Here is a 72089-nt window from a genome sequence, read left to right on the forward strand (position 1 = left end):
AGGAATTACACTTTTAGAATAAAAGAATTTCTCTTATGCATCTAATATATGCATAAAATCTATTTATGATAAAAATCACACTTTTAGTATAAAAATATCTTTTATGCATAACTCTATGCATGAAATCCAATTATGATAAAAGTAACATTTTTACAATATAATAATCATCTTTTATGCATACCTCTATGCAAGAAATTCAATTATGCTAAAAGTAACACTTTTATAATAAAATATTCATCTCTTATGCATACCTCTATGCATGAAATTCAATTATGCTAAAAGTAACACTTTTATAATAAAATAATCATCTCTTATGCATACCTCTATGCATGAAATTCAATTATGCTAAAAGTAACACTTTTATAATAAAATATTCATCTCTTATGCATACCTCTGCATGAATTTCAATTATGCTAAAAGTAACACTTTTATAATAAAATATTCATCTCTTATGCATACCTCTATGCATGAAATTCAATTATGCTAAAAGTAACACTTTTATAATAAAATAATCATCTCTTATGCATACCTCTATGCATGAAATTCAATTATGCTAAAAGTAACACTTTTATAATAAAATATTCATCTCTTATGCATACCTCTATGCATGAATTTCAATTATGCTAAAAGTAACACTTTTATAATAAAATATTCATCTCTTATGCATACCTCTATGCATGAAATTCAATTATGCATAATATAAAAATTAATTTCTCTAGGATTACAATGAATATCTTTCAATTAATCTAGGATGATAATTCCTAGAATATGATAGGAAGTCCTCTTTTTATGCTTTGAATGAAATTATTTTATGCATAATTTTTATAAAAATTTTGCCATAGCTCCGCTGCTATGACTGATAAATCTCAATTTTTCTAAGGGATAAAGCTTATCATTAAGGAAATAATTAAAATGATCTCTAATTGGATCATTAATCCATAATGGATTGAATCATTAATATACATAAACTAAAAGCATAGAAAAAAGCCATTAATTTGGCCTCAAGCATAGCTTAATCTTGCGTTAAGGAAAAGCTTTATGAAAAGCTTGATTTGGATTGAGAATGGGTCATGAGTACGACCGTTTCTTACAAATTGCTTGATTCTTTGTTCACGGTAGAGGCCCCCAACCAATCAATTGGTTAAGTATGTTGATGGAGCCACTAATGGGGATTGAAGAAAGAGGGAAGCTCCAAAAACTAGTGAATTATTAAATGAATTCACAGTTCTTGGCTTAGGTGGAGTAGAGTAACGATGCATAAACACTATATATTTTTCAACAAGGGGGAGGCTTCTATTTATAGGAAAAATTTAGCTCCTAACCAAACAAACTGATTCTAGAATTTTCTAAATCAGTTTGGTCAATATTTGACCATGTTTAGGTCGGTTAAGCTAACTTTTTGGAACTAGACTTGAATGAGGAGAGAGGAGAGATGAAATATCTCAATTTTTATGAGTTTAAAACTCATTCAAGCATGTGAAATATGCACCTCCTTTAAAGAACTCCCCTTCCTTACATATGTGTCATAATGGAATCATTTTAATATTGCTCATAGTTTTTTTACTAATAAACCTTGTACCTTTTCAACTCTTCATCTTATGTGAAATATGCACCTCCTTTAAAGAACTCCCCTTCCTTACATATGTGTCATAATGGAATCATTTTAATATTGCTCATAGTTTTTTTACTAATAAACCTTGTACATTTTCAACTCTTCATCTTATGTGAAATATGCACCTCCTTTAAAGAACTCCCCTTCCTTACATATGTGTCATAATGGAATCATTTTAATATTGCTCATAGTTTTTTACTAATAAACCTTGTACATTTTCAACTCTTCATCTTATGTGAGCATTTACTCATTTTTGGATACCCAAAATATCTCATATTTTTAATATTGCTCATAGTTTTTTACTAATAAACCTTGTACATTTTCAACTCTTCATCTTATGTGAGCATTTACTCATTTTTGGGTATCTTCTTTTACAAATTGGATTTGTCTCCTCCCTACACATGGATTGATGCTATTGGCCCATAGGAACCTTAATTGGACCATAATCCAAAAATTTCTGAAAATCTAGACCCTTAGGCTAAGGTCCTTTATACCCATTTCCAATTAATTCCAATTGCACATTGGAAAGTTCTTTTTGAATTTCTGTTTCAGGGGAACTTATTTTAATAAGATGAGATAATTTTCTATCCAAAAATATTAAAAAATTGAATATTCTCTCTCTAGGTTAAAACAGTTAGAAACAAGTCTTTTATATTTCTGAAGAGGGATTGATTACAGGGGAAGATACTAGATATCAAAAAGGGGCTGGGGGAGGAATCTTACATCCGCCCAACTTACAGCACATCAGAATTGGATAGAGAGGGCCTTTGTGCTACATTATTTCTCAATTTGTGTGACAAATACCATGTTATGCCATATTCAGGGCACACATAATCCCAAGGATGCATGGGATACTTTGGTGAAGTTGTATGATACAACTACAGCACCAAAGAAGATTCAATTGAAGCAAAAGATGCATGGTGTGACTTGAAACAACAAGAGCATAAATGATTATGTGTAGGAGATCAAAGAATGCACGGATTCACTAGTATCTATTGGTGCTCCCATGGATGATGATGATTTGGTAGCCATTACATTGAATGGTTTGGGTAAGGATTACAAAGCATTTGAAACCTCTATCAGGGTTAGAGGTAGAGACTCTCCATATTTTGATGAGTTGATCTCTTTGCTTATTGTGGAGGAGATGAAACTTGGTTTAGGTGCTTCATCTAGTACCAATGCACATGCAAGGGATCAAGCATTTTATACTCACAGAGGTGATAGAGATAGGGGGAGATCTAGTCCGAGGACGTACATGTGGACGTGATTTGGTAGGATAGGTCACCACAGTCTCAACAAAATTTTCAACCATTGTCACATGGCTCATGAGACTATTATCACAAACAAAATGATTTGAGAGGGGGTAGAGTACATGGTGGTAATTTTGCATCCAACATTCATGATGGTAGTGCAAATCACTTGTTTGCAATGAAGCATGTAGTGGGTTCCATGATGACACATGAAGATAGTGCTGATACATGGTATATGGATTTAGAAGCGTCAAATGTGACATGACTTGCCATGGTGAGAGTGGTAGCACATGAAACCAATGGATGAAAAAGGATATGTGGAGATAGGTGATGACACTCAGCATGCTATCACTCATGTTGGGAGTGTGCCATTGTTGGTGATGCACAATGGCGAGGTGAAGTCTATGTCAGATGTTTTGTATGTGCCTTCCATTACAAAGAGTTTGTATTCTATTGGTCAAATGGTTAATCAAGGATTACAGGTATGATTCAACGAGCATGGTTGCTTTGAAGACTTTAAGAATGGTTATAGAGTTATTGCCAAGGGCAAGAAGGAAGGCATGTTATTCAAATTATGTAAGTATTCCAAAGTTAAAATCGACATGTTTTCTAAAAGCCGTAATGTGGTCCAAGATATTGAGATGTGGCACAAATGTATTGGGCATGTGAACATACAGAAGTTGAAGAATATGCAAGCAAGAGGCATAATTGGTGGACTTGCCAGATTCAAATATGATGGGAGTATGCATGTATGTGATGCTTGCCAGTTTGGAAAGCAAGCAAGGTTGCCATTCCCTAGAAAAGGCAACATGAGTAGCAAGACACTTGAGATTGTTCATCGTGATGTATGGGGGCCTTCACAAAGCCCATCCATTAGTAGCAGCAGCAGCAGCAGGCACTATGTAACCTTTATTGATGATTATAACAGGATGACTTGGATCTATTTTCTCAAAGAGAAGAGCGAAGTGTTAGCAAAGTTCATGGATTTTAAAGCATTTACATAAAATAAATATGGTTGTTAGATCAAATTCTCGAGGACAGATGGAGGTGGTGAATACACCTCACATGCATTCTCACATGCATTTGAGGACTTTTTGAGGAAGAATTGCATTAGAAGGCAACTTTCATGCAGGTACACACCTCAACAAAATGGTGTTATTGAAAGGAAAAACTGGATCATTGGTGATGTGGCTAGGGCAATGCTAAATGAGAAGCAAAATTTTATTGGGCAGAAGCATGCACCACAACGGTGTATTTGCTTAACAAGACACCTACAATTGCCATACATGAAAGTACGCTAGAGATGCATCTTACTAGATATAGGCCAGACATTGGGCATCTCAAAGTGTTTGGTAGCATCGCTTATGTGCATGTGCCAGATGAGAAGAGGAAGAAGCTTGATCCAAAGGTAGAAAAGTGCATCTTTGTTTGGTATGCATAGGATCGCAAAGCATACAAATGTTACAATCCAGATACTAGGCAAGTGCTCATTTCACGAGATGTGGTGTTTAATGAGCTTTTACTAGTTGTGGTACAAAGCAAAAGATGAGGATGTCAATGATTCCAGTGACGATGATGTGCATGTGGACTTGCCCCACAAGAAATTTCTACTTCTATGTCTGGGCCACAAGAGTCAAGTGGTAGCAGTGTACGTCCATGGTCAGGGCATTTAAGACATGATAGTGGAAAAAGGAAAGAAGAAAGTTGAAGGTATTGGCATGACATGATATGAGTCATCTAGTTCGGAGAGTTTTGATGAGGAACTTGTCATACCAGTCTTACGCACACCAGGTGTGAAGCAAGAGAGATATGTACCTACACATGCTGGAGTGATAGGTGTACAGAGTGATCCTAAGTTTTGCGGAGATCATAGAGAGTTAGGTATCCAGTTGACAGGTTAACATATCGTGATTTTGCTATGAACTATGCATATATGACCTCTTTGGTAAAGCATGTGAAACCTACATGCTATGCAGAAGTTATTGGAAAGCATGTATGGGAAAAGGCAATGGATGCATTAAAGATGGAAACAATGAGGTCAGTTATTGCCATGGCTATGGCAAATGGTTGGAAAATGCATCAAATGGATGTGAAGAATGCATTTCTAAATGGTGATTTACAAGAGGAAGTTTTTATGGAGTAGCTAGAGGATTATGTACACCCAAGGTACCCCACTCATGTATGTAGGTTGAAGAAAGCACTTTATGGGGGCTGAAACAAGCACCTCATTCTTGGAGTGGTAAGATAAGCCGATATCTTATCTCTATTAGTTGTCAAGTTTCTATGGTAGATTCTTCACTATATGTGAAGAAGATAGATCATGGGATTGTTGTGGTTGTCATCTATGTGGATGACTTGATTCTAACAGGTGATCATGCTATAGATATTATGCATGTCAAAAGGGCATTGAGTGGGCAATTTGATATGAAAGACTTGGGTGATTTGAGGTATTTTCTTGGCATTGAAGTGGTTAAAGATCATGCAGGAATATGGCTAGTCCAGGATCAATATGCATTGGATATGTTGGCTAGATATGGGATGACTGGCATTACACCCTTGGAGAAAAATGTGAAGTTGAGGGCTGATTTTGGTGAAGAGTTAGAAGATCCATCTATTTACAAGAAGATGGTTGACAACCTCATTTGCATGACTATTACTACACGACCAAACTTGAGTTATGCTGTGGGGCTAGTGAGTTAGTTTATGCAAAGCCCTAGGAAGTCTCATTTGGATGTAGTGAGACGGGTCATGCGTTATGTAAAGACCACTGCACACTATGGTCTTATTTATGAGCATGGTGAAGGCTTAGATGTATATGGCTACAACACATATGCAGATTGGGTAGGTAGCTCTTATGATGATAGGAGATCTACTAGGCGGTTATGTCTTTACAGTTGGGAGTGCAGTGGTGAGTTGGAGTAGCAAGAAGCAACCCACTATTGCTTTATCTAGTATAGAGGCTGAGTATAGAGGAGCAGCCATGAGCAGCATATAATTGGCCCTAATAATCCATTTTTTCATGCACGGACCAAGCATATAGAGGTCCACTATCACTTTGTCAGGGAGAAAGTGTTGGATGGTATAATTTATTTGAAGTATGTGAAGACTGAACCGCAGGTTGTTGACATATTTATGAAGCCACTTGGGAGAGAGAAGTTTGAGTACTTCCGTACCATGTTGGGAGTACATGCAATGAGCTTAAGAGGGAGTGTTGATAGCCCAAGATCATCTTCATCTATGGCTGTACATCATGAGCTTGAGAGAGACTGTTGAGATTACAAGCTCGATGATAGATGGAGCCAGGCACGATATGTGCTGGCATGGTAGACATCAGCATGTGTGTGGTAATAAATGGCCGCGTCTAGCTGGCCACAGTGTGTGGACATTAGTTAGGGTTATATGGTATGTGAACACAACATATGTATTGTGTTGTTGTGTAGTATTCTTCTATTATGCATTATGTGCGTGTGGATATGGCTTCCCTCCATGGTTAGGGTTACATCAATCTATTAGCGTTTGCTTTTTTTTGTGTGTGTGTGTGTTGTCTCTCACTATCTGTCTTTTATCACTACAAAAGTTTAGTAATTAGTGTGTATATTGTTGAATGGAATTGAAAACATGCTTTGTATTTGAAGGATTTTGCAAAGAGAGCATAATCTTAACAAGCTATAAAGAAATCCTTACCAACAAGGGTCCTTTGATGTTATTTATAGTTGTAGGTTATAGAGATACCTTTGTCTAGATTTAGCGATACTTATCGATTTTGTTGATATTTTTACTATGTTGATCCATGTAGATAGACTTTGAGGGGCCACCCTTGTGCAGGGTTATTGTGGTGGCTTAGATTATATTATCAAAGGCCGGGGCATTGGAATCCAAAGAAAGTGATTACCCTGGTAGTATCCTTGGGCTCTTAAGAAGGCTTTTTGGGACCTAGATTTGTCGCAGTTTCCTCTTTGTTTGGATTATAATCATGGGTGATGTACGCCTTTTTTAATGGTTATTATTGTGATGATCTATGCGTGGATTTTGTGTGTTTTTTTCATGTGTTGGTTGAAGTTGTGGGCAACGGTGTGGCCAAGTGTTGTAGAGACTTGGGTACCCAAATGTTTACGATTGGGGGATATTTTTGGGCTTCCAAAAGCCGTTTGTGTAGCCATCATTTGAGAGATTGGTCTTGTGGTTTTTTGATTGGTTGTATTTGTTTTGGTGGGTTGTGTTTTTGAATGGTTGGGCATTTATTGGATTCACCTCTATGGTAAGAGGAATGAGTACAGTGGTTAATTGAGTTTGGACTTGTTTCCCCTTGTCGCGGGTTGGAGGCGTATACCAAGGTAATGCAAGGAGGGATTTTTTATTAGGTAAGTTCATGGTTTCATCCTCTGGAAGAAGGACATGGATTTGTTGATCAACAATCCTTAAAGTTATTATGCTTGCATCCTGGTCGATGGCATAATCGGTGATGTCCCATCTAATTTTTTCCTAAACAGCACTTCCTTGGATAGTGCTGAAGAAGGTGTAATAGAATTTCCCTTCAATAGGTATGCCAGCTATTGAAAATACCATTTTGCACATGCCATCACAGTCTAGCAGTTGTGTAGGAGTTAGTTTGGGTTTATCTAGAGATGTTTAGGATTCATAGGACATAAAATTGTGACTTGTGCCACAATCTAGTAATCCTAATTTCATGAGGGATATGTGGCTCCTGGTCATGTGTAACCATAGCCTAGCAGGCCTTACTTCCCACTCTTCCTTATCTTTGATTCCCACAACTCGTGCCATGTTGACTTGATAACACTTGGCATCTGCATTTGTTTTTTTTCTTGTGTTCTTTAGATTCTTTGAAAGCTTGTCTTTGTATTTCTTTTTTCAATTTCAGCCATTCCTAGTAGGTAGCATGTATGCTTTTCAATTGTTCCTCTATCAATGGCCCAAAATATAGATGGAGTTTGCTCCCATGACAAAGGTCTCCATAGGAATTCCATCTCTTTTCTTGATGCTATACGTCAACACCAAGTCACCTACATGGAACTTACACTTTTTGATATTAGCATCAAACCAACATTTCTGTCAGCACTTCTCTGTCCACATTTTGATCACTGCATATAGTTGTGCTTCATCCTGTTTTAGTATACACTCTCAATGCCCACCTCTCAACATGTATCTCTTTTTGATGTATAATGCACATTTGTTAGGCCCCCATTATGAGTAGCAGCCATCATGCATATTTCTTTAGTGGGAACCCCGGCTTAGATGCCAATGGAGTCATTATTGTGACCATTGATGATGGTTAGGAGATGGTGAGGGGTACGAGCGTTAGCGCAGTATGAGGAATATCCCCTAGAATATTCTCTCAGATACTAGGTCCGTCATTAGTGGGTGGTGATCGGTGGTCAGTGGGCCGCGTTCTTGATACGTGGACGGTGATCGTGTCTATGCAGTGTAACCACTCCCTCATTGTATGTGTGTATACCACACCGCCTACAGTACTATATATGGACATGGTTGCCCATGAGCTAAGGTATCCAATGCTTGTGAGTATCCACCCCCTTCTTCACCTCGTACATACTCCATCCAGAGTCTGTCTAGATCACCATCTAAGCTCTACTTGAGAGCGTACGGGTGGACAGCACCATCACTTGTACCTCTTTGGTATAATCAGAATTTTGAATTCTCTCCATTGTGTATCTATTGCATTGTCTATTGTGATTTGTGAATTGTGATCACTTGTACCTCTTTGGTATAATCAGAATTTTGAATTCTCTCCATTGTGTATCTATTGCATTGTCTATTGTGATCACTTGTACCTCTTTGGTATAATCAGAATTTTGAATTCTCTCCATTGTGTATCTATTGCATTATCTATTGTGATTTGTCTTGCTAATATCTCTTTCTACTATGCCATATTCTTATATGGTATCAGAGCTTAGGTGCTCTTAGAAACAATAGTGCATAAAGTTTAGTCTTTCTTTGCATAGAACCCTAGGAGTGATGACTTCTACCTCTACTGTCTGCTGCACCAGTCTTGCGCATTTGTCCACCTGCCTTCATGTAAGGCAAGCTTGAGGACGAACTATACTCTTTCAAAATTCAAAATTAATGCCATTCTAGACTCTTATGTTGAGCTCCTGGAAACTGTTCTAGGAATGGATGTAGAACCAGTGCGAAGTTCGGACCCCAACAACCCTACAAACATGCTTCAACTATAGATGCTACACTTCTTCGGGCATGGAGAAGGTGCAATGCTAACGCACTTGTGCCATCCTCTCACCAGCATAAGTGATTCTATTCTCACTCTGATTCAACATACTACGAAGGCTATAGAGGCTTGGATCATACTGAGAAATCAGTAATAATCAGACCAAGATTTTGAACCTGGAGAATGAGCTTGCTCTGCTGAAAAGTTTGCTGAAGCATTTATCTCGCGGATCAAAAATCTGCGAGATCAAATGGCTATTGTAGAGATTACACACACTAGTGAGGAGTTGGCCCGGAGGTGCATCCGAATTCTTCCACCAGAAGTATGGTAGCTTCGCTACATCATTAAACACTCAGGTTAGAGTACCATCTTTATGATTTGAAGAATTTAGTGCTATGTTACTTGAGGAGGAGATGTGGCTGAATACCCTCCGCGATGGTAGTGATGCTGCATTTTTGGCCAATGCTAAAGGCAAAGGCATGACATCTTCTAATGAGAAGAAGAAGAATCCAAAGAAGAAGAAGTTTCAAGGGAGCTGTGATTACTTTGACAAGAAGGGTCACGCTGTCAAGACTATAGGAAAGAAGCAGAGGCTGACAAGAAGAATGACACCTTGAAGTCTTCATGAAAGGGAAAGGAGTCAATCAACAATGTCGAGACCGAGTTTGAAATTTGAGTTATCATTGAAGAGGTATGTTCATCTGCTCAAGCTCCAGTTGATGATTCATGGAATTTGGATAGTGGAGCATCCCGACACATGACCAGTAATAAGGGTTGGATAAAGAAAAATCTACTATCACTTGCTCTGTGATGACGGATCATGGGATTGAAGTACACTTCAAGAAAACTAAAGCAAAAATTCTAGATGCTGTTGGTAGGAGTAAGGCGCAACAATCTCTACAAGTTGAGTGCCCTTACAGTGTCTACAGAGATAAGAGCACAAGCAAGCTTTGACATGAGCGATTTGGTCACATTGGATTTGCCGTGCTAAAGGAGATGCAAAAAAAGGGTATGGTAGCTAATTTGCCTGCATTTTCAAAATTGCAGGAACCATGTGAAGCTTGTATGATGGGCAAGCAACAACGTAAGGCATTTCCATAGGAAAGCAGCAATCAGGTAAAGAATCCTCTAGAGCTGGTACATGCTGATCTTTGTGGTAAAATGTCTACTACTGCATTAGAAGGAAATTCTTACTTTATGCTGTTAGTCGATGATTACAGTAGGAAGATGTGGGTTTATTTCCTTTAGGATAAGGTTGAAGCTTTTGGCAAGTTCAAACAGTGGCAGAAGCTTGTGGAAAATGAGATAGGAAAGAAGGTGAAGAAGTTTTGTACAGATCGAGGAGGAGAATTCCTTTCAATAGAATTCCTTTCAATAGAATTTGATAGTTACTGCAAGGAGAATGGCATCAAGTGCTAACTCACTATTGCTCACACACCTTAGCAAAATGGTGTTGTAGAATGCCACAAAATCAAACTATTATGGTGGAGATGGCTCGATGCATGTTGAAGGGTTTGCCCAATACATTTTGGATTGAAGCCGTCAACACAACAGTTTATGTCCTCAATCGGAGCTACACAAAGGCACTCAAGGATGTTACACCTCAAGAGGCCTACTCTGGTAAGAAACCTTTAGTTTCTCATTTCAGAACATTTGGTTATGAATGTTATGTGCATATTCCAGATGCATCCAGGACCAAGCTAGATGCCAAAAGCAAGAAGTGTATCTTTCTTGGATATAGTCAAGAGTCAAAAGCATATCGACTCTATGATATAGAGGCAAAGAATATTGTGGCCAGCCCCGAGATGTGGTATTTGCAGAACAGCCACACTCAGTGGAGGAAGGAGATCCGTCCACTCTATCATCAGCTGGAGAAATAGTCCACCCAACCCACCAGTCAGATTTCCTCTCAAGGAGGAGGAGTTTTCAGAGGATGAAGACTCTCACACATCACAACATCTTGCTACTATACCACAAGGAAATCACCATGTGTGTGTGTGTAAGTCCTTGCATGTGTGCTGCCTTTGAATGAGTTTGTTGTAAAGTGTGATAAAAGGTTATGTGGGGTTTTGAGAAAGAACTTAGAAGTAATTTTGCTAGCAAAAATTATTTGGATTTTAAAAATGTTAGAGGGCACGTTATGTCTTAGGATGTTCACAACTTTACACATTAATATGGGCAAAGGATTTTTCAACATCCTTTTTTGTTTTGCAATGATGTTGTGCTTCATGTTTCCTTTCAATGAATAATTACCCACACAATGATCTCTATGACTTAAACACAACTATTGAATCCCCTTAACCCACATTTGGAAGTTTATGACTACTTTACACTATCGGTTTCGTGCATGCAAGCTAGCCATTGATGTGTGTGTGTGTGTGTGTGTGTGTGTGTGTGTGTGTGTTGATGAAACTCCGTAAGCTACATTTAGAAGTTTATGTATAGTGTGTGTGTGTGTGTGTGTGTGCGTGAGAGAGAGAGAGAGAGAGAGAGAGAGAGAGAGAGAGAGAGAGAGAGAGAGAGAGAGAGAGAGAGAGAGAGCATTAACTTTGTAATTTATATTATGCCACATATTTTGTATAGTAGGTTTATAAGAATCTATATGGCATAATATAGATTACACATGCACATAGTAGGCCACATGTGTGCATTTGTTTGTTTATTTGTGTGTGTGTGTGTGTGTGAGAGAGAGAGAGAGAGAGAGAGAGACAGAGGTCCGATCCCATGAAGATTAAGGCGACGGTCCCAAGGCTCTATCACTAAAAGCCAAAAGTCCTACCAAGATCTCCGATGGTGATGGGTGGTTATCTTGTTGGACCGTTTATTTTCTTTTTTATTTGTTTTTTTTACTACTTCCACTTTCACAATTCACTACCTATGATCTCTCTCTCTCTCTCTCTCTCTCTCTCTCTCTCTCTCTCTCTCTCTCTTGCATGGAGGCCTAATCTATTTTATGTGTTTGTGTAGGTGCTGGGTTCTTTTTTATACTCTCACGTGCTCCCTTTATTGATGTCTATGGAGGTTCTCTCTCTCTCTCTCTCTCTCTCTCTCTCTCTCTCTCTCTCTCTCTCTCTCTCTCTCTCTCTCTCTCTTTCATGGAGGATATATATATATATATATATATATATTGTGTGTGTTTCAGCAGGTGCTGAGCTCACGCTAACGTGCGCTTCCCCCTCGCTTCTGTATTCTCCTCTTTCTCTTATGTGATCTCCTTTGGTCTTTATGCAGGCTCTCTCTCTCTCTCTCTCTCTCTCTCTCTCTCTCTCTCTCTCTCTCTCTCTCTCTGTGAATGCATGCGCGATATTCATGGACGAGATGCTGTGGAATGCATGCGTGATTGAGATGCTCTGGTGGGGGCAGGTTGCCAACACTTTCTTCTCTTTGATGATATGAGTTGGTTAAGAGAGAGACATAGAACCAGATGGTTTTCATATTCTCTTTTGGCATCTTTTTTTTATTTCTTAAACCTGACCTCTAGAGTTGAAATGGATCTAGAGTAAAATATTGAATCAAACACATCAAAGCAAGAATCTAGTATCCATTAATCATGAGATTAGTGATCAAATGGCTCATCACATGAACATAGTAAAAGAGAGCGAATCTATAAGTGCATGTAGCAAGAGAAGATGCACAAATAGACTAAGTGTGTTTAACCTCTCACCAAGAGGATGGCTTTCAAGTTAGCCAACCATGAACTTGACCATGGAAGGCCAAATCTCCATTGATGGAGCCTAAAGGTACAAGATGACCAAAATTAGTAAAAGTGTCAAAAGATCCTACCAATGTACCCCAATCCCTATTTATAGTCACTTCCTCCTTTTGCCCATGGGTCCCTATGTACATGTGGAAATCAAGCTCTATGGTTCATGACAAACCATCCCTTCCCAAAGATTTTGTCCTCAAAATCATACAAGATATTTACAATTGAATCGCAATCTCAATGTAAACCTATGGGAAGTAGAGAGGTCTTCAAAAATGTGCCTCAAATACATCTGGAATAGGGAAACCAAATGTAGTGAAGCCAACAAACTCCTCCTCCAAAAATAGCATGTAGGATTGTTATGGCAGCCATGTTGTCGATGAAGCTTCCCTTGAAATTCTTCATGAAACTTCCATAAAAATGAGCTGCAAATGATTCATAGCCGCACCCAAAAGGGTCCCACATATTTATCATTGAACCAAATAATCTTCCAAGTGTGTTGGAGTAGATTGGTAACCCCAACAATAGATCCCACCAAAGCTGTCTAGAAATTACAGCACATATAAAACCTCATGATATGCCCATTCTTCACATAATAATCATGCCACTTGATCAAGGAATACTTCCATCAAGTAAACCATGTTGTTGAACATACTCCATTGATTGCCAAGTAGCCTCATCTATGGGAAAGCGCTTCCATTTCAGAAGGAATTCATCAATGTTTCGATTCCTCAAAACCCTTGTCCTCTTGTCCACAATCCTCTCCGGCTCGTAGATAATCTCTCCTTTTTCATCCATTGGTGGTAGCTCTTCAATCTCTTGAGGAAGAGAGCCCACAAACCTCTTAAGGTTGGATACATGAAACACATTATGAATCCTTGTAGAAGGAGGTAGGTCAAGCTTATAAGCCAAATCTCCCACTTTCTTGACTACCAAATATGGTCCATAGTATCTATGTGCCAACTTGGAATTGGAAGACCCTTTGAGAATATTGTGACGGCTCTTAGAAAGCTTGAGCAACACATAATCACCTTCCTTGAACTCCATTTTGCGTCTATGCTCATCCACATTTGCCTTCATGACTTCTTGTGCCTTCTTCATATTATCCTTGCATAGTTGAAGAAGCTGTCCCATCCTTTCCAACTCTTCCTTGGCTAAAGGATTAACCATTTTATCCTCATGGAAGGCAATAGATGGCACATGCACTTGATACCCATAAAGAGCCTCAAAAGGTGACATCCCAATACTCAAATGCTTGCTTGAATTATGACAAAATTCAGCAAGGTAAAGCCATTTATCCCATGATGCTTGCATGTCATGACAATAGTGCCTCAAGTACACTTCAAGCCATTTGTTTGTGCACTCCGTTTGCCCATCCGTTTGAGGGTGATAGGCTATAGAAGGAGTGATTTGAGTCCCCAAGTTCTCATACAATGTCCTCCAAAAAGTGCCCATGAACTTGGTATCTCTATCACAAACTATGTTGAGTGGCAAACCATGTATCTTGAATACATGCTCCATAAATTGCTTGGCAATGTGAGAGGCCCCATAAGTAGTCTTGGAAGCAATAAAATGAGCTGATTTGGTGAGTCTATCCACCACCACAAATACTTAATCCCATCCATGCTTCGTCTTTGGCAAACCCGTGATGAAGTCCATGGAAATGTGAGTCCATTTTCCATCCGGAATAGGCAAAGGATGAAGTAAACCACTTGGCAATTAGTGACTATCCTTATTCCTTTGGCATGACACACATTCCAAAACAAACTTCTTGACATCCCTCCACATGCCTTTCCAATAGAAGCTTTTGCTCACTTTGTCAAATGTTTTGAGAACACCAAGATGACCCGAAAGCGGTGAAGAATGCATCTCATGAAGCACCTTGGGAATGTAAGATAAGGTTAGAACCAAATACACCTTATCCTTGTGCCATAGTAGACCATTCCAAAGCTTATAATGAGAAAATTCTTCACCATCTCCTTGTAATTTTCTGTAAATATGGGCAGCACTCTCATTGACAAGATACTCCTCTTGTATCCCTTTTATCCATTCACTATACATGGGCTGCATTTTCTGCATTTCCTACATCTTTTAGCATATTGTCTCTCAAAATGCATGCATGATCCTTCCCACCGAGGTCGAAAGGAAACTCATCCTCTTCTTTGACAAAAGAATGACCCTCCAAGTCTTCTTCATGTGTCTCCTCGCTGTAATCTTCAAAATCTTCCACATCATGAGATGACTTGGAATCGTAATCCTCATTCATAATGATCATAGTAGCCCACCACTTTCTTTGATTTGTAAATGTGCCTGGGTGACCACTTCTCTTTGCATTTAAAACATAGGCCTTTGCTCCTCAATTCCTCAATCTTAGGATCATCCATCCGTTGAGTTTTCTTGAATGGTTGAGAAGGCTTCTTGACAAACCCATTGCTCTTCTTAGCATCATTATGAACTCCACTTTGTGGACTGACCACTTCCAAAAGATGTATGGAATTGGGAAGTGTAAGTGGATGTAGAAGAAGGTAAACTTTTCCCCACATTTGAAGAAGTGTGAAATGGCTTATGAAAACGTAGGGCTGAACCCTCTTATACTTCGGCTCATATAGCTCTGCCAACCTCATAGCCTCTTTGATAGTGCTTGGTCTTTGTGCCGAGACATCCGCTTTGATGTATGAATCTAGATCCCATCCACAAACATAGAGAGCTTCATGAACCTCTTAATGTACTCCCTAACTGACATGCCCTTTTGTGTGAGTTCATACCATTCTTCATGGTATCGATACCATTCTTCATGGTATCGATCAAGAACCAAAGATGACACAAATGTCATATTCATTTCATGCTTGAGTTCTTCCCAAGTATGTGGCATAACTCCTTCCTTGAGCATATGTCTCCACCATTGATGTGCATAGTCTTCCAAATGCAAGGATGCAAAATTCACTTTGTCCCTTTCACTCTTCGGATAGAGGTGAAAATATGTATTCAACTTATTCATCCATTCTTCCAACTCATGTGGGGCTGAACCATCACCCTTGAACTTAGAGAGCGAAATCTTGTCCTTTACATCCTTTGACACGGTTGACGATGCATCCTCATGATGGTGCAAGGGCTTGTGCTTTTGTATTTGCACAAAAGATCCAAGGAATTGTGCAAAATCCTTGTACTCCCTCTTGAGGAAATTTGGCATTTCCATCCACCTATCATGAGCTTCTCTTTGTCTCTCAATGAATGACATATGTTCCCAATCAAGCTCCACCACATCATCCATATCACCTCCTCTTCAAGCATGGAGAATTGATTTGCTTTGGGATGCAAAGGTACTCTCCTCGGATCCCCAAAATTTGACTCCTCATGTCTGAATGTAGGTGCATGTTGCTTTTCATCCAATTGAGAAGGACCCGCTTAGAATGTAGTAGGCTTCATCTCCCGCATAGAAGGCCTCTTAGCATCCACCATGAATCCGAAAGTGACATTCTTGGTGGAATGCTCATGTGTTACCTTGGGAGAAACCTCTTGTACCATGGGTATCTTGCCTTCCCTATGGCCTTCAAAAGCTGTCCCACATTGCTTGCCTTCATGTAGAGCACCATGACCACTATCATAGGAAGGTTGGCTCATTAGTCGAGCAACCCTCTCTTCCCAAACTTCCATCCTTGTAGTAGCCATAGTGTCAAGCCTACCATTGACTTCCACCCTTGTAGCCATCGTGTCCATCTTAGCATTCATTTCCATCAGCATTTGCATGATCGAATCGATGGGGATGGTATGCGAAGATTGTGGGGTGTGCTTATGGGTGGGCACTTCCAACATTCAACTCCTCATTCCCTTCTCTTGAAGTATGCCCAAAAGTATCCCCTTCTCTTGAAGTGTGCCCAAGATTATCCTCCAGATCATCCAAAATTCCTTGTTTCATCATTGCCTCTTCATCCTCTACCTCGTCGCGTGGAAGCCAAAGTGTTGCGCCTCGATCGCCCTTTTGGCTTTGGCCCCATGGAAACCTTCGGTTTCAAAAATATGGCTCTAAATTGAGGTAGGGATGTCTGATTGAAGTGATCTAAAGCTTGTTGGAGAGCTAATGAAGTGTACTAGACCACCATGCAAAGACCCGTAAGAGATGAGGTGTGCTACTATTCTCTGTTTTAGGGTTTATAGGGTTAGGCTGAAACGGTATTTTGGGTATAACTTGTGCTAGAAATATCCAAATGCAAAACTTTTTAGCTCAAATCGAAGTCTTCGATGAGTACTACAAGCCTATGTAATTGGATCTAGAAGACCTTCAAACCCCCTATGACTGAATTAGGGTTTATTATTTCTGCAAAAACCCTAAATTCTACCCTAAAGAGATATCGAAATGCGGAGGTTAAGGGTTTGTTGGGTAGCTTTAAGGAAGCACTAAGAGCTCATATGGTCCCTTTTAATTCAGTCCAAAAGGGTTGGGACTGAATTAGGGTTTTTGTGAATCTGCAAATTCTTGCCAAAGTGACCCTTTTTGTGCCCAATTGATCTTTGTTTGCTCCCAAACCAATGTCAACACCTTCCGCACCTCATTGGCATCCCAAGGTCTGCAAATTATGCTCCACAAGCTTCAATTGTCCATGTATGACTAGAAATTTGAGAAAATTTTGATAGTCTCGTTTGTTTTAGGGACTAAATCTCAATTTCTCTCAAGTAGCAATGCAAAAGTCCATACCTAGTGAAATGGTCATTGAAGATCCACGAGAAGTGGATGAGCAAAAGTCCATAATCCTCTTATCAATTCCCATCCATTACATAGCATGTGCCTCAACTTGCATCACCAAAAGGCATACAAATTCCTTGCAATTCCAAGCATTCACCATACTTTTCCCATGGCATAATTCCCATGAGATGTCCATATTAAGGCACCATTGCCATGTACATGAACCAAGAGGATGATTGTGCGAAGACCGTCGGTGTAGCGTGTTGCGGATCTCCTAGCCAAGCTCTTTCCACCCCTGTACCTAGTTCGAACCAAGGCACGGGTTGAGGCCAAGTCTTCACCTCTACACCTAATCCTCCACCGTACTGCTTTACCACGGCACTCACGACACGGTGGATTCAAGCCATGCTCTTTCCTCGGGCCTCTCCACCAACACCCGAGGTACCCTCACCAACATATCTAGTTTCTAGAAATTGAAGTGAGTGCAAACAATTGTGAGGTGCATATAGCTTGAATATGGAAATGAGGCGGATCACTTACAAGGATGTGGCATGACTCATGCCCATTACAATATACTCATAAACCATTATGCATGAACTCATGCTTATCCACATAGCTCCAAATGTCCACCATTCATCCAAAGATCCAACATCAAGCACAAGTGAGGTAATACCATATACCAATGACATCAATATCCAATTGGTATATCATCCAAAGATCCAACATCAATCAATAAGCACAAGTGAGGTAATACCATATACCAATGACATCAATATCCAATTGGTATCACTCCCAAAAGCATTGCTTATGAGTGATTGGCATCAAATGGCATTCAAGGGCATCAACTTCCATTTGAATGTAGCATTACCAATTGATTCCAATCACACATCAAGCTCTTCCAATGCTCAATAGCATCATACCAATGTATAAAAGCATCATGTCCATAGCAAAAACCTTCTCATTATTACCCAATATCCACTCCATGCATGTGGCTCAATCAATGCATCTAAGCATATGCATTCCTTCATCCATTTATGCATGGATTCATCAAAGAATCTTGCATTTGTCTCACCAATGGCCACATGGCATCCAAATGGGTGTGATTAAAGAAAGATGTGAGCAATAAGAGCATGTAATCACTTTCCAATGGATCATGAGTTATGTAGGAATGTTAAAATTCTGTAAATTAGGGTTTCCTGTCATGAATAACCCCAATTTGTCCATAGCATGAGGATTAATCACCAATGCTTGAGAAAATAGCCATAGCAACCGAAAGCTTTAATGGTTGGATTGTTGCTTGATAGAGCTTCCAATGGAACCAAATCTTGAAGATTTTTGCAATTTCTGAGGGCTGCTCAAACCTCCTCTTCTCCCTCTCCAATAGCAATGAAGAACTCCCCAAAATCCACATGCCAAACATCATGGTGGCTAACAACCACATGAAATGGAATGCAATGAAATGAAGTCTTCTACTTGTGATTTTTGGCAGTGAGGATGCGTGGGAAAACGGTGCATCTACGCCCATCCTCATGGTCAAAAAGAGAACAAGATCCACTCCCATTAGCCATAGGATAGCAATAGGCAAGCATTTTCAACCATTAGAGTGAGTGGAGATGGACAATTGTGAGCTATGTGAGAGAGATTAGGGTTTGGAGCAAAGGGAAAGAAAAGGGAAACAAAATTTTTAGAAATTTTCAAAAAATTGCATGTAAATTGGTACTCTATGTGTTCCTCTCTTCAAGATCAACAAAAGCCCTAGCAAATGGGAGCAAAACGGGGGAAAGATGAGAAGTAATGGCTATGGAAAGCTTGGAAAAGAAGCACAAAAAGATAAATGTGATTAACAGAGAGATTAACAGGTGATTAATTTAAATTTTCCTCAATTTTTGTACCCCACCCTAAATATTTGGTCCAGGGTGCCCAAATTAGGTCCAATTGAGCTAAATCACATGAAATGATGCCTCCCCTCCACTAATATCCAAAGATTAAGTAGAAATTAAGCAAGATTAAGCCAAAACTCCAAGAAATCAAGAGAAAATTCAAAAAATTATCAAGAAAATGACTAATCTCATGCCCAAAACCTTGATAATGGATCAAAATCAAGGCTCTGATACCAAATGAAATGGATATAGAGTAAAATATTGAATCAAACACATCAAAGCAAGAATCTAGTATCCATTAATCATGAGATTAGTGATCAAATGGCTCATCACATGAACATAGTAAAAGAGAGAGAATCTATAAGTGCATGTAGCAAGAGAAGATGCACAAATAGCCTAAGTGTGTTTAACCTCTCAGCAAGAGGATAGCTTTCAAGTTAGCCATGAACTTGACCATGGAAGGCCAAATCTCCATTGATGGAGCCCAAAGGTACAAGATGACCAAAATTAGTAAAAGTGTCAAAAGATCCTACCAATGTACCCCAAGCCCTATTTATAGTCACTTTCTCCTTTTGCCCATGGGCCCCTATGTACATGTGGAAATCAAGCTCTATGGTTCATGACAAGACTTAATGCCATTGATGTGTGTGTTTGTGTATTTACATACATATACCATGTGTGTGTGTCTCCTTTGCTGCCTTTGAATGAGTTTGTTGTAAAGTGTGATAAAAGGTTACGTGGGGTTGTGAGAAAGAACTTAGAAGTGAGTTTTCTAGGAGGACTTGTTTAGACTTTGAAAATGTTAGAGGGCACGTTACGTCTTAGGATGTTCACAACTTTACACATCAATATGGACCAAAGGATTTAGCAATATCCTTTTTTGTTTTGGAATGATGCCATGCTTCATGTTTCCTTTCCATGAATAATTACCCACATAACAATCTCTATGAAATAAACACAACTAATGATGAATCTCCTTAACCCACATGTGGAAGTTTATAATTGCTTTATACTCTTGATTTTGTGCATGAAAGCTAGCCATTGATGTGTGTGTGTGTGTGTTGATGAAACTCCTTAAGCCACATTTGGAAGTTTATGTGTAGTGTGTGTGTGTGTGTGTGTGTGAGAGAGAGAGAGAGAGAGAGAGAGAGAGAGAATTCACTTTGTGAGTGTGTGTGTGTGTGTGTGTGTGTGTGTGTGTGTGTGTGTGTGAGAGAGAGAGAGAGAGAGAGAGAGCATTAACTTTGTAACTTATATTATGCCACATATTTTGTATATTAGGTTTATAAGAATCTATGTGGCATAATATAGATTACGCACGCACATAGTAGGCCGCATGTGTGTGTGTGTGTGTGTGTGTGAGAGAGAGAGAGAGAGAGAGAGAGAGAGAGAGAGAGAGAGAGAGAGAGAGAGATTGAATTCACTTTGTGTATATGTGTGTGTGTTTGAGAGAGAAAGTTTTTTTATTGGAGGAAAGTTTTTTATGTGAGAGAGAGAGAGAGAGAGATTGAATTCACTTTGTGTATATGTGTGTGTGTTTGAGAGAGAAAGTTTTTTTATTAGAGGAAAGTTTTTTAAAATTTTCTAATTACCCACACAACACTATATGACTTAAACACAACTAATGAATCTCCTTAACCCATAACCCACATTTTGAAGTTTATGCATAGTGTGTGTGTGTGTATATGAGAGAGAGTGTAAGGTTCCCCCCGTCTAAAATAGGCTTCTAAAATAGGCGAAACACTTAAGATGGTCCACTAAGTCTTAATTTCGAGAAAATTTCCTATTTATCGACACCTTGACCATGTAGAGATTCAAGGATATGATTCATAGGTAAGACCTAGTCTTATCCCGTATAGGGAAGCGTGATCTTCTAAAAGTCAAATCACCCATAGGGTAATTTATCATAAATTGGGCAACTCTCTCTCTCTCTCGGGGGCACACATCATGTTTCTTAAAACAATGACACATCATTCCGATTCAACACATTACGGAGAGTACACAAAGATAAAGTGATAGCAACATTGCTCTTTGACAAATGTATTACTTCCAAAATCAGTAGAAGTTCACTATACAGAGCAACTACTCAACACAAGGTTGGAACCTCACTACAGAGAGCAACTACTCATCAACACAAGGTTGGAACCTCCTAAGAACCATGACCATAGTATGTTTCACATCACTGGTTGTCCACTAGTTGTGACTAACAACAGCATCCACTTCTGCAACCTTGAGCTAGCACCTTTTCTCTTTGCCTTTTGCACCATCTTTTTAATCTTGGTAACAGCTACTCTGGTGGTTACAACCTACCATCTTCACATGTACAGTACTGAGGTGGTGCTCACGACGTGGTCATATTGAGTGCTCTACCACCACTGAGCTGCTCTGCTGGGTGCAACAGAGTCTCACAAGTGTGAGCTTCATAAGAGTGAACATTCATACGCATGAGCCTCACGGGTTTTAATCTCATGGTGTGAACCTAATAGGTGTGAACCTTCACAAGGGTGAGCCTCACATGTGAACCTTCACAGGCATAAGCCTCACAAGCGTGATTCTCACAAGCGTGAGCCTCATGAGCATGAAGCTTCATGGAGTTTTCTAAGTGCACAATACATTTATAGGTGCTTTACAAACACAAATCCACCTTCACAACACTCACACCCACTATAGAATCTAGTGATTAAACTACACATTCATCCTGGACTCAGCTTTAGGCCACTCCATCTTTGTACTTACTCATTCTATCTACTTTTTGCTTTATCTTTTCTTGCATCGACATGCACTTATACACATCCACCATTCAATAAAACCTCCTAGGAGAAGTTGCATGCCAGCTTAGTCACATAATTCATTTATTCTTAGCTTGGTACCATCTCAACTTTACACTTTGTGCTATGATATTAATTGAAATGAGAAATTTGTATTTCTTGAGATTAAAAAGTTGACTCTTAATGCTGGCATAAAACCCTACCTGAATGAAACATGCAAAACAAAAACAAAAGAGACACTTGGAGAGAAGTACATGAACAAAGGAGAGAAACAACAAACTAAACCTCTGTGAGGTGGCACATGGAGCCACACTCTTGTTCCCCTCGACCTTTCCTTAGAAGAACATTCTTGACAATGAGGAGATATCTTTGTGAGGTGGTCGACCATATGCGCTTGCGATCAAGGAAAGTGGTGGTGTCAATCACTGTTAACCCTCTATGTGTACGAAGACAATGAGAGTGAGGTTGCCTCACATACTCCCATGGCAAGTAGTGGGATGGGAATTTAGAAACCCTACATCTCCTCAAAAACCCTTTCTTTGACCTTGATAGTTTATCATCAACAAGAGAGAATTTCATAGAACCCCCAATGGCTACAAACCATTCTATTGATGACTTCTACTTAGCCAACAATGATGTAGACTTACCCACTTCTTCTAAAGGAACAACCCCACTCTCAAGTGGGAAACCAGTGACCTTTAACATAGATATTCTTCCTCCTGCTAGATTGAAGGAATCTTATGGCACCTCGATGTTCAGTGGATGGGTGGTGTATTGGCATCCTTAAATATATGATCAATCTAGTCACACACATGAAGTGGAATCTATGAGATCATGCAACCCGAAGGGGTATACCAAGAAAATGTAGTTGAACCTTTGAACCCTAAGGTTTGGAGTTTCACAAATAGGGAAGGGTGTAGAGTGTACACGAACAGACACTCACCCTAGAATGCCCAAATATACCACACTCACTACTAACACAAAGCTAACCAAGTGAAAAGAACTCAACTTTCACATGTCGTAGAGGGAAGTTGGTGCTGGAAGAGCTATCCTCTTTCACTACCAGGTCGATTGAGTTATCCCACATGTAATATAAAATGGATAAAACCCTTCGTATAAGGATCAAGGGACCCTTACGCCCTCCTCATCCATCCAACACCCTTTACGGGTGAGTGGTGTAAGGGATGGAGGGCTCTATGGGGTGGCATGGCCGTGCTGGCTGTCTTGCACACTTTCATTCTCTCAACATGGTATTAGAGTGGGTACTCTTCCTTGCATTGCTTTACTCATCCTCTACTCCCGCTTGTGTGTACAAGCTATTGGGTTGAGCCAAGCCAAGCTCATAGTAAAGTCCTTGCACACCCAAGCTTGCCATGGCCTTTGTGAGAGCGCACAACCATGGCCAAGCCTCTATCTCCTCTGAGCCTAAGCTACTATTGTGCCTCTATGAGCCAAGCCATCGCTCTCTATTGTAGCCTCTATCAGCAGTGATTGTCATGGAGCCAAGTTCGATGCCAAGGGGTGTTAGAAGAGCCGTCCTCTAGCTCTGCTGCTACCAACATGGATTGAGTTATCCCACATGCAATATGAAAGGGTTAAAACCCTTAGTATAAGGGACAAGGGACCCTTAGCCCCCCCTCATCCCTCCAACACCCTTTACAGGTTAGTGGTGTAAGGGATGAAGGGCTTTGTGGGGTGACATGGCTGTGGTGGTGGGGCTATCCTCCTACGCGCTTTCATTCTCTCAACACGAGGTAGCTTACCAACCATCTCATGAAAGAGGCAACTACACAAATGCAATGCTAGCATGTAATAAACCCACCTCCTTCCACCATGAGAGCTGTCTATGTAGAGTTTGGCACTCCCCATTGTTGCAAGATGATGCTCCACTACGTAAGATGATAGCTCACTCTCACTCTCTCACTATAGAAAACATGGCAAGACCAAGAGGGAAAGAGGGTACACACACGCGCTCTCACAAAAGCACTCCTAAGAGAATAAGAGGATAAGATAGAGAGCTAGAGCATAAAGAGAAAGAGCTCACTCTCAATCAACACTTAAGGGAATGTCCCTTTCTTGTTAGAGAAATTCACTTATATATAAGGGAGTTATAAGTTTGGGCATCTACATCGAATAACTTGAAAGACCTGACATCCTCTCAATGTGTGCTTATATTAGCCTAGACAAGGTTACAATATAATAAGTGGGCGCCCAAGGCATGGTCATCCCTTGAGTATATCATTAAGCATAATTATGGGGGAAATACAATGATTGGAACAAGTTATTAATTCTCACTTAGGCAGGGACAACACATAAGTGAGGGTGGACAAGGATCTTTTAAAGTGGTGCCCATTATTGTGTACATCCTTTAGTGACTTTGCACTGCTTGTGCATGCTCTTGGCTTGTTGTAGATAGCTCATCTCCCTTGTGACCAATGCAACCAGCTTGTCGTAGATGCAGGTGTGCGTTGTTGATGCATGTCAGTGGTCTATGTTAACCTCGAATCAACATTCCCCCCTCCTGGTTTTCTAGGTCCATCCTCAAACTTAGGGAACTAATGGTTGTGGTGTGAGGCTTGAGAGGAAATTAATTTAAGAGGTTTTAGACATGTTGTTTTACAAGGCTAGTCGGTGTGGTGTGTGTTTGGAGAATCGATGTTGAGGATACAAATGTGCGAATGCATGTTGATGGGAAAATACAAGTAAGGGTGCTTAATTCATGTGCTTAATGCATGTGCTTGAATGTTGCAAGCACCTACCTGCTTATATGCTTTACAAAATTGAGCAGTATGCAGTGCAAGAAAGAGTTAATGGAAATGGATTTTGATGTCGAGGATCAAAGTATTGGTCAAGGTACATAGTGCATGACTGTTGGCCAATTGTGAGAAAATGATATATATATCGTTCACCCTTCTCTAAAAAACAATGAATAACATTGATGCTTGTCCATGTGTTGATGAATTCATATTCGTAGGAGCCAATGCTATCAAAGATATTAGCATCATTATGTTGAAGCACTACTTTTCATCTACGATATATGTCCTAGTGGCGTGTGAATCGGACTCTATTTCTACTACTAAAACGGTTCATTAGTCAGGGGGTGGTAAAACATTCTAAGTGTCCTTACAAGTATCATCATGAATCATTGTCTTCCTTTGGGTAATCTTTATCATCATGTAGCTTATGTTGTATATTCTCTACATCTTTATCCACTTTTCTATGAAACTAGGAAAGCCAAGATCTATGAGGATAAGTTAGTTGGTGTAACCTACTTTTTAAGTCTACCATGTTCCATTCTTTTGGCCATTCATGGGGATGTCAAAAAAGATAATTTTTCCATTTCTTCCTTTGAGACTATGGGTAATTCACATGGTCTTCATTGAAGTGCCCTTTGGAGCCTGATCTTTGTATTAGGTCTAAGAGATGATGAGTAATAATGCAGTGAAGCTTTAAAATACCACAAGTGATGTATACAGTGGTAAATCGCTTGAATCAAGATATGGTTTATGTCTTGAAGTCCAAATCCATGCTGAGCTGTTCTACAATTTCCTTTGACAGTACTCTATGGATTCCTTCAATGCATTTGGCATTGTAAGTTCATGCATCTCCTTATCATTTGAGAATACATTTGACTTCATAAGCATAGATCCCATGCTAAAAAATGTAGCATTATTAGATGTAGGTCAAGAGTTACGACCAAATCTTGTGGAGTCTCCAAGAATATATCATCATGCAATACACCTATCACCAAGGTAGGGTGAGCATACCAAGTCAACACCTAGGTCAATCATACAAGTTGGTGGAATGCTACTATATTTCGAAGATCAACTTTCTATTCGAAGATCTCCCATCTCCCTATATTGAATATGTTCTATCATTTTTGCAGGCTACCCTTGCTTAAGCTCCAAGTTTTCTTGTGCCAATGTGCCACATATTGTCTTGTATTGATCCTGTGTTATAGTATCTAGCTTTTGCTTGAGGTGGACACTCTTCTTTTCTGTAGATTGGTGCCCTGTTGTTGGCCTCATGGAGCTTCTACATCAATCCCTCTTTTGCCTTTGCAAATCTGCTAACTTTTCCATAGATTATGGAATATGATTTTGGTGCTTAGAGGAGGCTATACCCCATCAAGGAATATGACAATGCCACACTCTCCTCCACATTTAGTGAATCATCTAGTTCAACACTTGAAGTGGATTCGTCTCACTAAGAATATTTTTCTATAGTTGGGAAAGAGATACTTTATGAGGCCTGGGAGAATCCTGGTAGAATACATCTTCTAAGCACTACTTATTTTTGTTTCTTATTGAGGAATTCTCTAATAAAAGGGATTTTTCTTTTAACAAGAAAGTATCAAAGAGTTATTGTCTCATGTAATATTATTATTGGGTGGATCTGGGTGGGGTGATGTGGTCAATGTTGCATTATTATAGGGATGGTAGTGGAAGCAAATAAAAAATAACCACCACTTATTTTTGTTTCTTATTGAGGAAATCTCTAATAAAAGGGATTTCTCTTTTAACAAGAAAGTATCAAAGAGTTATTGTCTCATGTAATATTATTATTGGGTGGATGTGGGTGGGGTGATGTGGTCAATGTTGCATTATTATAGGGATGGTAGTGGAAGCAAATAAAAAAAGTTTAAATCATGTTATAAATGGGAAAAAACCTCTCATTTTGATATTATAAATTCAACATGTGTAATAATTGTGGAAGCTCAAAGAAGATCAAGAGAGCAATTTCGTTATTGCATGCTATAAGGCGACAATGACTAACAAAGAGAGAGAAGGAGAGAAGGAACTAGTGAAGAGAGAAAAAGAAGGTGATGGCAACCACTACATGGAAAAGAGAGTGGGAGAAAAATTACACGCAATTGCATACAAAGAGAAGGGGAGGGGATTTTTTTTGTTGAAAAATCATTGAGGATTAAGGAAGCCCCTCATGTTGTCCAATTTCCAAATTGCAGAATTTTGAAGCTTTTCAAATTCTAATGAGACAAGATTGATGCTTAAGCCTTTCTTGTTACATCCATGGCCTCTAATTTTGGAGAGGTTTATGAAATTGAAAAGTGAAAGTGATTTTGGAAGGAGGTTTTGGGAAAGGTGGTGAAGACGAAGTATTATCCAATGATTAAGGTTCTTGTGTTATTGACCAATGGTCCACAAAAGCACGTAAATAAAATGATATGAATAAAAGGTGTATCCCACAATAAAAGGTGTATCCCACAATAAAATATCTGAAAATAAAATAATGGGTGTCCCCATAGAGGTTTTATAACTAGGCACTTGAGACTATTCAAGACCTTTGAAAAGATAAGGAAGAGATTCTATTGGAAATAAAGGTGAAAAGACATACACACTTTTGTCACAAGATATATGCCTTGTCAACTCAATAAGGACTTAACACATAAGCTTGATGGGCTAATTTATATTCCCAAAAATTTTATGGATTTGATTACTTGTCTTCCACACAAAAAGAGAGGTTGGAAATACTTATATGTGGTTGTGGATAGGTTGAAAGGGGCACACATTTCATTACTACAAAGTTTAAGTACACAGCATCTATGGTTGCAAGGAAATTTGTGAATCATATATTCAAGTTGCATGGTGTACCACAACAAATTATGAGTGACCAGGATGTCAAATTCATTAGGTCATTTTGGAGAACTTTGTTTAAGATAATGGGAACCAAGTTGAAACCAAGCATTGCTTTTACCATCGCGAGACTTATGGTTGGTCAAACGGAGAGGGTGTGAATAAGTGGGTAGAAACTTATTTTTGAGGCGCTATTGCCATGACACTTAAAGCATGGGATGAATAGTTAGTTGTTTGTCTACAATGGTACTCATGAGAGTATTAGCATGTTACCTTTTAATGCATTGTATAGTTGCAAGGTGAATTCACCTATGATGGTTGTCAAGAAAGAAGGAGTGAATTCAAATGCAAAAGAGGAAGTGGAGAGAATGCCTGCTCTTCTCCAACAATGCAAATCAAACATGAAGCAAGCTCAAGTGAAGATGAAGCATTATACCAATGCAAATAGGAGGCCTTTGGAGTTTCAATAACGAGATTGGGTGATTTTAAGGATCCCTAAGTGAAGATATTGGTTTCTCAAAGGGAAAACCAACACCAAATTATCTCATTGCTACTATGGCCCATATAAGGTTTTGAGAAGAGTAGGGAAAGTAGCATATCAATTATTGCTTCCACCGACCACTAATATTCATGATGTATATTAAATGTGTCTCACTTAAAGGCTTACATTGGGCCTAAAGTGCAAGTTTGTGATGAGGTACCTTCAATGAATGAGGAGAGATTAGTTGAATATGTACCCGAGAAAATATTGGGTATGAGAGAGAGGGTACCTTCTTTTAGCTCAACTATGATGGAATACCTTGTCAAAAGGCATGGAGTAATAAAGAAGCTTCATGGCAAACCCACCTCAATATTGGAGGGATATCAAGGGTTGCTAGATGTATTTGGAGGGATCAATGATGCTTAAAAACAATGATTATACTTTTTGGAACTTTTTGGAACTCACTATTGGATGGTATTGGATGAGCATGGGTATTGGATCAGGCCTCTTCGTGATGGTATTGGATGAGCATGGGTTGAGAGCTTCATATCAGCTATATACTATCACGAAGAGCTTATTGGGGGATGTTTTGAGAGTATTATATGTAGTTTACAACCATATGATGGTATTTACTCTCACACATTCAAGTTGGATCATGGATTACTCTCCTTATATGCAGGAGTGATTTGTTCACGTGGGTTTCATGTAGATAAACTCACTTATATGATGTGTAAAAGAGCTAATTCTATGGTTTGAGGATGAAATGTTATGGGTGGGGAGATGGTTTGTAACATGGTGGAATCAACACCCATGTTAATAATCATAGGATATATGGGTGGGGATGGTTTGTAACATGGTGGAATCAAAACCCATGTTAATAAGCATATAAGCTTAGGACATATGGGCCAAAGGCCATGGGATATGGATAAACGGTATGGACATAAGGCTAATGGACCACAAGGCTAGACATTAATAATGAAGTGTGAAACTGAGCTCTAGTATATATAAGGTAACTATGAGCTTAATTATGTATCTAATTGTTTTTGCTAATCAAACATTAATCATCTTCTTGCTTCAAGCAAGCTTCCATGATGGTACTCTCTCATGAGTGCACGCATGTGTGGTACTCCATGTATTGAGTGCAATCCCTCTTCTTTCACCCTATTGCTATGATATCCACCAATGAAGAAGCATATTCTATAGCTATGTATCAACCTTAGGGTGCTAATTGACTTGAGTTAGCCATGCCAAATGCATTGATAATTTCCCTATCATACTTCGACTAAGAGATAAAAAGACACTTTGGCTCTTCCAGACTTTAATCACATTTTAGAAAAAGCATGAGTCCAAAATAAGTATGGATGAAACCCTGCCAGACTTTAATCACAAAAGAAATGCATGAATCCAAACTATGTCATCTCAAACTCTTTGCTCAACATCTCCTTCATTTACAAGATGAGGTCCTCCACATAAAGGATAATGATCTTTTCATGGTTCATTCCTACTAAGATGAGATCATCCACATAAAGGATAATAACCATGCACTTGCCTTACTTAGAGAAAATTTATAAATATAAGCATTTTAAAAGATTAATACTTATAAGTAATTATCAATCCATTTGGTAAACCATTGGTACCATGCTAAATACGAGTCTTATGATTGAGTCACAAAAGTGGCTTATTATTATTATGAATGGTTTATGAATTTTATATAAATGAAAAGGGAAATCAACTTAAATTTCCATGAACCCACTTGAGATTTCTTGGTTTGCATACATCTACCTGTAACAAATGTTTTGGGAAAAAACCATATATCTAGTGGATTTTAATATTTAAAATTACTTAAAATAACATAAAAATACTATAATAGCATTATCGTCAAGAAGAAGTGTATAAAAAGGTACCTTTAGTTAGTAAAAGGTACCGTGTTGATGGCCTAAATACATACAGGAAAAAATTATATAACATTAATAGTGTGCTTAAAAATTATAAAGGTATTTTCAATATAAAATTTAAACATGAAAACTTTTCTTAAAACAAAAAGTGCCTAAATTATGACCATAGAAGAAATTTATATTTTTATTTAAAATTAAATCTTATGTTGAGAGTATTTCAATAGTTAGAAGTTCTTTAAAATATATTTTGAATATTAGAGTCTCTAAAAGCCACATACATGTCTATTTTTCTACAAGACTAGTTCTAGTCCTTTGATAATTTTGGGTAATCATATCTTAGTACATAAATTAAAACTATAAAAGTGTTACCAAAGATTCAATCTATAGCATAGGTTGTGTGGGAGGGGAAGAGGGAGAGGGAGAGAGAAAGAAAAACCACATGTACCGGTGTATTCGCAAAGAGGTTCACTTAAAAATATGTAAGTGTATCAGGTGTGTTTACTAAAAAGAGTTTTTTCACTTAAAAATATATCATGTGTATTTACTAGGAGGAGTTTTTTAATTTATACTTATTAGTGTACTTATATGAAGGGTTTTTAATAGATTTTGACAATAAAATAGTTTGGCTTATAAAAGAGACCATATTAATACTCAAAAACCCACAGATAAAAGAAGATTTTCTAAATACCCTTTCAACACAAGTGATGTATAGGTTTTCTATAAAGGTTAAATTTTGGTTAACGATCCCACTCCTATAGTTTTTCTATAAAGTGAACCGTAAAGGCTTAAATTTTAGTTAGTTTATCTTAAAACGATCCCTCTCTCTCCACACACACACACAGCTTTTGTTGAAGGGTGGTTTTTCTAAATTGAAAAACATTGGCTTGCCAGTTATTTCCAAAATTTACAAAGGCTTTAACTCAATCAGACTCCAATGGTGGCTGTTGTGCTGCGCGGTACCCGTCTGTCCTAAGTTCTAATTTTCAAAATTACGACGGCTTAACTCAAACTCTTCGCAGTGACGTCCTGCAGATCCGCAAAATCATTAGTCACTGTTTCGGCGACCATCAACGTTCTCTAATTCTCAGGCGTCCGGACTCTGAATGTGCTCATGATCATCGTCATGGATGGTCGATTCGAGGATCATATCCTCCAAGTCTTTAAATCATCGGTGCACTCATCATGGTCAGGGATCATATCCTCCAATTCTTGGGCGAACTCTAAATCTCCGGCGTACTCATCATGATCAGGGATCGTATCCTCCAATTCTTGGGCGAACTCTAAATCTCCAGGGATCGCGTCCTCCAAATCATTGTCGTCCTCCGTCTCAGCCTCCTCCATAGCCTCCCCACAAGCCTGATCAGCCTCAGCCTCAGCATTACAGTTGGCGCCCATAAATTCATTCTCTAAGCTTTCCGCATTCTCCTCGAAAGATCGTGCACGATGTTTTGGCTTCACAGTGACGCCTTCCTCCTCCTCCTCCTCCGTATATCTGTCCTTCATGACCACGCCGTAGCAGGGCGCCAGCTTGAGGCCGTCTCCAACATGATAGTCTTCATCAACAGCCCCTCCCTTGTAGTTGCAATTAATCCTCCGGGTGACGGGCACCCTCGAGTAAACGGTAGAGAACTCTTGATGAGGACAATACATAATTCCTCTAACCCGTTTGCGGCCTTTGGCCTGCGTAATGTCCTGGCGCGTCTCAGAGCGCTGGTTAAAATTCTTATTGAAGAAGCAAGGGGACCAGAACTTCCCGTCACAGTCCATGCGTAGGCGGAAGATGAGTGGCAGGGGTCCTCCGAGGGCAGTGATACGAGGAAGCTTTACTGCAGGGTTGTCCGAGTCGAAGGAGCTGGCTGAAGCATGATTAGGGGACGTAGAATTATTAATCTTCTTAGCAGTTCTCTCCGCCCTTAGCTTTTCGACCAAGACATCGATTTTCGCTGTGATGGAAGGGGGGTCTTGGAAGCCCTGGGGCAGGTTGCGGGCGATGTAGTCTTTGGCGTGCTTGCGCAAGGATTCCACGGTAGATGTGTACGTGAAGGGATCATAGATGCCGCGTCTGAGCTTGAGCACGGTATTGGGGTGCATGTGGTGTAGGGGGTCGTGAGCGGAAGGAAGGTGGACGGGCAACTTCAGGACGATGTAGTCAGTGTTTCTGACGACGCGGCTGCCGAAGTTGATGGCCAGGCACGATTCCGTCACCGTTCGGAAGGCTCCCATGTGCACGTGCCGGTCGTGCAACGACGTGTTCACCGCATCCGGCAGCTTGAACTCTGCCTGAAAGTAATGCGACGAGCCTTGTTTGGACTTCGACTTCAGCGGCTTCAATTGCACTCCCGTATAGTCGTCGTTCGGGAAAATTTGTGCCATGTAAGAATTCTTCTTTCTCGGTTTCTTCGCCATCGTTACTGTAACCTATATCTTCTATCTATTATATAGAATGTTTAGATTAGGGTAAGACCGAGTCGAACCACCACCACCTGCTGCTGCAGGTTCTGCTCTTTTCCTTGGTCCTTTACTGCACGCATATTAGCTCCAGCTAGCTATATATATTGATTGTAGACCAGACATTTGATTGGTAAAGCTTAAGCTCGGAATAAAATGCATATTCTATATATTTTTGGACGCAGATGGGTGGCCTGGTATCGCTATAATTGAAAGCTCATGATTTTTGTATGGTACTAGTGTTCTTGCTTACCGTATCCCTTCCTACCAATAGCCAGATTTTTTCAATGCATGCTAATATCGCAAAAGCTTTGAGGAGTTGCTCATATATGACAGTGAAAAGAGGAGAACTCTAGGTTGTCCTCATATATGACAGTGAAATCTAGGTGTATGTGGAGATCAGGCACCTACATTAAACACACATCCACCACCACCACCAGTACGTGAACCGCCCCTCTAATTGACGACAGCGACGTCTTCAGCAAGGTTCTGAAAAATGAATGGCGCACTAGCTTGGAAAATGCTAAAGGCGGCCCACAGAAGAAAGACCCGGCTGATTCAAAATTGAGAAAAACGCTTTCTCACGGTACTCGGACTTCGACCGTAGGCTGCTCCTTAATTCGACCTAGTAAGGCATCATTTTACGTGAATCTTCCATATCCAAGTGGCCTGCTTGCCGTGCGTGCGTTTGGACGCTGCGGTTCGATCGGGTGTGGCAGCGAAAAGGTGCGTGGGTCGATCGCCGCGCTTTAATCACGAAGGTTTTGAGATGCTTACGCCCTCCAAAACGCTCTTTAATCGTGAAGGTTTTGAGATGCTTACGCCCTCCAAAACGCTCTTTACTTAATTCGCATTTATTACTTGCTAAAAATTAATAGTGGCCTACATCGAGTGAAAAAAGAAAACGGATTAATCGGGCCAGGCCCTATTTGGAAGAGAAAAGCTAGCCTGGGAGAAAGTCAAACGCAAACTCAATCTTCAAGACTTAAGCCAGGAAGTCAAACGCAAAGTCAATCTTCAAGACTTAGGCCAGGAAGGAATATTCTCGTGGCAGAATTATTCAATAGGGGAGCTCACCAGGAAAGCTAGGCTGGACAGAGCTTATGCTAGCAACGAAATTGTTGCAAAATACAACAGATGTGAATGTCTGGTTGACACTACGACTTGCATCTCTGACCACTATCCCATTATCACCACCATGGATAATCAAGACACCGGGCACAAGGCTGGCTGGTTCCACACTGATCCAGCCCTTTTTAAACTACCTCTGGTCAAGGAAGAAATAGTCCAAATCTGGAAATCCTTCTTCTCTTACAACCTCCCCCCGGCTAAAGCCTGGAACCTCGCCATCAAATCCACTCAAAACCTCCTAAAGCAAGTAAGGAAGGAGGTTATAGCCCACATGACCAGCAGGCTCAGAAACCTCCAATCGCAGCTTCGAATGCAGGAGTCTTCTACCAACCCTGGAAATCTTAACCAGATCAGAGCTCAAATCAAAAGGGAGGAGGAAATAGCCCTCCAGCAAGCCAAGCTCTTCACCAGAGACTGGTGGGCAGGCAAAGCAGATAGACCGAGCAAAGAAATGTTCAAGATGCTAAAAGTGAAACAAAGATAAGAACACCTCCCCCTCCTCTGCTTCAAGAATGGAGTTAAGGCTAGCAACCACGAGGAGAACAAGCAGCTCCTAACTGACTACTACAGGGCTATCTTCCTTGAAGCAGGTCCCCCCTCTCAAAGCAAGCTGAAGGCCATGCAGACCATCAAAGAGGCAAGAGAAGTCACTGTTCCTCCAAATCTAGCAAAAGTTCTGGAGCGGGACATCTCCCACGAGGAAATAAAAGAGGTAATATTTTCTCTCAAACCTAATAAAAGCCCAGGGGAAGACGGCTTGGCTGCTGAATTCTACCAAACCTTCAGCGAGGTATTAGTAGACCCCATCCTCCAAGTGTGGCAAGAAGCGATCAAATTCGGAGCATTGCCCACCCAATCTAATCAAGGACTTATCAAGCTTATTCACAAAAAAGGCCCTAAGGAGGACGTAGGAAACTGGAGACCTCTTACCATGCTTAACAGTGTGTACAAGATCATCGCCAAAGCCCTTGCCCACCGTCTGACCGAGCACATGAATAGCTGGATAAATAAGGAACAGAAAGGATTCATCAAGGGCAGATACATCCTAGACGCCATCATAGCACTTTGGGAAGGCTTTGAATATGCAGAGAAAACCAATCAAGATTTTCTCTTCATAAAGATTGACTTTGAAAAAGCATATGATAGAATCCACTGGGACTTCATCCTCCAATCTCTAAGGGATATGGGTTTGGGACCCCATTTCACCCACATGGTCAAAACCCTCTTCGGCAATGCCAAAGCCAAGATAATCTACAACAGAGAGCTCTCTGCCCCCTTCCCGCTTCAAAAGAGCATCAGACAAGGATGCCCGTTAGCCCCCCTCTTATACGCCATAGCCTCAGACGGCCTTAACTGGCTCATCAAGGACAAGATGAAAAAAGGAGAGATAGCTAGAATAAAGCTCCCTAATGGAGACCAGATGAGCACACAGATGTTTGCTGATGACACTAATTGCTTGATAGCTAATGAAGAAGGAAGTATAAAGGCTCTCTGGGAATGCTTACAAATCTATTGCATGGCCTCAGGTTCTTCAATCAACCATTCTAAAACAGGCATCAAATCACTCATAGAACCACCGCCTGACTGGCTTAAGGAAGCAGGCTGCAATCTCATCCAGGACGGTGAGATCTTCAGGCTCCTAGGAATACCTATGGGCTTTGAGGTCACTCTAAGACAAAGATGGCAGTGGGTCATGGAAAAAATAGACAACAAGCTTCTGAGATGGAAAAGAAAACAGCTTACTTTGGCAGGGAGGATCATGGTTCTCAACCACTTCATTCTGCCCTACACCATCTATTTTATCAGCTGCTGGAGGCCACCAGATTCTGACCTCAGCAACTTTACCAAGCTGTGTAGGAACTTTCTCTGGGGCGGCGACCCTTGGAACAAGAGCATACCCAAAGTCAAGTGGGACATCTGCACCACCCCTAAAGCAAAGGGAGGACTAGGTATTCAGGATATCAGGATCACTGCCAATAGAATGGCAGCTAAGTGGATCATAAGAGCATGTGCTAACCCCTCTAAAGACTGGGCTCAACTTCTCATCAAGGATACCCCCAGGTTTTTCATCACACGGGCCTCAATAAATGGAACAACCTGCCCCTCTCAACCATAGTTATTTCCAAGTTCCCCATCTCTCCTAAAGGCAGTCAACTAGTGTCCTCAATATGGAAAGCTTGGAATAACATCAAAATGTTCCTAAACCCAGCCCCAAACCTCCGCATTTCAAAAGGCGCTCTGGCCTAGGACTCTTGCTGGTGGTCCAGTCTCCCTTTCCCCCCCCCCTTCAACCAGAGGAAGCCCAAATAGCGCTAAACCTTCACAAGAGAGGCATTGTAACCTGGGCAGATCTCAGAGATCAACATCTCGGAATCTGGCTTTCAAGAGCTGAACTGGTGGCTAAATTCGACTACAGGACCCCTGAGCTGGACCTCGTGCAAAGCAGAACCTCGAAATGGGATCAGCAGGAGACCTAGAAGCTAAACAACCCCTCCGCCTTCAACATCTGTGCTTACCAATGGACAGGCAACAAACCTCTTCTCCCCATCCCTAAGATGACTAAAGCTCCACCCATCCACCTACCCCTCAACCGTAGATGGAACACTCAGTGGGACCGGAAAAAATGGTACAATAACCTCAAGAACCTCTGGAACCCCCACACTGACCCCAAGAAGTCATGCCTAGCATGGCTCATTGCTTATAGAGCCCTATGGACCCAAGTCAAGGCAGCTAAATTCAATGTGTCATCTAATCAATGTGCAAGATGTGGACTCCCAGAAGATGATATACACATTTTCCTACAGTGCCAGCACATCTCTCAATCTTTCAAATTACTTCAAAACATAGTATCTAAATGGAGCAAAGCTTTAACCTGGAAACAGCTTTTACTGGGAGAAGCCTTAGGATGTTCAGATACGCTATGGAACATCATTAGAAGCGAATATCTATGGCATACATGGATGCTGAGAATAGCAGCAACGTTCAACAATCCAAATGCATGGATGCTGAGAATAGCAGCAACGTTCAACAATCCAAAAATCAAAGGACCTCCGCTTTCAGTTAGTTTAAGCACAACATGCAGCAGATACTGGTCTAAAAGATTGCCTTCTTTAATCAGCTATGAGAAAAGGCTAGAAATCCAATACAACAAGAAAGCCTCAGACTTTACCAAGTCCAAACTGGACTCAATCAGAGAAAAAATCAGTCTAGTCATGACCAAAGACAGATCACTAATTGACTTAATTTGTAGTCTGTAAAGACGCTCTACATGCAGATATCATGCCTCTAATCAGTATTTTCAATGCGATCCCACACAGCAGTTCACAATAGACATCTGATTCAGGATGATACCAAAGTACAATATAAATGCCAACCAGATCCCTGCAAGAAGGCAGAGACAATGAGGGATAAGCCTCGGCAAGTGACCTGTAGGACAGACATGCCAGTGCCAGACCATGCCCCAATAGGAAAACCCCGTCTTCCATCTGCTTTGAGCCTCCTCTCAGGCAGGATCGAATCACGAGAGGTACCTGCACCCACAAGGAAAGAATTAGCCAAGTTAGCCACAAGGCAGGTGAAGAAGGATACCAGCCGCGAGGAGAGGCCACCAACACCCCCGGCCCTGGTCGCCACCAACATAGATGAAGGAATAGGAACAGACGGGAAGCTCCCATGACCATGAGAGCAGGTTTCTATCCGCCGCTGGGAGAGGCCGCCATCTCCCTTTCTTGGGCGGCATCAGCAGAGGGATGAAGACAACGAACCCGGAAAAGACTGGTATACCAGAACATGAAGTTGCCACTGCTCACGACCTCTGCTCATCTTCCTCTCCTACAAGGCCGTTTTGAGGAATCAGATCAGAGTCTTGCTGCTGAATGACAACAAGGTCGAGGTACCTTAGATGTAAATAGTGCTGAGCCTCCAAAATCCATCCTGGGGCGCCACCGGCAAAGATAGTTGCAAGGATGATCGAGGATGAAGGTTTCTAGCAGTTGGGAGAGCCCGCCATCAGCAGGGATGAAGACGACTTACCCGGAAAAGACTGGTAGCCAATAGGATTTTTTTTGTTTTTTCCTCATGCATGGACACGTGCAGAGACATGCACTGTGTCCACGCGTCAGACATGCGCCATGTGTCCACGCATGATGGTCACGTGGCTGTAGTCATTGTAATTCCGCCCCTCCCTTTATCATAATTCATCAGCCTGTTTTTGAAAAAAAAAAGAAAAAAAAAGAAAACGGATTAATTAGTGAAAGAGATGTTTTTTTTCCAAGGTGTTTATGCATTGGTTTGGAAGAGCATCAAACCTAGTTAATACAATATGGAAAAAAAAAATTTGAAATGAAACGGTTCTCTCTCAATCTCTTTCTCATGAAAGCGTTTTTCCAACGGTTCCACCAGCACACTGCGCAGGTTTTCCAACGATGATGATGGCACTTTGCTCTCAACACGTTGCTCTCTCCCACACCTGCGCAATGCATTTCTCTTCTCTGTCCCTCCTCCTCGAATGGATCGACAAGCATCCCTCTTTCTCGCTCACCCTTCAAGCCAGCTTTCTCCATTGGACCCGCCACCCGCTTTTCTCCATTGGACCCCCCCTTCGAGTGCTTTTTTTGCAATGTAACCATTTACCAGCAAGCCGCCTTTCAAAGATAACGTGTAGCACGTCGTGCATGGCCCAAGCAAGAGACCAAGCACTCACTTTGGAGGTCCTCCATCACCTATGATGTCGCCAAGTCCCCAGAACGCCCACAATGAACAAAGGTTTAACCTTAGGCATGGAGGAAGAGGGGGCCGTCTATGACTCCTGTCTCTCTCTCGCTCTTGCTTCCGATGCAGTAGACAACACTACTCTCTAGCGTGCACTCTCTTCTGAAGCAAGCGAAAGCCTTGTGCCACTATCAAGAATGGTTGTGGTGTTGAAATTTTTTCTTCCATAGGAATTTTTTAAATGATTTTAAAAAAAATATTTACGGAGCTAGATTTTTCATTGATGCATTCGATTATGAGCTTTGATTTTCACAAGTGAGTAGCGCCATCAGACAGTAGTGATGATTCATCTACTATTTATTTAGACAGTAGTGATGACTAATCTACTATTCTTTTAAAAAAAACTACTATTTCTATGAAGGATTTGCTTCCATAGATATTTTTTAAAAATCACAAATAAAATTTATATGGATTGAAAATTTCTGGTACCATCTCTCAAAAGGATGTCTGTGCTCTGCTTCTTCTCTTTCCCGTTCGCCATCTCGCCTCGCAGAGCTGTAAATGGTAGTCATCCTGCTCGGCACCTCTGCGAAGTAACCCCTGGGCGCATCAATCATGATCACATCCCACTTTGCTTTGTAAATCTCTGTAGCTAAAGAGATATGGCTGGAGAGCATATCTCTCTCTTTGATCGCATAGGCGAGCAGTTCCTTTGCATTAGACAAGCTAATGGAGGGGATTGACCTAGACTCGGACGTGGTGGGCTTCTACATCGTTCCTTCTTCTCACCGTCCCAGATCATTTGCTGGTCTTCACGATTGTGCGCACACACTGGAGCACAATGACGACGACAGCACCAGGTGCCTCCATGGCTCCGCCCCTTCAGATTTTCCCAATGTTACGCCATCAGCTGGACTATCTCCATCAGTGTCCTCCCTCCCTTCAGATCAACATGGTGGGCGGGAGTGCATGTACCAGAGCAACACGTATTTCCATTTCATAGCAGAAAGCGAATTAATGCTTCGCTGAAGATCAGAATGTTGAGCAGAAAACGAAATGCATCGAAATTCAACCGCCACATTTGCACCCACAACTCTCTTCGCGGATGTATCATGTTTGGTACGTATTGTGCTGAATACAAGCTGAGAATCAGGAATATCCTCATCAATGTTAGCCAATTGCTGTTTCAAATCTTTGATAGCTGTCAAATAGGCATCCATGCTATCACCCTCATTCATATGTTGATCCTTTAACTGCTTGCGGAGATAGGCAACACGGGCCTCATTGCGTACCTAATACAAAGAGGCAAGCTTATCCCAAGACTCCCTAGCAGGTAACGCATGATCTGATATGAGGTACAATACTCTTCTTAACAGTAACGCATGATCTGATATGAGGTACAATACTCTTCTTAACAGAAAGAGCAATCAATGCCTGTGCCTTAGCATCACGGCCATCCCACTGAATCATCTCCTGAGGAGTAGGAGTTACAAAGGCAGCACGGGAAGAACCACTAGATGTGACATCACTAGTGGAAGATGTAGCTTGCCTTACAGGGCCTAGGCTCATTGCCATTCACAATATTCCATAAATTCTTGGCCACCAAGACATGCTTCATCATAAGTGACCACATAGGATAATTTACCCCATCAAGCTTGTCGTCAGCACCGAAAGCCCCAAAAAGATCATCCTTGCCACTAGCCATTATGCAGACAAATGCACAAATCCAAATGTGACAAAGGAAATATTAGGAGCCTCAAGCTCTCAATTGTAAATAAAGTGACCAAATGAGCCTCAAGGCTTTCAACTGCAAATATGATGCTTGTTGTCCACAAAATGACTGCAAATGTGCAACTGTCACAAAGTATAGACGTGCAATAAAAAATCCCAACGCAGCACGGGGCCTTCCCAAGGTAGCACAGGGCCTTATCCAATGCCAAAGAAGCTGCAAATGAAAGGAAAAAATTTACATAAATGAAATACCTCAATAAAAGAGCTTCCCAAACTATTGAAAATGCTCGAGGGAGCTTCTAATAGCAGCAAGAGGAAGTGAAGGACAGCAAATGCCCTCAAAAGCCCTTTGATTTGCCAACATCCAAATGCTCCAAAGCAGCAGTACAACTGTAAATTTAGCAAAACCCCAAATTTCTAGGGTTGGACAGTCAAAAAACTATCAAAATGCTTTTAGATGCTTTGAAATAGGGATTTGAGCTATTCCTTTCCGGAAATGTCCTCGAACTGGTCACCTAGCTAAGAAATCAAGAAGCGACTGATTTTGAGGTATCCTTACAGCCGTTTGAGGTGCCACGTGGCTGGATCTGCTGACTAGAGGCTAGCTGAAAGTGCCACGAAATGACACAAGTCTGCTTCGAAATGGCTGGAAACAGTCGTCTAGTGAGTCGCCCAGCTCGAAACAGCAAGAAGATGGAGTTCTCCACGATGGAATGCCTCTGAACAGCTGTAGGAGCTCACACGTGTGGATTCGAGTAGTAGAAACCAGTCGACCAGTAAGAAATCAGCTCCAATGAGCAAGGGGGAGGCTCGGGGAAGGCTAAAATTGGTGAGAACTGAAGGGCAAAGCATGCTCTGATACCACTGTTGGGTGGAGTGGACAACGGAAGCAACAGGAGAAGGAGGCAAGAAAAGCAAAGCGTGCTGCAGAAGATCTATTGCTAAAGTGATAAAGAGTACAAAAGATACACCTAATATGATGAACCCCTAACTAGGTGTCATACATGTACTAGGTGTCCCAATTGGAACTAGTACTAATTGTACATAGGTCCTAACTGATAATATCTAGGCCTATAAGGCACATACCAAGGAATGAGTGACACCTATGGATAGCCCATAGAGTGGCCTACAAACAGGAGGGGTTTTTTAATTCAACTTTAGAAAAAAATCATTTAGTTCATAAGTAAAGAGGGGTTGTTTTATTGGGGAAATTTTTTTAGTTAAGGGGTTTTTTTTAATACCTCTTAAACGCACGTGATACCTAGGGTTTTCTAGTAGTGCTGCCCCTGAGGAAAATAAACTATAGACTTGAAATTTGTGCACAAAATAACATCACCATCAATAAGGATTGGGTTAAATCTCCCCCTCATGCATGCTGGTTCCTTGCACAACATGAGTATTTAATCATGTATTCCCAAAAATAGCCCTTGAGCCAATCGTGAAGATTTAGCCCCAAAAATAGGGCTCTTTTACAAAAATAACCAATCCTTCTCTCTAGAGGATGTTTACACACATGATCTAGTGTGTACCAAAAATAATAGTGAACCTCTAGTTCACATGGACTACTACACCCATGCACATCAGGGTGCATAAATATTCGAGTATAAATAAATGGCACATGGCCAACCAAAAATAATGAAGTATAACTCATAAATATCGAGGCGATGTAAACGCCCATGCACATGATAAAACCCGTGCGACACCTCACCTCGTTCGATGGCCCTCGTGCGTGCAACACCTCGTTCGGTGATCCTTGCACACTCATGCCCGTGCGACACCTCGTTCGGTGATCCTCGCACAAGTACGATGTCTCGTTCGGCATCCTCGTACTACTCATCACCTATACTTAACAATTCAACATGTTAGGTGAGGCAATCAAACACCAATATCAACAACACTATCATGCGTACACATGGCATCACCCAAACACAACATACATAGCATAGACCCACCGCAAAGCATATGCCAATCACACTTACAATGTAGTATTTAATATGACATCACTCACGATACTAATTGCAAGCATGGCACAATGGTCGGATGGGCGTCCCCAATAGACCATAGAGGGCCAATAATGTAACATCCCTATTGGCCCTCTATGGTCTATTGGGGATGCCCATGCACATGACAAAACCCGCGCGACACCAGTATAATCCATATATTAATTATGACACACATTCATTGTATTTTATGTTCAATGATCAGCATTTGTGTCTTAGGGGAATGATGGAAGACAGGAGTGCACCTTTCCTTAGCCATATCCAGGCTAAGAGAGCACTGAGGAAGAGAGAGAAGACATTTCTTGTCTTTGTTGTGAATGAGATTACTGCTCATGAACCACCTCCCAAGGACACCTCGCATGATTCCTTCCTTTCTCAGTATTCTGATTGTTTTCTTGATGACCTACCCCCTGGCTTTCCTAGCTCTGATACCACTATCAAGAACTTGCCACACAAAAGAGAATCAAAGTACCAAAATTGCACACAATAATTACGAATAAATATTCAACTCCAAACAAATAACATATTAAATAATACATGGAAATAAGCATGGAAGATAAACCATAGACTTGAAAACTGTGCGCAAAATAAACATCACCATCAACAAGGATTGGGTTAAATCTCCCCCTCATGCATGTTGGCTCCTTGCACGACATTAGTATTTAATCATGTATTCCCAAAAATAGCCCTTGAGCCAATCGTGAAGCTTTAGCAAAAAATAGGGCTCTTTTACAAAAATAATCAATCCTTCTAGAGGATGTTCACACACATGTAGTGTGTACCAAAAATAATAGTGAACCTCTAGTCCACATGCACTACACCCGTGCACATCATGCTTTGTGTCATATCATAGAGAAACTAGTATATCTTCACATTGGCTTTCCTTGGAAGATCAAGAATGTAGCAGAGAGGAAAGAAGCCATTCGTGCATTGGAGAAGGTGCTATCAGAAATTGGACTATGTGGAGGTAATGTCCAGATTCTGAAGGACACTAAAAAGTCATCAAATGAAAAGGAAGTTCCAATGAAGCCCTCCATTGGAGGTGTTAAGGCAAGAAGATTTCTTTCCAAGTCAATGAATAATCAGTAACACAAACCTACAAAGCTAGGAAATCAATATACAACAACCTACACAAGTCGAATAGAATACCAACAAAGTGGAAAAAGCTTCATAATGTAGTGAAAGACCATGAAGGTGCTTCAAGGAATGTCAAAACAGATGTTCGACGTTCAATTGATACTCTATTCCAAATGTGTGAGGAAGTCAACTACTCCCAGCAAGACAAAAAGAGCTTTCAAGTGTATTGTATGTGTGTGTCTGTATTTTATATGGTTCTCTCTATGTGTGTGTGTGTGTGTGTGAGAGAGAGAGAGACAGACAGACAGACAGAAATAGATTGTGTCTGTCTGTCTGTTCTTGCATGTCTGTATGTCCGTGTGTGTGTGTGTGTGAAAGATTATTTTTGTCTGTGCTGCATGCATGTCTATGTGTCTGCGTATCTGATTGTGTGTGTGTGTGTGCATGTGTGTGCATGCGTGTGTGTGTGTGTGCGTGCGTGCGTGGTGCATGTGTGTGTGTGAGAGAGAGAGAGAGAGAGAGAGGAGCAAGCAAACTCACCTGTTAACATTGCTTTCTGGTTACGTGGGCGTGGATGCTGGATTCTCTCTCTCTCTGTCTCGCTGGATTCTCTCTCTGTCTATGGGTTCTTGAAAACACTGGATGCTCTCTCTCTCTCTCTCTCTCTCTCTCTCTCTCTCTCTCTCTCTCTCTCTCTCTCTCTCTCTCTCTCTCTCTCTCTCTCTCTCTCTCTCTCTCTCTCTCTCAAATACGAGAACCATTAATAGTGGCATGAGGATTAAATAACTTTATACGATCCCACGTGTGTAGTAATAATGGACACATATGATGTTGACAATTGACACGTGGGGTTTGTGAATATTAAAAATGACTCTTTTTTTATTCTATTTATAATGGTGAGCTTGAGAGAGACAGCAGAGACAGATCCATCGAGCACGATAGCGATCCATCGACCCCCACGACAGTGATCTACAGAACTTCTACATTCAGGGAGATCAGGAAGGCGCTGAATTGTGTAGAGTTATGTGTTCCCAAGCTTCCTTTCCAGAGGGTGTGCAGGTCTATATGTGAGAATTGGAGCCTATCCGTAAGATGGAAGAGGACAGCCTTGCTCTGTCTTAGGAGGTTGCTGAAGACTTTCTCATAGAGTACTTCAATGACGTGTGTTGTGTGTGCCCATGCACATAGGATGACTATAATGCCCAAGGATAGTGAGACACTCAAGAGGCTTAGGTGGAGGTATGAGAAGCTTCTACACCCTACAGAACTTATAGACCCAAAGATGAAAAACTTCCTCATGATTCCACCAGCAAGAGCTCCTCACAAGATAAAATAAAAATTGTAGAGATTACACATGATATTAACCACACAAGGGCCAGGGTAGAACAGGAGGCCAGACGGGAGGAAGAGCAAACGGCAAGAAAAGACAAGGATCAACAAGTAAAAACGAACCCAAAGAATCTCCAAGAATAGTACATCAAAGAAACAGAAGAGTTAGAGTCAGTCACCTGAAGATACTAAGGAGCTTGCACAGGGGCATTTTTATCTTTGTGAATATGGAAGATGGTGAGCGACAGCTCTCTCTTGACATTGTGGATGTCAGAACTTTGATGGATAGGACATCACAAATCACAGATACTATCCAATACGTCTATAAGTAGGTATGCGAATTGCATTTTTTGATGATATGGTCCTTCCATCTTTAGTTCTTCCCTTTTTCCTCAATGAATTACCCTTGTTTTTATAGTTTGATAAAGTGTCAGCTTTGAAGTGAGAGCCACTCTGAGGTGTTTATTCTCAACTCTCACCTAGCACCACTGCTAAGAAGAAGGGGTACTTCCTAGAGCAAGAGATTCAAAAGTGGTTCACCTATTTGAACATGCTGGAGGTTATCGTATTAATTTTTCCATACAAATCAGGGTATGTTAATCCTCTATCTTGTTAGTTATATGCATCTAATAAATAGGGGATGCCTTAGTTTTAGATATTTTTGCTTTTGCAACCATTGGAGCCTTGCCGTTTATAGAATTGGATAAGAGAATCGTGTGGACTCTTAATTCAGTACCAAGATCACATCCTGAGTTAGGCCTATAAGTAAACATTCAAAGCACCTTTCTCTAGTATCTATGGCTCCTTGAAGTTGGTAATGTATCTTATTGTGAAAGCTTATTTATTACGCAAGTGTATAATAAGGCTTCTTTATGTGCTTGGTTCCCTATATGGAGACTATGAACTGTACAAATCAGAGGTCAAGCCTGTTCAAGTGCCCAAGCAAGAAGACACACTCCTATGGATGGAGATCGATGATACATGCAGAATATATTCTCCAAAGTCTCTTCTCCATGAATACCTTCATGCCTAAGGTAAGTGGAAGAATCATCGGCGGGTAAACATTGATTTAGCTAGATTTGCGGTTTGACATTGTGAATTTTGTTTTTTCAAACCACATTACAGAACTATGATAGGAATATGTGGAGCGGTACAGTGTGACCATGATACGATTAATACTAAAGAATAGCACATAGATGTTTGAGGAGAACCAGCCGGAATTCCCCAATCCTACAGAGACGTCGAGGTGCTCCTTCAAGTTGTAGGGGGTGAGCCAAAGCCCTTTGAGCACATAGAGGCAGAGCCAAGGTCCAATGTGGAGGCTAACATTGAACATGCCAAGGCTGATGAGGTAGAGCAAGCTAAAGAGGCAGATCCGAAGCCTGAAGAGAAGACAGACGTGAAGCAAACTACAGAGGCCGAGCCAGAAGGACCTAGTAGGGAGGCAAACAATGAAGAACCTAAGTCTGATGAGGATGCCAAGGCTAGTGAGGATCCCAAGCTTGATGAAGATCCCAAGCCTAATTTACCTGATGTAATGTAACCGACTCAATTTTAAGAATTGATTTTATTATCTATTTTGGTCCCTTAACAATGATTATAAGTTTCAAGCATATTCAAACTGATTAACATCATGACAATAATGGTTCCAGACGCTGAGGAGTCTTATCATCTTGGATGTTAATGGATTTTTGCTCAAAAGACAGGCCATGAGCTTTGGACCAAGTGCTGCATGTCATGCTAAGGCCCAAATTGTATCAATTTATCAACTTTGTAACTAAGCACTTTAGATTGGCCATCTGGTCCTCAATGATGACGCATAAATTGAGGCCTCTTGTCATGCTAATTTTGAGAATCTAAGATTGAGGAAACAGAATTGTATTTTGTATATGACCAAAGGCACTGTTACATTGACCCAGGTGTTTTTCATCCCAATAAACCTGGGTCGCCCTTACTTATATGAAGCGCTATGTGGATATCTAACACCCGTATAATCCCAAATACATTATTAATTGATGATACCCCTGAGAAGGCTATGTATAATCCCATTGGAACATGGATATCACCCCTTCCTTTCAAAGGTAATGCAGATGATGTTTATTTGGAAGAACAATTGATTCCATATTTAGATGGATTGTACAAATCAAAAGACTCTATACAAGATTATGTAATGAGAAATCCTTTTTTGTAATGTAATGTCTTTAACTATTCTAGAGAGTAATGTGTCTTGAAAAATAGTACACATTGTCTTGTTTTTTGAAAGTACTGCATTGAACAAAAGGCTCTTGATTAATTATGTTAAAAGAATACATGAGTGTGAGTCTAAGGGTAGCTAAACTTAACATTTTACCAAAGCCAATAAAAAATGCCTTAAAGACTTGTTGTATAATTGTACGTTGGACGTTACGGCAAGGCGGTGGGCCCATATCCTATTAAGTTTGGTGTCATACAATTTGTACTAGCATCATATTCCAAGAAATACCATTATCATTGATGCCTAATTATTGTTCAATAATTTCTCACCAACTCTGACTTAGGCATGGGGTCCCCCATGCCTAAGTTCTTGCTGGTGAGTACATTCAAATTTTTAATGTCAAGTAGGAGTGTCATTAACAAGATAGACTTGATTAATTATGTCAAAAGAGTACATTGGAGTGGGTATTGTCAAGTAGGAATGATCTTGACTGTGTTACCCAATTCTTTACATTGTATTAGTCACTCCCTTCTAAGGAGGACCTTTCTTCCAGTGAATGAAATTAAAGTGTGCCGATGTGTCTTCCAAGGATTCTTCGACAATATCCTTCCTTAGCTGTTGTAAATTGCATTTCTCTCGTATCGAAACAATCGTCACCATTGTTGAAGCTTCATCAATCACTTCAATGTCTATGACTTTATCGTCCATTGCACTTGCAGCTTCCTGATCCATTGGTACCAACTCTCAATTGATGTAATGGGACCTGCTATACTAGAAGGATAAGATAAAAGTTTGAGTTGCAATCATGTACTTCGCAAACTACGATCTCCAATGCAATGTTACAATGGATATCGTCAAAAACGCCCCCATTCCTCATCAAGAAGTCTTGCTAAGAGGAATGTGTCCAAATCTTTGTAGACAAGCATGGTTCTCGCTATCTTCACCTAAAATAAGCTAAAAAGTTCCACGGACACAGTAATTTGTAGGTAAACAATAATTTTTACTACATGAGTTGGAATGCTCCCTCATAGAGAGCGTTGAACATCCTTGAAGAGATTGCTCTTTGTTGACTCCATTACTGAGGGGTTTGGATAGGCCTATCCATGTAGTTCCACTCAGCTTGCAAAGGTAGACGGTAGAAATGATCATAGAAAAAGATTCCTACATCTACAAGGCTTTTGTTGCTCCTTCCCTCATACTGTAGCTGACCAATGTGTGCGTGAACCACATTCATAATTCCAATGATGCACTGAACTGGCTCCCACTCCTCATATGATGAGGGGTACACATATGCAACTATAGACGTGGACAATTTACACAGTTCATTAGACCATTATGAGAAAATAAAAGATTGACAAGCGATAGATTAACTTACAGTTTGCTCTATGCGAGGGTAATTTTATGTCATCTAGATTCTCAAGCATAAGCTCATTATGTATATATATATATGCTGCACTAGGACTTCCTTGATGGTTGTCCTTCCAGCCTCTATCTTGAAGTCTTTCACTCTTCCTTTCCATGATGCCCTAAATGTATTCTTGTTGCTTGTCTTTCTTCTCTTCCTTGACTACATAAGGACCCATGTGCCCTTGGTGATTAGCACTTCAGTCCACTGATTTGCGCATTGAGAGAGTTGGATACAAGTATAGCAAACATTGATGATCTTGGTCTCCTTGCCCTAGGAATTGAATCATCTCTGATGGCATTAGTGGGGAAAATTCGGGATGATATAAAACGAGATTTGCTACCCATCTTTTTAAGAAGAAATGGAGTACAAAAGCCTGAAGCTTCAGAAAATGGAGTGCAGCAAAAGGTAGAGGAAATGAAAAGAGCGTGAGATATTGTTTGAGCCCAAAAGGAAGTTTCAGAGGGAGGGAATTTTCCCTCCTTTGCAAAGATGTGTATTTAATACATGGATTCGAATAGAAGTTTCCCTCCCTACAAAAGTGTAGGTGTGTTTAATGCATTTGGGTGTGAAAACTGACTATCAAGTATAAGTAGAGTACATTTTGAGGTGAAAAAGAAGAGTTTTTGGATTTAGAAAAAACAAATAACCTATTTTTTAACATAATGTTGCCTTCTTCCTGATTGGATGCGCTCCTTTTTCTCTCTCTCCTAAAAGGCCCTACGAATGACCTCAAAAATGTCCTAATGATACTACTAGAGGTATGAAAAGTGACTATCAAGTGTAAGTAGAGTACATTTTGAGGTGAAAAAGAAGAGTTTTTGGATTTAGAAAAAACAAATAATCTATTTTTCAATGTAATGTTGCCTTCTTTTCCTGATTGGATGCACTCCTTTTTCTCTCTCTACTAAAAGGCCCTACGAATGACCTCCAAAATGTCCTAATGATACTACTAGAGGTATGAATAGCATACCAAGCGGTGGTCTTGGTTGAGGCGAGACAACCATCCTTGGTGAAGGGATAGCCATGCTACTTCTTGGCATAAATGGTGGTATTGCAAGTCGCTCTTGAGTCCAACCTGAGGGTAACTCCCTAACAATAATCTCAAAGGTTTGATCGTTCTGAATGGGATCTTGATGTGATGGAGACTTTGCTAGGTTTCTCAACAATACCAAAGGCTCATTATTCAGTTGAGATGTATGTAATGGTCGTATGTCTTGGTGGTAATGTGGTGTGAATAGTTGGAACTTCCACATGAGAGGAATCTTTGACCAAGGGTGGATAGCTTAAGGCAATAGGATCAAGCTTTTCCACCAATAGAGTTTTCTAAAAAGGGTCTATAGCTGGGAATAGGATCAAGATTTTCCAATAGATTTTCCTCAAAAGAGTCCATAGCTCTAGCAACCTGCTCGACACTGAAGGGAACCCTCTTTCTAAGAAAGCATTTGTGTGGTCAATAGGGGTTTCTCCTATGAGAATATTAGGGTAGTAGATGTTCCCAAAAGTTTCAGTGTACAATCTACACCCTTCCTTGTCTTTGGATCTGTGAACCACCTTAGGGTTTAAAGGTTCAACTACATTTTCTTGGTTTACCCCTTCAAGTTGCATGATCTCATAGATCTGAGGGTGGCCATCAACATATTCCATTTCATGTGTGATTGGATTGATCATCTATTTAAGGATAGAAATGCATCACCCACCATCAGTGGACATTGAGGTTTTGTGAGATTCCTCCAATCCAGTAGGAGGGAGAATATCTATGTTAAAGGTCACCATTTTTCCACTTGAGAGTCAGGTTATTCCTCTAGAAGAAGGGGATAAGTCTAGACCATTGTTGGCTAACTAGAATTCATGGATAGGTTGGTTCGTGCATTGAAGGTTCTATGAAATCCTCGCTTGTTTATTGATGATAAACTATCAAGGTCAATTAAGGAGATATGGGATAAGAATTTCTCAACAACTATTGTTGTGGGAGCAAGTGAGGCAACCTCACTCTCACTATCTTCGTATAAAGGGTTAGCAGTCTGATACCACCACTTTCCCTAATCATAAGTGCATATGGTTGACCTCCTCATAAAGATATCTCCTTCTTGTCAAAATTTTTGTGAGATGCAATAATTATTCTTCCATGTTAAGGTTGAGGGGAACACGAGTGTGGCTCAAAGATGTGAATAAAGGTGATGAGAATGTGAGGTGAATAGATGTGATGAGATGTGATGTGAATCAGATAGATGTGAATGGATGGATAGATGTGATGTGAATAGAGGTGATGAAATGTGAGGTGAATAAATGTGATGAGATGTGATGTGAATCAGATAGATGTGAACGGATGGATGGATGTGATATGAATAGAGGTGATGAGATGTGAGGTGAATAGATGTGATGAGATGTGATGTGAATCAGGTAGATGTGAATGGATGGATGGATGTGATGTGAATAGAGGTGATGAGATGTGAGGTAAATAGATGTGATGTGAATCAGATAAATGTGAATGAATATATGAGATGTGATGTCATGTGAATCAGGATGTAAATGAATGATATGGGATGTGAGTGAATGTATGTGAAAGATTGGATATAGATGTGTATGTGAAATAATGTGATGTGATGTAAAGAGATGTGATGTGACATGAATATATTTGGATGTGAGGTGATAGATATGACATGAATATATGTGGATGTGAAGTGATAGATATGAATGTATGGATAGATGTGAGTAGTCGTACATGTGAACGATTGGATGGATGTGGATGAATGAGAGGAGATGTGTATGAATGAGATATGATGTGGATAAAAGTGATGTGATATAATGGTGATGAGAATGAATGTAATGGATATGAATGAATGTGAATGGGATGGATATGGATGAATGTCATGAGATGGGATGTGAATTGTGATAGATATGAATGAATGAGATGTGAGGTAAAATGAATGAGATGTGATGTGAGTGAATGTGATGTGGTCTGAATGGATGAGATGTGGTCTGAATGGATGAGATGTGAATGAATGTGATGTGATGAGATGTGGATATGGGTAGATGCGAGTGGATAAGATGTGATGAGGTTAAATTGAGGAAAGATGTGATGAGATGAAAATGATTTGATTGGATGAGAATAGGAATACTTATGAAATGGTTGTGGAATTAAATAATATGGATTGATGATGGAACAATGTGGAAAGACGAGAGTTCGTTATAGAAACTGTATTTATGACCTATTTTTAAATGATTGTTTTATGTCAAAAATGCTGGGGAAGCATCCGTCTTGTGAATAAGGTCGTGGGAGAGCTAACTGTTAAGTTCTAACAGCTAATGGAGAGTCAATGGAGGACATCTCGAGTAGCAGGTCTCGGTCGAGGACTTGACCAGCCTCGGTTCGATTAAAATGGTGAGCTTCTGGTACGGTGGATGAGGGACCAAGGAAGCGGCCTATGAGTGAAGCGCTAGGTCACCTGCAAAGGATCCTAGAGGGTGCTGACCATATGGTGCTCAGGCTCTGGGTCGCTGACAATACCCATGTGTGTGTCGTGGAAGATATTGAAACAAGGAGTAAGAGTTGTTTTGTGAATTTGGGCATGGATCTGGTTGATTGACCTTGCTAGTCCTCAATGGATGAGTCCATGGCTCTTTTATATGGATCCCTTGGTTGATCTTGCTGATCTTCAACGGAGATTCCATTTTGATATATGAATATATTGGTGAGTACTATGAGCTAGGAACCATCGAAAAGGCCCCTGAGTGGACAGGTGGTGAGCGTTCTGGTTGCCAATAATGCCATAGGTACACTGATGAAGGAGCAATTGGAAATTGGAAATAAGGATTCAACCAGAGATTTTGAGGATTATAATCAGTGACACTATGATTTCATTAAATGATTATTTTAAAGACAATTGAATTTGTGAAAAAGGCAATTTCATATTGGGTGTGTAAGTGGTGTGACTAGTTTTAAGTTCGTATGAATATCCGCCGGCTAGGGGACCTGGGAACTCTTTTCCCTGGTACCCGGGACAAAACCTAACCAAATTCCTAATTGGATCCCATCACTACTACGGTGGTTGGTGGGCGGTTGGCTAACCCATGGGACTGTGGATGGGGTTAGGCTGCTGCTGCTGGACTGATGGACCCCAAAAATGAGACTCAATTCTGTTATGGTACGATAGATGAAGTAAATCCCAAATAAAAATTATTCTATGGAAAAGAATCAACGGCTATGCCTCTCAATGAGGAAAAAAGTGTTGGTCTCTATGATCCAAGTGCAAGTCTTTTCCTTGATCTGACTATGATACTTAACGGATTCGGTCAAATCAATTCTGTTAGTTAAGGCTTTTGACTACGTTAGAGTAAAATTATCTTGGAGGAATCGCCCGTGCTTTCCGGGTGCGAGGGAAGTTTTTCCGGGTTCGGTTTTGGAAGAACCGAGGGATTAGTCTCTTGTCCGGATATCCATGGGCGAGGCCCCGAGTGAGGGGCCCTACCCCGTGCAAGAAGTGCTACTTCCACTGCTAGCACCCCTAAATTCGTTGCGTGGTGGGGACAGGGATCTTTCAGCTGGTATCAGAGCAAATTGGCTAATGTACATCAACCGAGAAGCCAAAAATGTCAAAAATTTATGAAGTAACAGTAAAAGGTTGTAATTGTGTGATAAAATTCATACAAATTGTTATTCAGACTGAGATTCATAAATTAGTAATTGGGTCTTCGGATGGAAGTACCGTAATTATATAGAATCCCCGACTTACTTGAGGCCTAAACATGATGGTATTTACCTTATAGTTCCAAGGACTGTGACTACCCGTATATACCGAGGGTATAACTGCAGCTCTTTACTGGCACTATATACGAGTAAATCTAAGGCTTGAAATTATAAGCATAAATGCTATCCAGATGATGAATTCGAATATGGTTGATATGATTTTTAAATTTTGGTTGAGAACTGATGAGTTGATTTGGATTTTGATTGAAAAATGATGATTCTTGAATTTTGGTTGAAATGTAATAAGCTGAGCAAAATCACAATGAGGATGAATGGGACGAGTCCCTGTGATGATGTTCCTTAACTGGTATGACGATAATGACTTCAGTAAATCACTATGAGATTAGTGGATTGTGTTGACAGATTGAGATGCTGTTAACACTTGACCTAGTGAATCAAGTTAAGGGATGACAAATTAAAAACCTGTATAATTGAAATTCCCCTTGGAGGAATGTTCAGATGGAAACTTCGGTCTAATGGACCGAGGATATGAATGATATGATCTGAAGGGATTGTTATCTGATGATGAGTTTTATATAAGGGATCTTTATCCTAGGATTCTGTTGGGTTGACCAGACTATAAGGAACCCTAGACTCAATTGGATCTTAAGGGAAAGCGTTGTTCTTTAATTTTGCGAGATGAGGACATCTCGCGTTTTTTAAGTGGGGTAGGATGTAAGATTCCTCCCTCCAGCTTTTGAGGTGTGCAGGTGTAAGTGTCTCTCCTTCTGATCCTGTTTTACCCTGTTTTAGCCTGGAGAGAGAAAATGTCTAGAGAGAGGTAATTCAAAATTGAGATATTTTTGGATATAAAAATCCTCCTAGTATCTAAAATGGTTTCCCCTGAAACAGAAATTCAAAAAGAACTTTCCAATGTGCAATTGGAATTAATTGAAAATAGGAAAAAAGGACCTTAGCCGAAGGGTCCAGATTTTCAGAAATTTTTGAATTATGCTCCAATTAAGGTTCCTATGGACCAATAAGATTAATCCAAATGTAGGGAGAAGATAAATTGAAGAATTTAAAAAAACTCCCAAAAATGAGTAAATGCTCACATAAGATGAAGAGTTGACTAAGGACAAGGTTTATTAGTTGAAAAAGAAGAGATATTTAGATGAAATGATGTATTTTTGACACCTCAATGTGGGGATCTCCCCTCATGAAGGTGGCACCTATTTCACATGTGTGGAGGAGTTTTAAACTCATAAATAATGAGATATTTTCATCTCTCCTCTCTCCTGTTTTTTTCAACTAGATCCAAAAAGTAAGCTAAACTAACCCAAAATGGTCAAAAATTGACCAAACTGATCTAGAAAATTCTAGAATCAGTTTGCTTGGTTAGAGGCTCACTTTTTCCTATAAATATAAGCCTCCCCCTTTGTAAAAGGTTAATGGTGTTTATGCACTGTTACTCTACTCCTACCACCCAGAGCCAATTACATTGAATTTTCTTGATAATTCAATTATTTTTGTCTTAATCCTCTCCAAAGTAATGGTGGCCACTCTTGCTTCAAACAAGAGTAGAACCCTCAATCCCTCAAGCCACCCTCAAGCCAAAGGAAAGCTTACAACTCTATGTAAGCTAAACTTTTCTTACTTTTTAAATTTAAATCTTTTCTTGATTTTTCTTGTTTTATAAATGATTAAAGTAAATTCTAATGCTATGCCTTGATGAAAAGGCCATCCCCTTCTCTTCCTTACAATTCAGCCTTTCTTTATCCTAGAATGTTTATCAAAATTAATTAAACTTTTCTTTATCCTATGCCTTGATGAAAAGGCCATCCCCTTCTCTTCCTTACTCTCTTGGAAATTAGAAATTGTGTAGATTAGAGTTCTTTGCATCAAATTGGGTTAATTTAAATTGATAATAGAATGTTAAAACTAAAAAATGGTCAGCCATACAAAGGAGGTTATGGCAAAATTTTCTAAAATTTTGTGGAAAAGAAAGTTTATTTTTATATTATTCCAAAAGAGTAATTCCCACCGTTTGTGCATTCTTAAAGAAATATTCCGTTTGTGCATTCTACAAGAAATATTCTTATTTACTCCATGTACATATTCACTTATAAATATACATGGATATTACTGATACTAATTATTGAATTTAATTTTTATGCATAGAAAGATGCATAAAGGGTTTATTTTTATTTCAAAAGTGTTATTTTCACTAAAATTAATTTTATGCATAGAAAGATGTATAAAGGATTTATTTTTATTTCAAAAGTGTTATTCTCAATAAAATTGATTTTATGCATAGAAAGATGCATAAAGGATTTATTTTTATTTCAAAAGTGTTATTCTCATTAAAATTGGTTTTATTTCAAAAGTGTTATTCTCATTAAAATTGGTTTTATGCATAGAACGATACATAAAAGATTATTTTTATTTCAAAAGTGTTATTTTCATTAAAATTATTTTTATGCATAGAAAGATGCGCATAAAGGATTTATTTTTATTTCTAAAGTGATATTCTCATTAAAATTGGTTTTATGCATAGAAAGATGCATAAAGGATTTATTTTTATTTCTAAAGTGTTATTCTTATTAAAATTGGTTTTATGCATAGAAAGATGCAGAATTGATTTTTTTCATTTCAAAAGTGTTATTCTCATTAAAATTGATTTTACGCATAGGAAGATGCATAAAGGATTTTTTTTATTTCAAGGGTGTTATTCTCATTAAAATTGGTTTTATGCATAGGAAGATGCATAAAGGATTTATTTTTATTTCAAAAGTGTTATTCTCATTAAAATTTGTTGTATGCATAGAAAGATGCATAAAGGATTTATTTTTATTTCAAAAGTGTTATTCTCATTAAAATTGGTTGTATGCATAGAAAGATGCATAAAGGATTTATTTTTATTTCAAAAGTGTTATTCTCATTAAAATTGATTTTATGCATAGAAAGATGCATGAAAGATTATTTTTATTTCAAAAGTGTTATTTTCATTAAAATTGGTTTTATGCATAGAAAGATGCATAAAGGATTTAATTTTATTTCAAGTGTTATTTTTCTTAAATTTAAATTTTTGCCTAAATAGATGCATAAAAGGATTTTTATAAAAGTGTTATTCCCACTGAAGTTGATTTTTATGTATAAATAGATGCGTAAAGAATCTTTATATCAAAAATTAGAATTCTCTTAAATTCTATGTTTAAATTCTATGAATGGATGTGATGTGAATAGAGGTGATGAGATGTGAGGTGAATAGATGTAATGAGATGTGATGAGAATCAGATAGGTGTGAATGAATGGATGGGTGGATGTGATGTGAATAGAGGTGATGAGATGTGAGGTGAATAGATGTGATGTGAATCAGATAGATGTGAATGAATGGATGGATGGATGTGATGTGAATAGAGGTGATGAGATGTGAGGTGTAAGATGTGATGAGATGTGATGTAAATCGGATAGATGTGAATGAATGAATGGATGGATAGATGTGATGTGAATAAAGGTGATGAGAATGTGAGGTGAATAGATGTGATGAGATGTGATGTGAATCAGATAGATGGGAATGAATGGATGGATGGATGTGATGTGAATAAAGGTGATGAGAATGTGAGGTGAATAGATGTGATGAGATGTGATGTGAATCAGATAGATGGGAATGAATGGATGGATGGATGTGAATCAGATAGATGGGAATGAATGGATGGATGTGATGTGAATAAAGGTGATGAGAATGTGAGGTGAATAGATGTGATGAGATGTGATGTGAATCAGATAGATGTGAATGGATGGATGGATGTGATGTGAATAGAGGTGATGAAATGTGAGGTGAATAGATGTGATGAGATGTGATGTGAATCAGATAGATGTGAATGGATGGATGGATGTGATGTGAATAGAGGTGATGAGATGTGAGGTAAATAGATGTGATGAGATGTGATGTGAATCGGATAGTTTTGTGAATGGATGGATGGATGTGATGTGAATAGAGGTGATGAGATGTGAGGCGAATAGATGTGATGAGATGTGATGTGAATCAGATAGATGTGAATGGATGGTTGGATGTGATGAGATGTGAGGTGAATAGATGTGATGAGATGTGATGTGAATCAGATAGATGGGAATGAATGGATGGATGGATGTGTTGTGAATAGAGGTGATTAGATGTGAGGTGAATAGATGTGATGAGATGTGATGTGAACCAAATAGATGTGAATGGATGGATGGATGTGATGTGAATAGAGGTGATGAGATGTGAGGTGAATAGATGTGATGAGATGTGAATGGATGGTTGGATAGATGTGATGAGATGTGATGAGATGTGATGTGAATCAGATAGATGTGAATGGATGGTTGGATGTGATGTGAATTGAGGTGAATAGATGTGATATGATGTGATGTGAATTAGATAGATGTGAATGGATGGATAGATGTGATGTGAATAGAGGTGATGAGATAGGTGAATAGATGTGATGAGATGTGATGTGAATCAGATAGATGGGAATGAATGGATGGATGGATGTGTTGTGAAAAGAGGTGGTGAGAATGTGAGGTAAATAGATGTGATGTGAATCAGATAGATGTGAATGGATGGATGAATGTGATGTGAATAGAGGTGATGAGATGTGAGGTGAATAGATGTGATAATATGTGATGTGAATCAGATAGATGTGAATGGATGGATGGATGTGATGTGTATAAAGGTGATGAGATGTGATGTGAATAGATGTGATGAGATGTGATGTGAATCAGATAAATGTGAATGAATAGATGAGATGTGATGTCATGTGAATTAGGATGTAAATGAATGATATGGGATGTGAGTGAATGTATGTGAAAGATTGGATATAGATGTGTATGTGAAAGAATGTGATGATGTGATGTAGAGAGATGTGATGTGACATGAATATATGTGGATGTGAAGTGATAGATATGAATGTATGGATAGATGTGAATAGTCGTACATGTGAACGATTGGTGAGAATGTAAGGTAAAAAGATGTGATGTGAATCAAATAGATGTGAATGGATGGATGGATGTGATGTGAATATAGAGGTGATGAGATGTGAGGTGAATAGATGTGATGATATGTGATGTGAATCAGATAAATGTGAATAAATAGATGAGATGTGATGTGAATCAGATAGATGTGAATGGATGGATGGATGTGATGTGAATAGAGGTGATGAGATGTGAGGTAAAAAGATGTGATGAGATGTGATGTGAATTAGATAAATGTGAATGAATAGATGAGATGTGATGTCATGTGAATCACGATGTAAATGAATGATATGGGATGTGAGTGAATGTATGTGAAAGATTGGATATAGATGTGTATGTGAAAGAATGTGATGTGATGTAAAGAGATGTGATGTGACATGAATATATGTGGATGTGAAGTGATAGATATGAATGTATGGATAGATGTGAATAGTCGTACATGTGAACGATTGGATGGATGTGGATGAATGAGATGAGATGTGTGTGAATGAGATATGATGTGGATAGGAGTGATGTTATATAATGGTGATGAGAATGAATGTAATGGATATGAATGAATGTGAGTGTGATGGATATATGTACCTAGTCTCGATCATATTCTTGATGATGAACAAGTTGTAATCCCTACTCAAGGAGTCCTTGAATTATAGCTCAGTAGCATCATAGATTCTAGGGAAAGGCAACTCCGAATAGAACTCTTGTAGAACATCTAGTACAGTGGAAAGATTGCCCTGAAGAGGTTGCAACTTGGGAAGATGAAGCTACACTCTTAAAGGATTATCCCCAATTCATGAGACGAGATGAGGACATCACGATTTCTTTAAGGGGGGAAGAATGTAACATACCCATCTTCACAAATAAAGAAATGTTCATGTAATAGATAAATTTATAAGTTATTAAAATCAATGATTTTATTATTTGAGTCATTTCTACTTAGAACCTTCAAATTCTGAGCCTGAATTTGGAATTTGCGTGCAATTTTACCCTAATATAGGATTTTATAGCATCCAAAACGGACACCGGATCAAGCTTATACACAAATTTCAACCATTTTAGTTAAAAAGTGACAACCTTTAAACCTTAATAAATGCACGACTAGGTGTTCGATTGACGAACGGTCTGAACCCCAATGACCAGGGGAACCTCTCGGACAAAAAAAAACGCCCCCAGGGCGGTCCGGCATGCAAATCGAGGTGGGCGTCCCAAATTCGGAGACTTCACCCTAAAATTTAGACCGTACACACTTACCAGGGTGCCCGTATGATGGCTGTACAAGAACCAAAGGACGACCGCCCACTGTGTGGTCCACACGTATAGCTGCGTGGACACCCATGCTACCCCAGACCAGATAAGGTACATGCGTACCACTCCTTTCCCTGATAACCGATACCGTACCTTTTCCCTAGACCCATGCAGGCCACTGATCCATAGCCTTTGACGGTACACCGTCCTTTCGTCCTTGATAAGGTACATGCGTACCACTCCTTTCCCTGATAACCGATACCGTACCTTTTCCCTAGACCCATGCAGGCCACTGATCCATAGCCTCTGATCCATAGCCTTTGACGGTACACCATCCTTTCGTCCTTGCTTTGCACAGCGCCCGTACCCCTACCCACAGCTATATAAACCCTCGGGGTGCTCTACAGGCAACACGTATTTCTGCGCAGCGTATGCCCTATTGTACCACCGTCCGTCCTTGTGCAGTGTACTTGCTGTAGTACAGCCGCCCCTTGCAGCCACCCCTCTCAAACCCCCTCATTTGCCACTTTTCAGATATAAGGCAATTTTCCTCCATCCCCCTCTTGCTAGGAGAGGCAGTGTCCTTAACTCTTCTCCCCCCCGTGTGAATAGACTTACAGCAGCCCTCAGCCCTTTAGCAAAACGTTTTTGTCTTAAGGACATCTCACAATCCCCCCCCCCATTTGCGTAGACTAAATTTAATAAGAGGTTTTTGTCTTAAGAAAGGGTTCATGCGCTATAGTCTTTTGCTCATACGGTGAGCAAACGATCTCAGAATTGAGATCCGACTGAAGCGTTTCGACCGCAGCAGTGAGCCCTACAAGTCAACGTCAAAGATGGACCCATCCTAGAAACATCAAAATATTACCTCGAGAGGAGCGCGCAACGAAATTAGGGAAGATGCTCCCGACCCTCTCTTTTTAAGCTCCTCAAGGAAATGGTGGCCATGTTAGCTTGGTTATATTTTAAAGAAGAGTTTTTTTTTATTAGTGCTAATAAATGTGTATCTTTTTTCTTTTAAAATAATGATATAAAATTGTATGAAGTTACGAATTGTGTGATGCTGTATTCAATAAATGGCATTGAAATTGTTATCTTTAAAGAGTGTAAGTTTTTCCTGGCTTCAACGCTACCTCCATTCCGTGCGCTTGTGTAGCCAGGCGACGTCGTTAGCAAAGCCCAGGAATGGCCCAAGGTATCCCTTATACCATTGGGAGAATAAGGTTCGCCGATTGAGGCGAGAAGTTATGATGTTGCCTAGTTCTGAGGGCCCAGGCCAGTGCGGTAAATAAGCCCTTGCCAGAGCGAGACGGCCGACGATGAGGTGTATGGTCCCGTAGGGTTTGCCCAGCATGTAGAGGCTAGAAGGCCGAATTCTAGATCATCGGCAGAATAAAGGAAAAGAATAAGAGAGCCAGTTTGGCTTGTATGGAATTGATTCATGCATAAACTTTATATATATATATCTTATCTTTGGCATGATTGTATTATGTAAAAAGGTTGTTTTAAAAAGGGCCTTAATTAAGGAACATGTTTATTTATGTCAAACAGTGTGGTAGGATTAATTAGAAAACAAATTGATGCGTGAAGGGTGGAAAGTGGGAGGATGGAATGCCCCGATGGCACCATCCTACGGACGGGTGGACCCGATTAGTCGGGTAGCTTTCCAACAGATTAAGTGAAAGCCCTATGCTAGATAATTAGGTTCTTGGGCAACTCTACTCTAGAAGACTAGGTCAGCCGACTGTGCCTTGCATGGATGAGGAAAAAAGCATTGTCTCTAAAAATCAAGTCTAGCAGTTGCCCAATTTATGATAAATTACCCTATGGGTGATTTGACTTTTAGAAGATCACGCTTCCCCTGCGGGATAGGACTAGGTCTTACCTATGAATCATATCCTTGAATCTCTACATGGTCAAGGTGTCGATAAATAGGAAATTTTCTCGAAGTTAAGACTTAGTGGACCATCTTAAGTGTTTCGCCTATTTTAGAAGCCTATTTTAGAAGGGGGGAACCTTACACTCTCTCTCTCACACACACACACACACTATGCATAAACTTCAAAATGTGGGTTATGGGTTAAGGAGATTCATTAGTTGTGTTTAAGTCATAGATAGTGTTGTGTGGGTAATTAGAAAATTTTAAAAAACTTTCCTCCAATAAAAAAACTTTCTCTCTCAAACACACACATACACACAAAGTGAATTCAATCTCTCTCTCTCTCTCTCTCTCTCTCTCTCTCTCTCACACACACACACACACACACACATGCGGCCCACTATGTGCGTGTGTAATCTATATTATGCCACATAGATTCTTATAAACCTAATATACAAAATATGTGGCATAATATAAGTTACAAAGTTAATGCTCTCTCTCTCTCTCTCTCTCTCTCTCTCTCTCTCTCTCTCTCTCTCACACACACACTACACATAAACTTCCAAATGTGGCTTAAGGAGTTTCATCAACACACACACACACATCAATGGCTAGCTTTCATGCACGAAATCAAGATTGTAAAGCAATTATAAACTTCCACATGTGGGTTAAGGAGATTCATCATTAGTTGTGTTTATTTCATAGAGATTGTTATGTGGGTAATTATTCATGGAAAGGAAACATGAAGCATAGCATCATTGCAAAACAAAAAAGGATATTGAAAAATCCTTTGCCCCATATTGATGTGTAAAGTTATGAACATCCTAAGACGTAACGTGCCCTCTAACATTTTCAAAGTCTAAACAAGTCCTCCTAGAAAAATCACTTCTAAGTTCTTTCTCACAACCCCACGTAACCTTTTATCACACTTTACAACAAACTCATTCAAAGGCAGCAAAGGAGACACACACACATGGTATATGTATGTAAATACACAAACACACACATCAATGGCATTAATTCTTGTCATGAACCATAGAGCTTGATTTCCACATGTACATAGGGGCCCATGGGCAAAAGGAGGAAGTGACTATAAATAGAGCTTGGGGTACATTGGTAGGATCTTTTGACACTTTTACTAATTTTGGTCATCTTGTACCTTTGGGCTCCATCAATAGAGATTTGGCCTTCCATGGTCAAGTTCATGGCTAACTTGAAAGCCATCCTCTTGGTGAGAGGTTAAACACACTTAGGCTATTTGTGCATCTTCTCTTGCTACATGCACTTATAGATTCTCTCTCTTTTATTATGTTCATGTGATGAGCCATTTGATCACTTTTGGTATCAGAGCCTTGATTTTGATCCATTATCAAGGTTTTGGGCATGAGATTAGTCATTTTCTTGATAATTTTTTGAATTTTCTCTTGATTTCTTGGAGTTTTGGCTTAATCTTGCTTAATTTCTACTTAATCTTTGGAGATTAGTGGAGAGGAGGCATCATTTCATGTGATTTCATGTGATTTCATGGAGATTTAGCTCAATTGGACCTAATTTGGACACCCTGGATCAAATATTTGGGACGGGGTACAAAAATTAGAAAAAATTTGAATTAATCACCTGTTAATCTCTCTGTTAATCATGTTTATCTTTTTGTGCTTCTTTTCCAAGCTTTCCATAGCCATTACTTCTCATCTTTCCCCCGTTTTGCTCCCATTTACTAGGGCTTTTGTTGATCTTGAGGAGAGGAACACATAGAGTACCAATTTACATGCAATTTTCTGAAAATTTTTGAAAATTTTGTTTCCCTTTTCTTTCCCTTTGCTCCAAACCCTTATCTCTTTCACATAGCTCACCATTGTCCATCTCCACTCACTCTCATGGTTGAAAATGCTTGCCTATTGCTATCCTATGGCTAATGGGAGTGGATCTTGTTCTCTTTTTGACCATGAGGATGGGCCTAGATGCGCCGTTTTCCCACGCATCCTCACGGCCAAAAATCACAAGTAGAAGACTTCATTTCATTGTATTCCATTCCATGTGGTTGTTAGCCATGATGTTTGGCATGTGGATTTTGGGGAGTTCTTCATTGCTATTGGAGAGGGAGAAGAGGAGGTTTGAGTAGCCCTCAGAAATTGCAAAAATCTTCAAGATTTGGTTCCATTGGAAGCTCTATAAAGCAACAATCCAACCATTAAAGCTTTCGGAATACCATTGGTGAGTTGCTATGGCTATTTTCTCAAGCATTGGTGATTAATCCTCATGCTATGGACAAATTGGGGTTATTCATGAAAGGAAACCCTAATCTACAGAATTTTAACATTCCTACATAACTCATGATCCATTGGAAAGTGATTACATGCTCTTATTGCTCACATCTTTCTTTAATCACACCCATTTGGATGCCATGTGGCCATTGGTGAGACAAATGCAAGATTCTTTGATGAATCCATGCATAAATGGATGAAGGAATGCATATGCTTAGATGCATTGATTGAGCCACATGCATGGAGTGGATGTTGGATAATAATGAGAAGGTTTTTGCTGTGGACATGATGCTTTTATGCATTGGTATGATGCTATTGAGCATTGGAAGAGCTTGATGTGTGATTGGAATCTATTGGTAATGCTACATTCAAATGCAAGTTGATGCCCTTGAATGCCATTTGATGCCAATTACTCATAAGCAATGCTTTTGGGAGTGATACCAATTGGATATTGATGTCATTGGTATATGGTATTACCTCACTTGTGCTTATTGATTGATGTTGGATCTTTGGATGAATGGTGGACATTTGGAGCTATGTGGATAAGCATGAGTTCATGCATAATAGTTTATGAGTATATTGTAATGGGCATGAGTCATGCCACATCCTTGTAAGTGATCTGCCTCATTTCCATATTCAAGCTATATGCACCTCACAATTGTTTGCACTCACTTCAATTTCTAGAAACTAGATATGTTGGTGAGGGTACCCCGGGTGTTGGTGGAGAGGCCCGGGGGAAGAGCATGGCTTGAATCCACCGTGTCGTGAGTGCCGTGGTAAAGCGGTACGGTGGAGGATTAGGTGTGGAGGTGAAGACTTGGCCTCAACCCGTGCCTTGGTTCGGACTAGGTACGGGGGTGGGAAGAGCTTGGCCAGGAGATCGGCAAGCTTCAACACGCTACACCGACGATCTTCTTCGCACAATCATCCATCCGGTGCATGGCAATGGTGCCTTAATATGGACATCTCATGGGAATTGATCTTGCATTATGCCATGGGAAAAGTATGGTGAATGCTTGGAATTGCAAGGAATTTGTATGCCTTTTGGTGATGCAAGTTGAGGCACATGCTATGTAATGGATGGGAATTGATAAGAGGATTATGGATTTTTGCATTGCTACTTGAGAGAAATTGAGATTTAGTCCCTAAAACAAAGGAGACTATGTCCAAATTTTCTCAAATTTCTAGTCATACATGGACAATTGAAGCTTGTGGAGCATAATTTGCAGACCTTGGGATGCCAATGAGGTGCGGAAGGTGTTGACATTGGTTTGGGAGCAAACAAAGATCAATTGGGCACAAAAAGGGTCACTTTGGCAAGAATCTGCAGATTCACAAAAACCCTAATTCAGTGCCAACCCTTTTGGACTGAATTAAAAGAGACCATATGAGCTCTTAGTGCTTCCTTAAAGCTACCCAACGAACCCTTAACCTCCGCATTTCGATATCTCTTTAGGGTAGAATTTAGGGTTTTTGCAAAAACAGTAAACCCTAATTCAGTCATAGGGGTTTGAAGGTCTTCTAGATCCAATTACATAGGCTTGTAGTACTCATCGAAGGCTTCGATTTGAGCTAAAAATTTTTGCATTTGGATATTTCTAGCACAAGTTATACCCAAAATACCGTTTCAGCCTATAACCCTATAAACCCTAAAATAGAGAATAGTAGCACACCTCATCTCTTACGGGTCTTTGCATAGTGGTCTAGTACACTTCATTAGCTCTCCAAAAAGCTTTAGATCACTTCAATCAGACATCCCTACCTCAATTTAGAGCCAAATTTCTGAAACCGAAGGTTTCCATGGGGCCGAAGCGAAAAGGGCGATCGAGGTGCAACCCGAGGTAGAGGATGAAGAGGCAATGATGGAACAAGGAATTTTGGATGATCTGGAGGATAATCTTGGGCACACTTCAAGAGAAGGGGATACTTTTGGGTATACTTCAAGAGAAGGGAATGAGGAGTTGAATGTCGGAAGTGCCCATAAGCACACCCCACAATCTTCGCATACCATCCCCATCGATTCGATCATGCAAATGCTGATGGAAATGAATGCTAAGATGGACACGATGGCTACAAGGGTGGAAGTCAATGGTAGGCTTGACACTATGGCTACAAGGATGGAAGTTTTGGAAGAGAGGGTCGCTCGACCAATGAGCCAACCTTCCTATGATAGTGGTCATGGTGCTCTACATGAAGGCAAGCAATGTGGGACAGCTTTTGAAGGCCATAGGGAAGGCAAGATACCCATGGTACAAGAGGTTTCTCCCAAGGTAACACATGAGCATTCCACCAAGAATGTCACTTTCGGATTCATGGCGGATGCTAAGAGGCCTTCTATGCGGGAGATGAAGCCTACTACATTCTAAGCGGGTCCTTCTCAATTGGATGAAAAGCAACATGCACCTACATTCAGACATGAGGAGTCAAATTTTGGGGATCCGAGGAGAGTACCTTTGCATCCCAAAACAAATCAGTTCTCCATGCTTGAAGGTGTCTGATATGGATGATGTGGTTGAGCTTGATTAGGAACATATGTCATTCATTGAGAGACAAAGAGAAGCTCATGATAGGTGGATGGAAATGCCAAATTTCCTCAAGAGGAAGTACAAGGATTTTGCACAATTCCTTGGATCTTTTATGCAAATGCAAAAGCACAAGCTCTCGCACCATTATGAGAATGCATCGTCAACCATGTCAAAGAATGTAAAGGACAAGATTTCACTCTCTAAGTTCAAGGGTGATGGTTCAGCCCCACATGAGTTGGAAGAATGGATGAATAAGTTGGATACATACTTTCACCTCTATTCGAAGAGTGAAAGGGACAAAGTGCATTTTGCATCCTTGCATTTGGAAGACTATGCACAATGGTGGAGACATATGCTCAAGGAAGGAGTTATGCCACATACTTGGGAAGAACTCAAGCATGAAATGAATATGACATTTGTGTCACCTTTGGTTCTTGACCGATACCATGAAGAATGGTATGAACTCACACATAAGGGCATGTCGGTTAGGGAGTACATTAAGAGGTTCATGAAGCTCTCTATGTTTGTGGATGGGGTCTAGATTCGTACATCAAAGCGAATGTCTCGGCACAAAGACCAAGCACTATCAAAGAGGCTATGAGGTTGGCAGAGCTATATGAGCCGAAGTATAAGAGGGTTCAGCCCAATGTACCTTTTCATAAGCCATTTCACACTTCTTCAAATGTGGGAAAAAGTTTACCTTCTTCTACATCCACTTACACTTCCCAATTCCATACATCTTTTGGAAGTGGACAATCCACAAGTGGAGTTCATAATGATGCTAAGAAGAGCAATGGGTTTGTCAAGAAGCCTCCTCAACCATTCAAGAAGACTCAACGGATGGATGATCCTAAGATTGAGGAATTGAGGAGCAAAGGCCTATGTTTTAAATGCAAAGAGAAGTGGTCACCCGAGCACATTTGCAAATCAAAGAAAGTGGTGGCTACTATGATCATTATAAATGAGGATTACGATTCCAAGTCATCTCATGATGTGGAAGATTTTGAAGATTACAACGAGGAGACACATGAAGAAGACTTGGAGGGTCATTCTTTTGTCAAAGAAGAGGATGAGTTTCCTTTCGACCTCGGTGGGAAGGATCATGCATGCATTTTGAGGGACAATATGCTAAAAGATGCAGGAAATGCAGAAAATGCAGCCCATGTATAGTGAATGGATAAAAGGGATACAAGAGGAGTATCTTGTCAATGAGAGTGCTGCCCATATTTACAGAAAATTGCAGCAAGGAGATGGTGAAGAATTTCCTCATTATAAGCTTTGGAATGGTCTACTATGGCATAAGGATAAGGTGTATTTGGTTCCAACCTCATCTTACATTCCCAAGGTGCTTCATGAGATGCATTCTTCACCGCTTTCGGGTCATCTTGGTGTTCTCAAAACATTTGACAAAGTGAGCAAAAGCTTCTATTGGAAAGGCATGTGGAGGGATGTCAAGAAGTTTGTTTTGGAATGTGTGTCATGCCAAAGGAATAAGGATAGTCACCAATTGCCAAGTGGTTTACTTCATCCTTTGCCTATTCCGGATGGAAACCGGATGGAAAATGGACTCACATTTCCATGGACTTCATCCGGGTTTGCCAAAGACCGAAGCATGGATGGGATCAAGTATTTGTGGTGGTGGATAGACTCACCAAATCAGCTCATTTTATTGCTTCCAAGACTACTTATGGGGCCTCTCACATTGCCAAGCAATTTATGGAGCATGTATTCAAGATACATGGTTTGCCACTCAATATAGTTTGTGATAGAGATACCAAGTTCATGGGCACTTTTTGGAGGACATTGTATGAGAACTTGGGGACTCAAATTACTCCTTCTACAGCCTATCACCCTCAAACGGATGGGCAAACGGAGTGCACAAACAAATGGCTTGAAGTGTACTTGAGGCACTATTGTCATGACATGCAAGCATCATGGGATGAATGGCTTTACCTTGTTGAATTTTGTCATAATTCAACCAAGCATTTAAGTATTAGGATGTCACCTTTCGAGGCTCTTTATGGGTATCAAGTGCATGTGCCATCTATTGCCTTCCATGAGGATAAAATGGTTAATCCTTTAGCCAAGGAAGAGTTGGAAAGGATGAGACAGCTTCTTTAACTATGCAAGGATAATATGAAGAAGGCACAAGAAGTCATGAAGGCAAATGCAGATGAGCATAAACGCAAAATGGAGTTCAAGGAAGGTGATTATGTGTTGCTCAAGCTTCCTAAGAGCTGTCACAATATTCTCAAAGGGTCTTCCAATTCCAAGTTGGCACATAGATACTATGAACCATATTTGGTAGTCAAGAAAGTGGGAGATTTGGCTTATAAGCTTGACCTACCTCCTTCTACAAGGATTCATAATGTGTTTCATGTATCCAACCTTAAGAGGTTTGTGGGCTCTCTTCCTCAAGAGATTGAAGAGTTACCACCAATGGATGAAGAAGGAGAGATTATCTACGAGCCGGAGAGGATTGTGGACAAGAGGACAAGGGTTTTGAGGAATCGAAACATTGATGAATTCCTTCTAAAATGGAAGCGCTTGCTTGGAATATGTTCAACAACATGGTTTACTTGATGGAAGTATTCCTTGATCAAGTGGCATGATTATTATGTGAAGAATGGGCATATCATGAGGTTTTATATGTGCTGTAATTTCTGGACAACTTTGGTGGGATCTATTGTTGGGGTTACCAATCTACTCCAACACACTTGGAAGATTATTTGGTTCGATGACAAATATGTGGGACCCTTTTGGGTGTGGCTACGCATCATTTGCAGCTCATTTTTATGGAAGTTTCATGAAGAATTTCAAGGGAAGCTTCATCGACAACATGGCTGCCATAACAATCCTACATGCTATTTTTGGAGGAGGAGTTTGCCAGCTTCACTACATTTGGTTTCCCTATTCCAAATGTATTTGAGGCGCATTTTTGAAGATCTCTCTACTTCCCATAGGTTTACATTGAGATTGCAATTCAATTGTAAATATCTTGTATGATTTTGAGGATAAAATCTTTGGGAAGGGATGGTTTGTCATGAACCATAGAGCTTGATTTCCACATGTACATAGGGGCCCATGGTCAAAAGGAGGAAGTGACTATAAATAGGGCTTGGGGTACATTGGTAGGATCTTTTGACACTTTTACTAATTTTGGTCATCTTGTACCTTTGGGCTCCATCAATAGAGATTTGGCCTTCCATGGTCAAGTTCATGGCTAACTTGAAAGCCATCCTCTTGGTGGTGAGAGGTTAAACACACTTAGGCTATTTGTGCATCTTCTCTTGCTACATGCACTTATAGATTCTCTCTCTTTTACTATGTTCATGTGATGAGCCATTTGATCACTAATCTCATGATTAATGGATACTAGATTCTTGCTTTGATGTGTTTGATTCAATATTTTACTCTAGATTCATTTCAATTCTAGAGGTCAGGTTTAAGAAATAAAAAAAAGATGCCAAAAGATAATATGAAAACCATCTGGTTCTATGTCTCTCTCTCTTAACCAAGTAACTATCTCATATCATCAAAGAGTAGAAAGTGTTGGCAACCCGCCCCCACCAGAGCATCTCAGTCATGCATGCATTCCACAGCATCTCGTCCATGAATATCGCACATGCATTCAGAGAGAGAGAGAGAGAGAGAGAGAGAGAGAGAGAGAGAGAGAGAGAGAGAGAGAGAGCGAACCTGCATAAAGACCAGAGGAGATCACATAAGAGAAAGAGGAGAGCACAAAAGCGAGGGGGAAGCGCACGTTAGCGTGAGCTCAGCACCTGTTGAAACACACATACAATATATATATATGTATATATATATATATATATATATATATCCTCCATGAAAGAGAGAGAGAGAGAGAGAGAGAGAGAGAGAGAGAGAGAGAGAGAGAGAGAGAGAACCTCCATAGACACCAACAAAGGGAGCACGTGAGAGTAGAAAAAAGAACCCAGCACCTACACAAACACATAAAATAGATTAGGCCTCCATGCAAGAGAGAGAGAGAGAGAGAGAGAGAGAGAGAGAGAGAGAGAGAGAGAGAGATCATAGATAGTGAATTGTGAAAGTGGAAGTAGAAAAAAAACAAATAAAAAAGAAAATAAAGGGTCCAACAAGATAACCACCATCACCATCGGAGATCTTGGTAGGACTTTTGGCTTTTAGTGATAGAGCCTTGGGACCGTCACCTTAATCTTCATGGGATCGGACCTCTCTCTCTCTCTCTCTCTCACACACACACACACACACACACACACACACACACACACACACACACACAAATAAACAAACAAACGCACACATGCGGCCTACTATGTGCATGTGTAATCTATATTATGCCATATAGATTCTTATAAACCTACTATACAAAATATGTGGCATAATTACAAAGTTAATGCTCTCTCTCTCTCTCTCTCTCTCTCTCTCTCTCTCTCTCTCTCTCACACACACACACACTATACATAAACTTCTAAATGTAGCTTACGGAGTTTCATCAACACACACACACACACACACATCAATGGCTAGCTTGCATGCATGAAACCGGTAGTGTAAAGTAGTCATAAACTTCCAAATGTGGGTTAAGGGGATTCAATAGTTGTGTTTAAGTCATAGAGATCATTGTGTGGGTAATTATTCATTGAAAGGAAACATGAAGCACAACATCATTGCAAAACAAAAAAGGATGTTGAAAAATCCTTTGCCCATATTGATGTGTAAAGTTGTGAACATCCTAAGACATAACGTGCCCTCTAACATTTTTAAAATCCAAATAATTTTTGCTAGCAAAATTACTTCTAAGTTCTTTCTCAAAACCCCACATAACCTTTTATCACACTTTACAACAAACTCATTCAAAGGCAGCACACATGCAAGGACTTACACACACACATGGTATATGTGTGTAAATACACAAACACACACATCAATGGTGTTAATTCTAGAGGTTGGGTTTAAGAAATCAACAAAAGATGTGAAAAGAGAATATGGAAGCCATCCGGTTCTCTGTCTCTCTCACATCTTGTCCATGGATACCACACATGTATTCTATCTGGTTCTCTGTCTCTCTCTCTCTTAACCAAGTAACTACCAGCTCATATATCCACAAAGAGTGCTTGCAACCCACTATGGTTGAGCCTAACATGGAGACGTCGGTGGCCCTTAAAAGTTCATCCATGGATACTATGCATGTATTCCATGCAACAACACAGAGAGATAGATAGATAGATAGAGAGAGAGAGAGAGAGAGAGAGAGAGAGAGAGAGAGTGAACTTGCACAAAGGCCGGAGGAGAGCACGTAAGCAAAGGAGGAGAGTACGTAAGTAAGGAGGAAGCACACGTCAATGAGAGCCTAGCACTTGCAGAAACATAAAAAAATGATTTAGCCTCCATGTGTAAGAGAGAGAGAAAGAGAGAGAGAGAGAGAGAGAGAACCTCCACAACCATCGATGAAAGGAGCACATTAGACCAGCAAAAGGAACCCAACACCTGAGACTGAGAGAGAGAGAGAGAGAGAGAGAGAGAGAGAGAGAGAGAGAGAGAGAGAGAGAGAGAGAGAACCTCCACCACACAGACACCGATGAAGGGATCACATTAGACTAGCAAAAGGAACCCAACACCTGCATAAATAGAGAAAATAGATTAAGCCTCCATGCAAGAGAGAGAGATATAGATATATATATATATATATATATATATAGAGAGAGAGAGAGAGAGAGAGTACCTCCATGCAACACACACACACACACACACACACACACACACACACACACATATATATATATAGAGAGAGAGAGAGAGAGTACCTCTATATATATATATATATATATATATATATATATATATAGAGAGAGAGAGAGAGAGAGAGAGAGAGTACCTCCATGCAACACACACACACACACACACACACACAAAGCTCATAGGAAATCGTATCATCGAGAATGCTCCCAGGAGAGAAACAGAAGGCCAGCACACAATTGAATGGAGGAGTGGTAGAAGAGCTGCCAAATTTTTTAATAAACGCAACGTATTCAAGTTTCCCTATAAAACAGACGTATCTTGTTGGCGACAGCTTCAAATTCCCCTGCAACTAGACGTATCCTGGCAGACTCTGCTACATGGCATTAAGGAAGATCCTTACTGCTCTCCTCATATGTGCCAAGGTTTACAATAGACATTTTGAAAGGTTATGGGACCTTGTGGACTACTCATAAACTTTCAAATGTGGATTATGGGTTAAGGAGTTTAAAAACCATTGTGAAAAGATTGATTAAAGTATTTGTGGAGTAGTTAATTCTTCTTTGAATAATTTATTAGAAGAATTTAAAGATGTTTTTTCGGAAACATTCTCAAAAGTTCTACCTATGGATAGAGGGATAAATCA

At 40.0% G+C, this 72089-nt stretch overlaps 1 protein-coding gene across 1 annotated transcript; it reads right to left on the reverse strand.

The window, feature by feature from the left end:
• Window positions 1-30979: 30979 nt before the first annotated feature.
• LOC147603788 (uncharacterized) lies at window positions 30980-32541 on the reverse strand. The gene has a single exon (XM_086796249.1). The coding sequence runs from the start codon at window positions 32467-32469 to the stop codon at window positions 31207-31209; it is 1263 nt and encodes a 420-aa protein (XP_086652375.1). The 5' UTR covers window positions 32470-32541; the 3' UTR covers window positions 30980-31206.
• Between the last annotated feature and the right edge of the window lie 39548 nt (window positions 32542-72089).

The sequence above is a fragment of the Cibotium barometz genome, chromosome 63, assembly GCF_041138505.1.
Source record: "Cibotium barometz isolate CiBa-2024 chromosome 63, ASM4113850v1, whole genome shotgun sequence".
NCBI lineage: Eukaryota > Viridiplantae > Streptophyta > Polypodiopsida > Cyatheales > Cibotiaceae > Cibotium > Cibotium barometz.

Excerpts from the sequence above, each read along its gene's own strand:
- LOC147603788 (XM_086796249.1), bottom strand. The coding sequence starts at position 32,469 with ATGGCGAAGAAACCGAGAAAGAAGAATTCTTACATGGCACAAATTTTC.